This window comes from Rutidosis leptorrhynchoides, chromosome 8 (assembly GCF_046630445.1).
Source record: "Rutidosis leptorrhynchoides isolate AG116_Rl617_1_P2 chromosome 8, CSIRO_AGI_Rlap_v1, whole genome shotgun sequence".
Taxonomy (NCBI): domain Eukaryota; kingdom Viridiplantae; phylum Streptophyta; class Magnoliopsida; order Asterales; family Asteraceae; genus Rutidosis; species Rutidosis leptorrhynchoides.
Genome location: NC_092340.1, coordinates 12281983 through 12354071, shown reverse-complemented (window position 1 = coordinate 12354071; position 72089 = coordinate 12281983). Strand labels below are relative to the sequence as shown.

At 33.3% G+C, this 72089-nt stretch overlaps 2 protein-coding genes across 2 annotated transcripts; both read right to left on the bottom strand.

The window, feature by feature from the left end:
• Positions 1–43055: 43055 nt before the first annotated feature.
• On the bottom strand, positions 43056–45097 carry LOC139862865 (NAC domain-containing protein 7-like). Its single transcript, XM_071851496.1, has 4 exons — positions 45022–45097; positions 44509–44693; positions 43968–44242; positions 43056–43785 (listed from the first exon to the last, which is right to left on the bottom strand). Exons 2-4 carry the CDS (start codon positions 44666–44668, stop codon positions 43189–43191), a joined length of 1032 nt encoding a protein of 343 aa, XP_071707597.1. The 5' UTR covers positions 44669–44693; positions 45022–45097; the 3' UTR covers positions 43056–43188.
• A 6701-nt stretch (positions 45098–51798) lies between these two features.
• On the bottom strand, positions 51799–58006 carry LOC139863158 (pectinesterase 2-like). Its single transcript, XM_071851806.1, has 6 exons — positions 57862–58006; positions 56726–57064; positions 56177–56421; positions 55493–55548; positions 52890–53818; positions 51799–52493 (listed from the first exon to the last, which is right to left on the bottom strand). The coding sequence occupies exons 1-6, from the start codon at positions 58004–58006 to the stop codon at positions 51799–51801; spliced, it is 2409 nt and encodes an 802-aa protein (XP_071707907.1).
• Positions 58007–72089: the final 14083 nt, after the last annotated feature.

Here is a 72089-nt window from a genome sequence, read left to right as displayed (position 1 = left end):
CTTCGTTTTAAATAAGCATAATAATAACTTAGCTACGAGACATTAATATAAAAAGGTTGAACATAACTTACAATGATTAAAAATAGCGTAGCGTTACACGGACAGAATTTCGACTTACACCCTTACAACATTCGCTAACATACCCTTATTATTAGAATTAAAATTAAAATTAAAATTAAAATATAAATTATATATATATATATATATATCGTATATATTGAGAGAGAGATAGATATTAGGTTGTTTTTTCGATCAGAATTCGTTTGCGTTTATAGGAAGTTTCTGAAATTGGGGCTCCGCGACTAGCGGCCCTTTTGGCCTTCAAACTCCGCGAGTCGCGGAGAATGAAAATACAGCTCACACTTTGGAGTCTTTCTCTGCCGACGGTTTTTATTTATAAATATAATATATATATAATTAATATAATTAATTATATATTATATTATATTTATATACATAGTTAACTTGTAATTTTTAGTCCGTTGCGTCGAGTGTTGAGAGTTGACTCTGGTCCCGGTTCCGGATTTTCGAACGTCCTTGCGTACAATTTAATATCTTGTACTTTGCATTTTTAATCTTGTACTCTTGTAATTTCGAGACGTTTCTTATCAATAATTGGAACCTTTTTGATTGTCTTTTGTACTTTTGAGCTTTTTGGTCGTTTGCGTCTTCAATTCGTCGAATCTGTCTTTTGTCTTCACCTTTTATTATTTAAACGAATATCACTTGTAAATAGAACAATTGCAACTAAAAGCTTGTCTTTCTTGAGGAATAATGCTATGAAATATATGTTCGTTTTTAGCATTATCAGGTTACTTCTTCTTTCACTATATATGTTAGTTATATGGGAGTTGTATATCAATTTCATATGTTCATATATAAATGTGAAAATGTGCACACCAACTGTTCGATGGAATGTCTCTATGATAATCATCATTATTTAACCGTATTCTTGCTTCTATTTTTTTTTTTAATAATGGGGTATATTATCTCTTGTTTTGTATAGTTTTTTGGTGAAACAACAATTTGTTGCTGCTCAAAATAACTTGACTGTCCAAGACGCAAGGGTCATTTTGCGTCCTTGCGTTCCGGTTTATATATGGTCGCAAGACCAAATTTGCGACCTTGTGTACCTGTAGTTTAGGATGCAAGACCAGTCTTGCGTATTTGCGTATATTATGCTGATGTTGTTATTGTTAATTTTACAGGGGTGGGTTGGAGGTAAACTGACGATGAAGAATAAAATAAGTATTATAGGTGATGTGAAGAAAGTAATGACCGAAAATCAAATAAAAATATTTAAAGAAACGTGTTTTGGTGTATGGTTAGATCTTGAATACATGGGAAACGATCCCGGACTTGTACATGCAATGCTCCAACGTAAAACTGTACGGCCGGAAAGAAATGATGATGATAAGTACCCAGAGGAGCAAGATGACATATGGTTTAGATTCAAGCCTAATTTTTCTATTAGATTTGGTCGCCGTGAATTTTGTCTAGTAACGGGGTTTTTGTTTGGTACCCGTACGGATATGGCACATTACATCCCTAAAAATTATGAAAAGGAGACGGCTCCAATTAGACAACGTGTATTTCCGTCCATTAAAGAGAGCACAAACATTTTGATTGGTGATATTGAAAAGAAGCTACTAAAAAGTAGTCGGGTTGGTGTTTCGGACGATGATATGGTTCGACTAGCAATCACATTAGTTGTAGAGAGAGCTTTTATGGGTAAAAAATCTTCCCATGTGGTGAACAAGAAGTTCTTATATTTAGTTGAAGATTTTTCAAGTGTTAATAAGTACCCATGGGGGTCTCGTATATGGGAACCGACTTACGAAGCGGTTAGTGAAGGGTTTGGTGTTCGGGAAAGCCAATTAGAGAGCGGCAAGGCGTACAGTTTAGCGGGATTTATGTGGGCATTTAAGGTAACTACATGTTTGATTTTGATAAGGCTAAAAAGGAACATATATTTCATAGCATTATCCCCCAAGAAATACAAGATTTTAGTTGCAATTGTTCCATTTTCAAGTAATATTCGTTTATATTAAATAAGTGCGAAGACAAAAGGCGAAAACGACGAATTGAAGACACAAAGGTCCAAAAAGCTCAAAAGTACAAGATACAATCAAAAATGTTCAAATTATTGATGAGGAACGTCTAAAAATGACAAGAGTACAAGTTACAAAACGCAAAGTACAAGATATAAAATTGTACGAAAGGACGTTCGAAAATCCGGAACCGGGGCATGAACCAACTTTCAGCGCTCGACGCAGCGGTGTAAAAATTACGAGTCAACTATGCACAAGAATAAAATATAATATTTAAATAATTCATAATAAGAATAATATTAAATAATAAAAAGTTGTTAATTGAGCATAGTTCAGGGGTCGTAAATGAAAATTCAATTTCTAATTTCGCTATAAAAGCGATGATATACGATCAAATTGAGGAACCTTTTTCGATCAACTTTTCCGATCTTTTTTTTTATCGATCAAATATCTATATCAATTATCAATATCTATATTCTATATCTCTATCATAATGTTAACTTAATAAGATATAACAATAATCTTAATTTTAATTTTAAATTATGATAATAATAAGATTTATGATAGAGATCGTTTGAGTGTGTAAGTCGAAATTCTGTCCGTGTAACGCTACGCTATTTTTAATCATTGTAAGTTATGTTCAACCTTTTTACATTAATGTCTCGTAGCTAAGTTATTATTATGCTTATTTGAGCCGAAGTAATCGTGATGTTGGGCTAAAATATTAAGACGGGGTTATTGAACTTTGTACCATAATTAAGGTTTGGGCAAAAGACCGACACTTGTGGAAATTGGACTATTGACTATTAATAGATGGGGGGTATTGTCTAATTGAGTGACAACTCATTGAAGTCTGTCGAACCTATCTTCAAATTAATTAACCTAATAATTAATAATGATTATGGTTGTCCTATTTAGTGACGTTCATATGGAATCTGTTATAATCATTTAATTAATCAATTGGGTTGGGTAATTGATTATTCATTCTGATCAAGTGGATGAATTAATATTCATAAACTAATTAAAACAGGGGTGGATTACATACAGTGATAACTGGTGTAATTGTTGACAGAAGTGATAACTGCGTCACAGTTTAAATCCTTAATCAGTTGGAATATTTGACTTCGGGTATAAGGGTAATTTGACGAGGATACTCGCACTTTATATTTATAACCGATGGACTATTATGGACAAAAACCAGATAGACGTATCAAATAAACCAGGACAAAGGACAATTAACCCATGGTAATAAATTAAAATCAACAAGTCGAACATCATGATTACAGAAGTTTAAATAAGCATAATTGTTTTATTGTATTTTTCATCGCACTTTTATTTTCTGTCATTTTATTTTCTGTCATTTTATTTATCGCAATTTATTTTACGCACTTTAATTTTTGTCATTTATTTTTACGCTTAAAAACAAACCGGTCATTAAACGGTAAAACCCCCATTTTATAATAATACTACTACTTATTTATATATATATTTTTACAAATAAACTTAATAATATAGCGTTAACTTCACCAGCTCCCTGTGGAACGAACCGGACTTACTAAAAACTACACTACTCTACGATTAGGTACACTGCCTATAAGTGTTGTAGCAAGGTTTAGGTATATCCACTCGATAAATAAATAAATAAAACTTGTGTAATATTTCGTCGCATTTTGTAGTAAAAATTAATACTATTTCGTACACCCCCGCTACATCATCAAGTTTTTGGCGCCGCTGCCGGGGAACGCTAAAACGCTATATTTTTAATTATAATAATATTGAAATAAAATATAATAATATAATAATATTGAAATAGAATATAATAATATAATAATATTTAAGAATCAAAAATTTATACGTAAATTTTAAAAAAAGTCGTATTTATTAAATACTTCAGGGGTATATTATGTAACTTATAATTAATAATTGCTATCATGTCGCTTTCATGTGAATAGTAAATTAATTAATTTATTTTCATTTACTATTCATGAATAGTAAATGAATTAAAAAAAAAAAAGTTTTGAAAAAAAATTATAATTATAAAAAAAATTATTAATTTGTAAAAAAAATCGTTTTTAAAAAAAAAAAAAAAAAATCGTTTTTTTAAAAAAAAAAAAAAATTTCGTTTTTAAAAAAAAAAAAAAAAAAAAAAAAATTTGTGTAAAAAAAAAATCGTTTTTTTTAAAAAAAAAAAAAAAAAATTCGTTTTAAAAAAAAAAATTTGTAAAAAAAAAAAATCGTTTTTTTTTTTTTAAAATTTAAAAAAAAAACGAAAAAAAAAAAAAAAAACGTAAAAAAAAAAACGTAAAAAAAACGTAAAAAAAAAAAAAAAAATTATTAAAAAAAAATATATATTTTTAAAATTTTGTCTATAAAAAAAAATGTTTTTTTTAGTTTTATTACCTTTAGATTTTTAGACTATAGTCGCAACTTTTAGTATTAAGTTTAGTTTTGCCATAGTTATTTTCTTATTTTTATTTTTCGACGCCTTTTACCTATGTATCAATTACAATTCCAATTAGTAATCTCTATTTGTAGTTTTAATTTTAAGATAGTGATAGTTATAAGGTTGGATTAACCGCGTGTTTACAAACCACTCTTCGTCTTTTTCATTTTTCGACACTTTTCGACGCGCAATCTTTTTCTCTCTTATTTCTCGCCATTCTAGTTTTTAGGACTTAGAATTTTTTCTACTTCTTCTCTAAATTTCTTAAAATTACGAAAATTTATTTTAAGTGGTTAAATTGATAGACATCAAAATTTTCTGGTTCGTAGTAATAGTTGGATTTGTACGTGGACCGGGTTATTGGAGCCAAACAGTCCTCAATTATATTGAGACCAAACGAATCCTGCCCCTCTGCTGCATCTTTTGGCTATTCGAAACGTGGGCAAAATCAGAAAAGTCTATTGATTGGATAACTTATTATAATTTTTCTTTCCTTTTAAAAACTAATAGGATATTCAGTGAATGCACCGAGCAAGACGTTCACCACCTTTTGTACGTTCACCACCTGTAACTAGATCAAGACATTTAGCAAATATAACCGCCGTTGATTTTTCTTTAGAATCGTCATCCAGTCGACCAAGTACTTCAGTTCAAATTTCCGATAATCCATTTTTTGAACCCAACCTCACAATTGAGAATCCGGAGAATACTCAGGGACAATTCCGAGACCCTGATCCACTAATCATTCCTCCGGAACCTCCAATCATTCAAACAGAGATTGTTGAGGAAGAAACCATTAAATCAGAAACCTCTAGTGATTCGGATACAACACTTCCAATCATGGAAAATCTAGAACCTCTAAGTATGGAAGACCGAATGAGAGCTAAACGTACTGGCCAAGGTCATGCAATTACTCAACCAAACGTTAATGCGCCAGATTATGAAATCAAAGGACAAATTCTACATATGGTAAATAACCAATGCCAATTCAGTGGTGCACCGAATGAAGATCCTAACGAACACCTTCGTACGTTTAAAAGAATTTGTACACTATTCAAAACCCGAGAAGTGGAAGATGAGCAGATCTATCTCATGTTGTTTCCCTGGACTTTAAAGGGAGAAGCCAAAGATTGGTTAGAATCGTTACCTGAAGGGGCGATTGACACATGGGATGTTTTAGTTGAAAATTTTCTTAAACGATTCTTTCCGGCATCCAAAGCCGTGAGACTTCAAGGAGAAATTGTTACGTTCGCGCAAAAGCCAAATGAAACTCTATATGAGGCATGGACAAGATTCGGAAGGATGTTGAGAGGATGTCCTCAACACGGTTTAGACACTTATCAAATAGTACAAATATTCTACCAAGGTGTCAACGTTGCTACACGAAAAGACATAGACATAACAGCTGGTGGTTCCATTATGAAGAAAACCGCAACTGAAGCTTACAAAATCATTGATAACACAGCCTCCCACTCACATGAGTGGCATCAAGAAAAAGATATTTTTCGTTCATCTAAAGCGGCTAGAGCCGATTCTAGCCATGACTTTGATTCCGTTTCCGCAAAAATAGATGCTTTCGAAAGACGAATGGAAAAGATGAATAAAGATATTCACGCAATACGAATCAGTTGTGAGCAATGCGGTGGACCACACTTAATGAAAGACTGTCACATTGAACAAACGATGGAACAACGTGAGAATGTTGTCTACATGAACCAAAGGCTGGAAAATAGTTATCAGAATAATTATCAACCGCCAAGGCCAAACTTCAATCGAAATCAAAACATTCTTTACAATCCAAAAGGACCCGACAATAACTCGTATAACCAACAAGGTCCGAATAACCAACCAACTCAAAACAACACTTTCAATCAACAAAGACCTGGCTTGTATAAACCACCACAACAAACCGACGAGAAGAAGTCAAATCTGGAAGAAGTGGTATTTAAGCTAGTTGAATCTCAAACACAATTTATTGAAACTCAAACCCAAACGAATGAGAGGTTTGAGCAGTCATTTAGAACTCAACAAGCTTCCATTTTGAATCTAGAAAAACAAGTAGGTACTCTTGTTAGATTGATGAGTGAAAGGGAACAAGGAAAGCTACGTAGTAATAATGAAGTAAATCCTCGGAAAGAGAATGTTAATATGGTGTCAACAAATTCTGAAAAACCAGCTCCAGAAGATGGGAAGGTTTTAGATGTGAGTAACAATGAAGAAGTTACACCACCACCACCATCCGAGTATGTAAAGCCAGTGGTGACACCATACAAACCACCCATCCCATTTCCAAGAAAAGGAGTTGAGTATGAGCAAGTAATAGGTAATAAAGATTGTGATACTTCTGGAAAGAAGAAGAAGAAAAAGAATAAGAAAGTACAAGAAACAAAAGCCGTAGAAGTAAACCCGGTGAAGACAGTTCCACCAAAACCTCCACCTAGGGTAGGTGATCCGGGTGAATTTATTGTTCCTTGTCTACTTAGTGATTGTGTCATGTATGATGCACTGGCAGATTTAGGTGCAAGTGTGAGTGTTATGCCTCTTTCCTTATATAAGAGATTAGGTGTAGGTAAGTTAAGTCCAACGGATATGAGTGTTCGACTCTTTGATCAAACCATTAAGCACCCAGTTGGAATTGCTGACAACCTACCCGTTCAAGTAGGTAATTTAACCTTTCTAGTCGAATTTATTGTCATTGACATAGAAGAGGACCCAAACGTTCCTCTAATTTTAGGTCGACCATTCTTTGCGTCCACCGGGGCGTTATTTGATGTAGGAAATGGAAGAATGACACTTAGTAGTGGTAACAAATCGATCACCTTTATGATTCGAAAGTCTAAATCTCCACCAACCAAAACCATTGAACCAGCAAAAACGATTGGTAACAACCATGTTGTTTTACCAACTCCAACGGTAGTGCTTAATAATAATAAAACGCCTAATTGTGGGGAAAATGAAGTAACACCTAATGATGACCTGATAACAAAGAACCCCGTTGTTGATACGAAATTAAATGACCCCGTTATTAATAGTTCAATGAAGAAACTTATTAAACGGATTCGCGATGCTAGAACCAAGGGGAACTTTAAGTTATGTAACCGGTTAGTATCCAATCTATCACCTAAAGAAAAGGAGAAACTAGTTGAAATTGTTGATATTACACAGGAATCCGACCAATGGCTTAAAGAAAAAGTCACAGATAGGCAAGTTGATTATGGACCAAGAGAAATTGACGATGAAGTTAATCACAATTTCGACACCACAGCTACCTAAGTGTGGGGAGATTTAAATGTTCTAAAAAGAAAATGCTGTCTAGAGTTAATTGTTCTGTTCTCGTGTAGTTCCGAGAATGGAATCCGATTGGTCTTTTCCGCTAGCAGACACTAAAGAACTAGTTTTCTCCCACCATTCTGAATTTTTATTTTTTAGGTTTTAATTAATATGTCTTTTAAATTTAAGTTTTGTGTGATTTTAAAAACAAAATTTACTTTATTTCATTAAGTTTAAAAAATTGATTTCTAAAATTCGTCGTAAGTTGAAGACTAGGTCGTTGAACCGAAATTGCTTTACCCAAGGACGGGGCGATAAATTTTGTTATCATTATTTTTTTAATTTTATTGATCTAAAGTATGTAAAATATATATATATATATATATATATATATATATATATATATATATATATATATATATATATATATATATATATATATATATATATATATATATATATATATATATATATATATATATATATATATATATATATATATATATATATATATATATATATATATTATATTTTATAAATTTTTAAACGTGGGATAATATATCAAACTTTAAAAATATGTATATATATGTTTGTATTTTATGTTATGTACAAAACAGGGTAAAACAGCGCACTTTCAAAGACTAGCATTAAGTTCAGCAAAAGCTACTAATTTTGACGACAAGACGCAAAATATCAAATGTGATATGACAACAACATGTTTGCAAACTCGGTATTTTTAATCACTTTTCTACACTAATCACCCTCGTGAATTTATAATTAGAGTCTGATTTCATGCAAATGAGGGCATTGCATGATCTTAAGTGTGGGGAAGGGTTATAAATTCTCTCGGGTTTACACTTGGTTTATTTGCCAAATTTTGCGAAAATTTGAAAAATTTTCAACTAAATGAAATCAAAATTATGTTTATATATATTTATGAACGATGAAAACTAGGTGTTAATACCGAAATTATTGTTACCTCAAAAAGGACATAAATTGAGAAATAACCCAAAACGCTTGAATTCATTTAAAATGGAATAAAGGAGAATAAAAAGGCAAAGAAAGAAACTAAGTGTGGGGAGAATATACCAAGTTATTCAATTAAAAACTATCTATCACATGTTTGTGTAAAGTTTATTGCAGGTGCTTTTGTTTTGGACTAAATTAACTATTTTACCCGATTTATTGTAATACTTTTGAAAGAAGAGATGGATCTACACGATGAATCAATTCCATCATTAAAAGGAAGTAAAGTCTTCCGAAAAAGACACGCGCTTCTTGATTTAGGTCAAGAAGTTGTCGTCCAGACCAGCTGTAAGTTGACGAAAAATATAGAAAAGTCATCTCTAAAATCAGCAGGAAATCCACGGACCTCAGCATCAAACAGGGTCGCCAGGTGGTCAGATTTATCCTAACCATGAGAAGGATTTATCTCGTAGAATGGGGAGGCACCGTGAAAATTAGCTTGATAAGACTAATGAATCAGATCCCCAGAAAGGATAATCTCCTTAAAGATTAAAAATCAGCATTTAAGCCTGATATTACTCAATCCTTGATATTGACCTTAAAGATTGAGAATTCAAACTCATGGAATTCAATGATATCTAAACTCGAGCTTGAACGAGAAAATATTTTGATCAAAAATACAAACCGATTTGTTTTCTGAAAACCCATTTTCAATGCGTTCATCACCATTGAACGTAAAATCCTAGGAATTCACCTGGAATTCATTAGGTCACCTGAACCAAATCGGGTGTCAACCGTAAGAACGGTGGTTGCATAGCATGGTCGGAGACAGGACCTTGTGCCAGACCGAAAAATCATAGGATGATCTTTACTATTGCTCCTACCAAGGATAGTACTAGCATCCGACACGTCAAAAGACCATAATCATCTGCATGTCATGGGACATTGCCTTAACAGTTTCTTGTTCATCGCTTTCCTTTACAACCGGACGGTAGTTTACCGAAAGGTAATATACGGAACAAGTAAACTGGATGTGTGCTTTCTGATACCGGGATAGCAGTGGATTACACGAGCCTAAAAGTTTTAGCCAAAATAATGATCCACAAATATATTTTGCAACACCAATGATGGATCAAATCAGAAAACTTGTCTAGGGTAAAATCTAGCTTGAATTTTCAAAAGATTAAATGTTTTCATAAAGATCCAATTTCCTTAAAGGATCTAAATTTTTATAGTCATGTGGGACTGTAAACCGCCTTTCAAATGTGCACTTTGCTTTGGAAACCGAAAGTAAATCGGCTATTTGATTGCAAGTGTCGTTGTCCTAAACCCAAGGCAACTGTGGATGACACACCCACCTTTAACCATATCGTTACTATCATTGTTTATACCGCTCTATCAAAATCACTGATGTACAAAGTGTGAAGAATAAAGAAGTGATTCGTGTGATGTATTATATTATTTCAAGACTGTATTGCTTGAGGACAAGCAACGCTCAAGTGTGGGGATATTGATAAGGCTAAAAAGGAACATATATTTCATAGCATTATCCCCCAAGAAATACAAGATTTTAGTTGCAATTGTTCCATTTTCAAGTAATATTCGTTTATATTAAATAAGTGCGAAGACAAAAGGCGAAAACGATGAATTGAAGACACAAAGGTCCAAAAAGCTCAAAAGTACAAGATACAATCAAAAAGGTTCAAATTATTGATGAGGAACGTCTAAAAATGACAAGAGTACAAGTTACAAAACGCAAAGTACAAGATATAAAATTGTACGAAAGGACGTTCGAAAATCCGGAACCGGGGCATGAACCAACTTTCAGCGCTCGACGCAGCGGTGTAAAAATTACGAGTCAACTATGCACAAGAATAAAATATAATATTTAAATAATTCATAATAAGAATAATATTAAATAATAAAAAGTTGTTAATTGAGCATAGTTCAGGGGTCGTAAATGAAAATTCAATTTCTAATTTCGCTATAAAAGCGATGATATACGATCAAATTGAGGAACCTTTTTCGATCAACTTTTCCGATCTTTTTTTTATCGATCAAATATCTATATCAATTATCAATATCTATATTCTATATCTCTATCATAATGTTAACTTAATAAGATATAACAATAATCTTAATTTTAATTTTAAATTATGATAATAATAAGATTTATGATAGAGATCGTTTGAGTGTGTAAGTCGAAATTCTGTCCGTGTAACGCTACGCTATTTTTAATCATTGTAAGTTATGTTCAACCTTTTTACATTAATGTCTCGTAGCTAAGTTATTATTATGCTTATTTGAGCCGAAGTAATCGTGATGTTGGGCTAAAATATTAAGACGGGGTTATTGAACTTTGTACCATAATTAAGGTTTGGGCAAAAGACCGACACTTGTGGAAATTGGACTATTGACTATTAATAGATGGGGGGTATTGTCTAATTGAGTGACAACTCATTGAAGTCTGTCGAACCTATCTTCAAATTAATTAACCTAATAATTAATAATGATTATGGTTGTCCTATTTAGTGACGTTCATATGGAATCTGTTATAATCATTTAATTAATCAATTGGGTTGGGTAATTGATTATTCATTCTGATCAAGTGGATGAATTAATATTCATAAACTAATTAAAACAGGGGTGGATTACATACAGTGATAACTGGTGTAATTGTTGACAGAAGTGATAACTGCGTCACAGTTTAAATCCTTAATCAGTTGGAATATTTGACTTCGGGTATAAGGGTAATTTGACGAGGATACTCGCACTTTATATTTATAACCGATGGACTATTATGGACAAAAACCAGATAGACGTATCAAATAAACCAGGACAAAGGACAATTAACCCATGGTAATAAATTAAAATCAACAAGTCGAACATCATGATTACAGAAGTTTAAATAAGCATAATTGTTTTATTGTATTTTTCATCGCACTTTTATTTTCTGTCATTTTATTTTCTGTCATTTTATTTATCGCAATTTATTTTACGCACTTTAATTTTTGTCATTTATTTTTACGCTTAAAAACAAACCGGTCATTAAACGGTAAAACCCCCATTTTATAATAATACTACTACTTATTTATATATATATTTTTACAAATAAACTTAATAATATAGCGTTAACTTCACCAGCTCCCTGTGGAACGAACCGGACTTACTAAAAACTACACTACTCTACGATTAGGTACACTGCCTATAAGTGTTGTAGCAAGGTTTAGGTATATCCACTCGATAAATAAATAAATAAAACTTGTGTAATATTTCGTCGCATTTTGTAGTAAAAATTAATACTATTTCGTACCCTCACGCTACAACATCAGATTTCAAATACTTTTATTATTTAAAGATAATATATATATTGATATTGTTAAAACAAATGATTTGTAGATTTGGATCCTCGAGGCTTACCGTCGTACCATTAAATCCTTTGCTACAAAAAGGACAAGAATGGAGTACCGAGGGCTCTTTTTTGGAAGTGTACAACAGCGGAGACTTTTGGAATCTCTGATTACATTAAACTCTTAGATATTCAGGTCAGTTGCATTTAATATTTGGAATTACCATTGATTGGTAATTGACTGTTGAAACAGAGAGGAAATGGCAAGGACGCAAGACCATTCCTGCGTCCTTGCGTCTTTCTTAAGCTTGGACGCAAGGTTGTACTTGCGGCTTTGCGTACGTGCTACATTGGAGACGCAAAGCTTTGTTTGCGTCCTTGCGTCTGTTTGACCAGAAAAGTTCCAAGTATTTTTTGTTATCTTGGTATATAAAGTCGTGTTTGATTATGCAGGATGATTGTCCCAAGAACAAGAAACCTCTACGTGGTCTCTTCCCCACTGATACATAGAAGGAGTGTCAATGGTGGATTGATAGTGACGCGTTATTTCTTAGAACTTTAGTTGAACAGGAGATCCAGCAAGAAGAAACCCCAATAATTCCAGAAACTATAGAGCAGACACAGACACAGACACTAACACATCAAAATATCGAGGTACAAGAATTACATCGTGTGGTAGCGTTGTTGACCGAGCGGGTAGACAAAAGTGAAAAAGAATTTAAAGAGCGGTTGGACAAAGTTGAAAATGAATTAAGTGAATGTAAAAGGAAATTGTCGGAATACGAAGAAAACCCTTTTCCAGAGCAAGAGTATCCGGTGTATTAAAATTTATTAATTATTTTTATTTTTTTCATTTGAATATTTGTTCTCATCTGAATTTATATAATTTATGTTTTTTATTTGTTATTTGCTTAGGACGATACGTATTATGAGAAATCTTTCTCTGACAATGAGATTGTCAACCCTTCTCCGATGCAAATACGATGTGGAATTAGAGAAAGACGGCCCACACGTGCATTAAGGTCCCCGTTTACTTCACCTGGATATAGAAAACCAATTGAGAAGGTAAATTGCTGCATTATAATATTATAATTGTGTTTTTTTTTTTTTTTTTTTAAAATCATAAATATTTGTTGTTCTTGCTTCACTGATGTGGACGCAAGGTTAATCTTGCGTCCTTGCGCTTAGTGGACGCAAAGTTAGTCTTGCGTCCTTGCGCTATATGGACGCAAGGTTATTATTGCGTCCTTGCGTCTGTGTTTTTTACTAACCAGATTTCCTGTTTTGAACAGTTGTCCAGACATGTCATTGAGAAAGTGGAAAACATGAATGTGGTCAACCTAGGTACAGATGAGCAATTTTTTGATGAGCAAATGGTTGATCAGAAAGCTGTTGATGGACAACCTGATGCTATGGTAGTTGATATCATTGCACCTGTTGAAACAGAAGGACCAAAGAATGTAAGTGGTAAGGATCTAAAGGTGTGTTTTAAGAGAAAAAGGAAGGAAAAGGACTGGGCTACTAAAGAAGAAATCTGGGCCATGATCGACAGACTTATTGTCACGACCCGGAAAATTTCGACTAATTTCAAACCAAATTCTCGATACGATGTAATATTCTTGACACGATAAGAGAAATCTGTTAGGTTGAGTCTCAAAAATTTTGAACTGCTTTATATATTCAATTGACCTCCGACCATTTTCGAAGATTCACGAACTATTATTTGTAGATAAATGTGTATACATATAAAAATAAATATAAATATATGTATAGAGTATATTAAATATAATTATTTATTGATTGTAATGTTCGTTGGACGTTTCGATTATTATTTAGAGAAGTTTAATTCAAACCTATTTGATTTTAAATAAACGGTGATCCGAAAATGAGTTTTATAAACTTCAGGTCTATTAAAAATGTATTTAAGACCTAGTTATTTAATTTTAACACTTTTTATATTTTACCCAAAATTGGGAGGGACAGTTGATGTAATTTTTATTTAGTAATTAATAATCAAATTTTATACCATAATAACTAAAATAATTAAAGAAACTTAATATAAAAAATTTAGAATTTTTCTGAGAACTTTTATACACCACTAATTAACAACGGAACACGAATTAATAGTCTAGTCCATAAAAACACAAGTGGGGCGGCTACTTTGCTTAATTCACGGACTTGATTACTATTTAATGTTTGTCACAAATTTAGTTACTGTTACTCCTTTTTGACTAATTACTTCAATTATGTCTTATCTATATAACACATGCATATGATGATATATTGATACAATCATCTAACTCATCTGCATCTAATTTCTCTAATTTAAGAACCCTTTCTCCTTTCTTGTGTACAAGTATTCGACTACCACCATCACCGCCCAACATCAACCTCTTACCTTCGGCTACTTCCACCACCCTACAAAACCACCAACTATTAAATTGTGTTGCTAAGATGCCTACTCGTCACCTTGTACACACGACACCATACACCACCACACTCGTTTGTGAAACACCTACAAGTTGTTGCAGCTTATGTACCAGTTTATGTTGTGTTGCCGAGATCAAAACCATCATCACAACATTCGATTACCGTCTCCATTATTTACTCTATGTAAACCCAACTCATCACCACCTTCGTAATCAATCAAAACCCATCAAACCAACCTTCATAGCTTCACCTTCTACCAATGAACAACCGAGAACTACAATCGACTAACCACATGCATTTTTCCTTCTCTTGTTTGTCGAGCTCAACCTACACCACCATGACCCGCCATATTCTACCACCTCAAACCCACTTCTTATTCATGAAACCGTCACCTTTTATCACCAACGTTTAACCACTACATAAGTTCTTTTTGTTCTTGTACATCTTCGAAACAACCACCCAACGGCCACCTTCAACAATCCAAGAACAACCACCACTAAACCTCTCTATCTCGTCACCCTCTACTCTCTCTCTATATATTTTTTTTTTGTGAACCATCGAGACCACCTTTCGATATCAAACCATTACCGCCGGTCACCACCAAATGAGCTAAAACACCACCACCACAACCGCAACCGCTACCACTTCACCTCCCTTGAATCGCCACTATTTTTTTTTCTCTCTCTCTTCCTCTCTCTCATTTATCCTTGTTGCTGTGTGTAGCCGTGAACAACCAAGGAACATCTCTCACCACTAAACTGATCACCATCAACCTATTTCCTTAGTATTATCTTTCTGTGAACAAACATCATAACCGAAACTCAAGTGACCGAAATTCAAGTAAGAACCTGTTGTACGCGTGTATATCGTTTTTATTTCACAGCCGCTGCTACAACATGTTGCCTTCAAGCTATATTATTGATGATGATGACTAATAAAAGGATGGTGGGTCACGGTTAAAGTTTTAGTAAAATGGGATATGTAGAATATCATTATATGAAACAATATTAAATTCCTAGACAAGTGAGTGGGATGGTTTAAAATTTGATGGCCGACAATATTGAATAAGGAATTGGACTTGGTTATTAAGATGGGGCCATAAATTGATTTAGTTATGTCTATGAAATCATAGATGAATTATAGTGTTTAGATGATGAGCTTATGATGATGATAAGATATAAATAATGATGATAGTAATAAGGTGATGTATGACGATGGTAACATGATAATTGGTTAGTGCAGACGTTTTTTTTATTTTGTTTTGTCTCTCGCAAATCATGATACCAGATTAAAAAGCCCAAGAACCCTTCTTGTTGAATCGTGTTCCTTTTTCTTGATTGGGCCACAACTTAAGTTTTATATTGGGCCGTATAACCCTTTGAATAAATGGGACGTGACATGTTGTTAAGCTGTGATTTTCTTTTCCTTACATATGACGAGTGATGATGATTGTGATGTTAAGTTACGAAGTTGTAAAGAGGAAGTTGTTAGATTAAAGATGATGATGAGTAGTGATCGTATTCGGTGATAATGAAGATCGGGTTCTAGGTGATGACAACATTATGATAAGGGTTGAATGAAGATGATAGAACATGATATATGGTAATGAGTAGGGGATTAATTGATGATGATGATGTTAATGATTTAATGCATGATGAAGAGATTCGAAAATAGTATAAGACAAATAAAAACCGAGTTATTAAAAAAAAATGTTAGAATAGAGAAATGGTTGCGGGTGTTAATGGGTATGCGAGAGGTCCTGGGTTCGAGTCTCGGCAGTGGCTTTTTATTTTAAAAGCTCCTTTCTTCAAAGGTCCTACTCTTTTATGATTTATTATTTTTTTTTTCATTATTATTATTATTATTAGAGAAAATTATCAATTATAATAACATTATTACTAAATTTATCATTTTTATCATTATTAATATTATTATTGTTATCATTATTGTAGCATTACTATAATTATTATTTTAACAAAGAAATAATAGTTTTATAAAATAAATATAGTAAATTAATTAATGAAACATATAATTTATTAAAATAACAAATATATCATTAATAATAATGGTATATAAATTTGTTCGATTACAATGTGTTAATATATATAACTAATATAGGTTCGTGAATCCGAGACCAACCCTATATTCGTTCAATGTCGTTCTATGTATTTTTACTACAAAATACATTAGGTGAGTTTCATTTGCTCCCTTTTTTTTAATTGCTTTTGCAATATATATTTTTGGGACTGAGAATACATGCGCTGCTTTTATAAATGTTTTACGAAATAGACACAAGTACTCAAAAATACATTCTACGTTGAGTTGTACCATGGCATATTTCTTTATACTTGGTAGCTAATATTTACGTGAGGAGCGTAAACGCGAATCCTGTTGATAGATCTATCGGGCCTGACAACCCCAACCGGGTTGGACGACCAGTTTTAAACGGTTGCACAGTACTTCGTTTCGTTACTACACTTGGTACGGTGTAGGGTTTATTTAAGAATATGCTGCTGTGATTTAAATGTTAAGTATGGTTACCAAGTGCTCAACAAACTTAGAATGCTTTTCATACACTTGCGAGTGTATTATATTTATGATAACGGAAATCTTGTGGTCTATTAATATATTAAAAAGATTGTTATGATAAACCTATGAACTCACCAACCTTTTGGTTGACACTTTTAAGCATGATTATTCTCAGGTACGAATTAAGTCTTCCGCTGTGCATTTGCTCATTTTAAGGACATTACTTGGAGACGGTCAACGCAATGGGACTAGATGTTGATGATTTCGTCCAGGGGGATAAGGACCGGTTGTTACATGTGGTATCAGAGCGTTGGTCCTAGTGAACCAGGTCTTGCATTAGTGTGTCTAACTGATAGCTGTTAGGATACATTAGCGAGTCTGGACTTTGACCTTAGCTGCATATTATAAGTATTGTTTGCCATTCCTAGTGGAAAATTACCTGCTTATTATTCCTAAGTTTAGACACGACTTCCTGCACTTATTTGATAGATAGTGTACTGTAGACTTTGTCGGACACGTCTCCTTAATTCCCTCCGTAATCTACGGGATCTTCTGTACTATATTTAGGTATTCTATGTAGATAGAATATCATCCGACACCCGAAATTCACTTCATGTCGAAAATCCTTTATTTAATCGTACGCAATGGAACTCACCACTAGTTCATGTCCATCAGATTCCAATATGGAGTCCCACTCCAGCCCCAGAAGCAGCGTTACCAGAATGAATCAATCAATCAGTTATCCTCAATTTATCTGATGGGTTCGTAGTCGACTTAACCAATGGAGACGAGAAGAAGGCGATTCCTTCCACCAACCGAATTCACCTTTTGGCGAAGAACCTGAATCACTTATCGGCAAACCTGTTCGAAACACCATTTTCACTCTCGTTGCCCGAATATCTCGCCAGGATTATATTCTATCCACAACTCTAAACCTTATCCATCCGCTCGTTCCTACCGACAATCATTCCGGAGTAATAAGTCAACGAACTTCGCACCCGAGTTGTAGCCTTGAAAAATATGGTGCAAAACGTACCAGCTTCAGCAACAGCACCGGCAACACCAGTACCACCAACAACCCAAGTTTCAACATCACATGCCTCAACATCTCATTCTGTACCTCGAGCATAATCATCGTTCTACATATCGTTCTACATCGATTATCTTCGCTCGACATGGCGATTATGTAATTTCTAAAGTTTCAGAGATTATGTAATCTAGTTCTAACGATAAATCGAATGAGTTTAATATCTTATTAACTCATAAAATCCATGATTACATCTGAAGAAAATATATATATGTATGTATATTTTCATAAAGATTGTAATTAAAAATTATTTTGTACAAACTGTTAATGGTGAAAATATTTTAACGGGTAGGTAATACCCGAGAAATATTTAGATTTCACATTAATGAGTTACACTGTACACTCTTCAGTTCTGATTCAGCGGTTATTAACAAATACTGCTCAAATCCATACATATACGTATCCGTTCACCAAAGAACAACTATTTCCATTCAAATTCAATTTCATATTTGGATTTTGACCTATCAGAATCCAACAAGTGGCATAATGAAGAAAATATTGGACAAAATAAAAAGTGTTAGAAACAAACGAATTAACTAATTGAAATTTTGATAGGATTCCACGCTAACTGTTCCAGCTAACTGTTCCTGGCTAACATTTAATTTATGGCAATTTACATTCTCTAAATTTTATTTATTGTTATTTAGTTTCTGCACTTTACATACCGTCGGGACACATGTACAACAATACGTCGGATTTATTCTGAGACAACACGTTGTATAATGGGTCATGATATATATTTATTTATTTTACGCACTTTAAATAACGGGACACGTATACAAGGTTTCGACCTATCATATCGACCCGTCTATATATATATTTCGGAACAACCGTAGACACTCTATATGTGAATGTGGGAGTTGGCTATACAGGGTCGGAGTTGATTCCAAAATATATATATGGTTTGAGTTGTGATCAATACTGAGACCGGTGCACGGGTCACGATATGTACTAATTAATTCGAATATTATATATTTAATTTATATATGAAATTATTGAACCATTGGACAATCGGACTATTGGACTGCTAATTTTGGACAATTAAAATGAATTAAAACATTGATTATAACATATGAAACTAAATAATTCTTCAAGTTTGCCACTTGTCTTAAACCTCATTTGTACCTCGACAGTTACAATCCGCGTTCAAATTTTCATGATTCTTGAAAACACATCGATCGAAAGGATGAACCAGCCGCACTTCATCTACGGAAGAAAAGATTGATGCATATAGTTATGCACCTGAAAACTCTCGGAAACTGAGTCAACGTTTAAATGTGGCAGTATTAATTCCTTTAGTGTTATTATTACCCAAAATAACTTTGAAATCCCTTTCCAAATTAGCCAATCTTGTCACAGCTCCAGCAAGTTAACTTTGACTTTTCATTAAGACTAGACTTAGTATAATCTCGATATATATACGATATCCTTTCGCTATCGTCACCGGAGAACCTTTTATATTCAACCATACTACCATCAGCGTTTAATCATCTAAAAACACAATTCTCCTGAAACCACCTCGGTTTGATAATCGATGACCCAGATCCGTTAACTTTGAAAATGTTGACGAAGCAGCATGTTGTAGATGGTCTTAATGGCCAAAAGTTGATGATAAAGAAGGAAGTATTAGGAACGCCCGATGGAAAATTTGGTACTGAAAATCGGATTGAACAAACCATGGAGACTGTGGACAAATCACAAACACTAAACCTGTACTTAACAAATCCAGATGATTCAGTATCTGCTGAAACCTTTAAACGGATATCTTGTTCCTTACTTATTCTAAATCCTTGCGGAAACATTTTCTTCATCATCCTTCGATCTAGAAATTTCAAAATATCGCCATAAATATCTTCAATATTTCTAAAGATATCTTCATAAATATCTTCGTCCGAAATTATCCATCTTCTCATGCTATCTATGTTACCTCATAAAAGAAACTGTTTCAGTTTCTATCCTTCTATAAAATTTGAGTTTAAATCATGGATGATTTTTGGAGAAGTGTAGGGAATTGAAGCATGAGTTAGTATAATATAATGACGTCGGGCCAACGTGGTTATATTACAGTAAGTCATGCTAAATTTTTAATGGAATGTGATGATGGTTCACAGATCTTATCATCATCATGTGCCATGTTACACAACTCTTTCATTATACTTAATTTCTAAGCATATCACGGAAATCTTTCCTTGATATTTCTGTTCTTTCGTAACTCCGACAATTTGCAAATAAATCGTGCGATTACATTTTCTTTCTGATTAGAAGATTTCTTTAAATTTCTTGAAATCTGAAAATCAACCTTGATTATGTCAGAAGTTAAGATGAAACTTTTCACTCTTTTGTGATAGCTTCATTCGTACGCTTCGAGTAATCGAACCGTTTTATCTAAAACACTATTTATCAACTCATATTCGTCATGAAAACATTTTTATTGTTAGCCATAACGACTTCACTCAAATTTCGGGGACGAAATTTATTTAACGGGTAGGTAATGTCACGACCCGGAAAATTTCGACTAATTTCAAACCAAATTCTCGATACGATGTAATATTCTTGACACGATAAGAGAAATCTGTTAGGTTGAGTCTCAAAAATTTTGAACTGCTTTATATATTCAATTGACCTCCGACCATTTTCGACGATTCACGAACTATTATTTGTAGATAAATGTGTATACATATAAAAATAAATATAAATATATGTATAGAGTATATTAAATATAATTATTTATTGATTGTAATGTTCGTTGGACGTTTCGATTATTATTTAGAGAAGTTTAATTCAAACCTATTTGATTTTAAATAAACGGTGATCCGAAAATGAGTTTTATAAACTTCAGGTCTATTAAAAATGTATTTAAGACCTAGTTATTTAATTTTAACACTTTTTATATTTTACCCAAAATTGGGAGGGACAGTTGATGTAATTTTTATTTAGTAATTAATAATCAAATTTTATACCATAATAACTAAAATAATTAAAGAAACTTAATATAAAAAATTTAGAATTTTTCTGAGAACTTTTATACACCACTAATTAACAACGGAACATGAATTAATAGTCTAGTCCATAAAAACACAAGTGGGGCGGCTACTTTGCTTAATTCACGGACTTGATTACTATTTAATGTTTGTCACAAATTTAGTTACTGTTACTCCTTTTTGACTAATTACTTCAATTATGTCTTATCTATATAACACATGCATATGATGATATATTGATACAATCATCTAACTCATCTGCATCTAATTTCTCTAATTTAAGAACCCTTTCTCCTTTCTTGTGTACAAGTATTCGACTACCACCATCACCGCCCAACATCAACCTCTTACCTTCGGCTACTTCCACCACCCTACAAAACCACCAACTATTAAATTGTGTTGCTAAGATGCCTACTCGTCACCTTGTACACACGACACCATACACCACCACACTCGTTTGTGAAACACCTACAAGTTGTTGCAGCTTATGTACCAGTTTATGTTGTGTTGCCGAGATCAAAACCATCATCACAACATTCGATTACCATCTCCATTATTTACTCTATGTAAACCCAACTCATCACCACCTTCGTAATCAATCAAAACCCATCAAACCAACCTTCATAGCTTCACCTTCTACCAATGAACAACCGAGAACTACAATCGACTAACCACATGCATTTTTCCTTCTCTTGTTTGTCGAGCTCAACCTACACCACCATGACCCGCCATATTCTACCACCTCAAACCCACTTCTTATTCATGAAACAGTCACCTTTTATCACCAACGTTTAACCACTACATAAGTTCTTTTTGTTCTTGTACATCTTCGAAACAACCACCCAACGGCCACCTTCAACAATCCAAGAACAACCACCACTAAACCTCTCTATCTCGTCACCCTCTACTCTCTCTATATATATATTTTTTTTGTGAACCATCGAGACCACCTTTCGATATCAAACCATTACCGCCGGTCACCACCAAATGAGCTAAAACACCACCACCACAACCGCAACCGCTACCACTTCACCTCCCTTGAATCGCCACTATTTTTTTTTCTCTCTCTCTTCCTCTCTCTCATTTATCCTTGTTGCTGTGTGTAGCCGTGAACAACCAAGGAACATCTCTCACCACTAAACTGATCACCATCAACCTATTTCCTTAGTATTATCTTTCTGTGAACAAACATCATAACCGAAACTCAAGTGACCGAAATTCAAGTAAGAACCTGTTGTACGCGTGTATATCGTTTTTATTTCACAGCCGCTGCTACAACATGTTGCCTTCAAGCTATATTATTGATGATGATGACTAATAAAAGGATGGTGGGTCACAGTTAAAGTTTTAGTAAAATGGGATATGTAGAATATCATTATATGAAACAATATTAAATTCCTAGACAAGTGAGTGAGATGGTTTAAAATTTGATGGCCGACAATATTGAATAAGGAATTGGACTTGGTTATTAAGATGGGGCCATAAATTGATTTAGTTATGTCTATGAAATCATAGATGAATTATAGTGTTTAGATGATGAGCTTATGATGATGATAAGATATAAATAATGATGATAGTAATAAGGTGATGTATGACGATGGTAACATGATAATTGGTTAGTGCAGACGTTTTTTTTATTTTGTTTTGTCTCTCACAAATCATGATACCAGATTAAAAAGCCCAAGAACCCTTCTTGTTGAATCGTGTTCCTTTTTCTTGATTGGGCCACAACTTAAGTTTTATATTGGGCCGTATAACCCTTTGAATAAATGGGATGTGACATGTTGTTAAGCTGTGATTTTCTTTTCCTTACATATGACGAGTGATGATGATTGTGATGTTAAGTTACGAAGTTGTAAAGAGGAAGTTGTTAGATTAAAGATGATGATGAGTAGTGATCGTATTCGGTGATAATGAAGATCGGGTTCTAGGTGATGACAACATTATGATAAGGGTTGAATGAAGATGATAGAACATGATATATGGTAATGAGTAGGGGATTAATTGATGATGATGATGTTAATGATTTAATGCATGATGAAGAGATTCGAAAATAGTATAAGACAAATAAAAACCGAGTTATTAAAAAAAAAATGTTAGAATAGAGAAATGGTTGCGGGTGTTAATGGGTATGCGAGAGGTCCTGGGTTCGAGTCTCGGCAGTGGCTTTTTATTTTAAAAGCTCCTTTCTTCAAAGGTCCTACTCTTTTATGATTTATTATTTTTTTTTCATTATTATTATTATTATTATTATTATTATTATTAGAGAAAATTATCAATTATAATAACATTATTACTAAATTTATCATTTTTATCATTATTAATATTATTATTGTTATCATTATTGTAGCATTACTATAATTATTATTTTAACAAAGAAATAATAGTTTTATAAAATAAATATAGTAAATTAATTAATGAAACATATAATTTATTAAAATAACAAATATATCATTAATAATAATGGTATATAAATTTGTTCGATTACAATGTGTTAATATATATAACTAATATAGGTTCGTGAATCCGAGACCAACCCTATATTCGTTCAATGTCGTTCTATGTATTTTTACTACAAAATACATTAGGTGAGTTTCATTTGCTCCCTTTTTTTTAATTGCTTTTGCAATATATATTTTTGGGACTGAGAATACATGCACTGCTTTTATAAATGTTTTACGAAATAGACACAAGTACTCAAAAATACATTCTACGTTGAGTTGTACCATGGCATATTTCTTTATACTTGGTAGCTAATATTTACGTGAGGAGCGTAAACGCGAATCCTGTTGATAGATCTATCGGGCCTGACAACCCCAACTGGGTTGGACGACCAGTTTTAAACGGTTGCACAGTACTTCGTTTCGTTACTACACTTGGTACGGTGTAGGGTTTATTTAAGAATATGCTGCTGTGATTTAAATGTTAAGTATGGTTACCAAGTGCTCAACAAACTTATAATGCTTTTCATACACTTGCGAGTGTATTATATTTATGATAACGGAAATCTTGTGGTCTATTAATATATTAAAAAGATTGTTATGATAAACCTATGAACTCACCAACCTTTTGGTTGACACTTTTAAGCATGATTATTCTCAGGTACGAATTAAGTCTTCCGCTGTGCATTTGCTCATTTTAAGGACATTACTTGGAGACGGTCAACGCAATGGGACCAGATGTTGATGATTTCGTCCAGGGGGATAAGGACCGGTTGTTACACTTATCAATGATCAAGGTTGTCTTAAACCACCACCCACTGGAGCATGGAGAGATCAGAGAAAGCATGCACCCCCTGCAAAAGATCCCACGACAATTATACAGAGCAAGCAAGAGACCCGTTGCATGTTCATCTTTCAAAGTGATCAGTTCATTTACCTTAGTACAGAGTTTTGGATTCGCTTGCTGGGGTTAGGAAAGGCAGGATATTTGGAGAACTTGGTGAGTGATCTCCTTAATGTTTTGTTTATGACATGATTTAATTTATACCCAAATATCCTAACCTGTCTTCTTAATTTGTAGCACATTGATGGCTGGGCTACATTTCTTTTAAGATATCGTTAGAGATTTCTCCCCAGAGCAAGCCAGATGTTTAACACTCCTGAGTTTCCACATGAGGTAGTTAAAGCAAGTTATCGATGGATAATTATGCCATCTGGATTCCTGGCTCAGCTTGCAAACTTTAAAGAATTTTGGGGATTAAGTCAGAAGGAGAAGGAGGAGAGGTTGAAGCAAAAGGAGGAGAAGTTGAAGCATGCCAAGGCCAAAGATCCTAATTTCAAAGATAATGAAGGAATCACTGTCTTTAGGGAACCAAATTACACGTATATAATTGCTCTTGGGGATGGTAGTGATGAAATGTATTCAGCTTGGTCTTCATGTGATCAGGTAAACATTCTAATTATCAATCTGGTGTTGTTTATAATTAGTAAGCAAAATGGTAGTGATGTTTTTTGTAAACTGGAACAGGCGCAAGGTACATATTGCGACCTTGCATATGCAAATGTACTTGGACGCAAGGTTTGTCTTGCGACCTTGCGTCTAGTAATGTTCTTGGACGCAAGGTAAGTCTTGCGACCTTGCGTCTTCGTGTAATTTGGACGAAAGGTTCTTTTTGCGTCCTTGCGTATGGATGGTTTTCTGAATAAACATTCTCTTCTGTTTCAGATCTTGATCCCAGTACACTTTAGACAACCAGAACATTTCTTGCTGCTATCATTAAAGTTAGAAGAAATGAAAGTTTACGTGTACGACAATTTACCCGGTCTTGCAAGTGAACAACTACAACATGTTGTCACAATGTTGTGTGAAAACTTACCCGTCTACTTGCACGCGATTGACTACTATAACAAGACGCCAGAATCACAGATTGAAGATTACTACCAAAACAATGAGAGTATGGAGTTGATGATTGAAACTGGGCACATGCCAGTGCAGGCAGGTGAAACCGGTGACTGTGGTGTTTGGGTGTGCATCCATATGGAGAGACTGGTGTTTGCACAGGAGGGGCTTGATGACATTGGAGATCCAAAAAAGGCTGCACAGGAATATAGGAACAGAATGGCAAGGACTTTCTTCCATGCACGTTTTGATACACTACCGCCACCACCAGAGGAAAAAGATGCGACAAAGGATGCTAAAAAGGCTGCACAGGTTGTATGATTGTACCCTTGTTGATATGTATATGTGTTGTTGAACTTGTTGTTTTATGAAATTCTGCACAGGTTGTAATTATATGATACAAGTACTTACTAGTAGGTTGGAAAGAATAGACTGTAAGAGTAGCAGAGTAGCAGGGTTATGGAAGAAAGATGGACTATCTTGCGACCTTGCGTATGTGTTGATTAGGTCGCAAGGTCAATCTTGCGACCTTGCGTATGGGTTAATGAAGTCGCAAGGTCTATCTTGCGACCTTGCGTACGTGTTAATGAAGTCGCAAGGTCTATCTTGCGACCTTGCGTATTTGTACATGGTTGGACTCAAGGTTTAATGATAGCATAGATAAACCAAAATATAGATTATCACACATAACATAGATAAACTTCGAGAATTTATTACAACCATCGATATGACATAAAAAAAATACAATAGGAAAAGAAAATAAACAGAAACTTGGAGATTGGTTTACTAATTATCGCTCGCTAGATTGCACGTTGCATAAAACTGAGACTGATAAGCATGAAACGCTTCTTTGTCAGTGAGTTTCTCCTTACCCTTTATCGACTTTGAAGTTAAGGCCGATGTTTTTACTACCCTTTTCGTGGTTGGTTCACCAGTTCGATCAACTGAAGATTTGCACGTATCCCTACCATGACCTGGTTCTTTGCAACGAGTACATGTTCTTACTGTTTTGTCAGTGTCTTCACCCATTGACGGATGACGTTTTGTTGATTTTGGGCGTCCGGGAGCTCTTTTCGGCTTAATGGGAGAGTTTACAATTGGTAGGACGTTGGGCCCCGGATCCGACCATTCAGACCGATGGGGCAAAGGAAGGATGTCTTCCATATACGTACTTACATAAGTTTCTATCATGAACCAATGAGATACAAAATGAGTAACATCAGCTACTCCAAACAGTCGTGCTGCTGCAATAACATGTCCGCAAGGTATGCCTGATCCCTGCCACTGCCCACATGAACAAACTTTATCTGCTAGATTAACAAGGCCATTTTTTCGTCCATCGCGCACTTCTACTAGATTATTTGTCGATGGAATTTCTTGCCATCTTCTTGACTTTTTCGTCCTCTTAGCTAGTTTATGTTCAGCATATGGAGTAACAGTTGAAGTAAGACTAACCGATTGGTTGCGATGTTTGAAATACCAATCTTGTACCGAAGCGCGAAAAAATTCCAATAACATGCAAACAGGTAGTTTTCGAGCATGTACGGATAGTGCATTAACAGACTCTACACTGTTGCTAGTAAGGTATGAATACCTAACATGTTCCGCTCTACTTCTAGACCATTTGTGGAACCCGACATCACTTAAAATTTTGTAAGACGCTTTCAATCTTCTTCTAAATACATTAAGATGATCCTCAAAATCCGACGCACGATAAGCTTTGACCATGTAAAGACCCGCACTTTTTCGATCGTTCTATACTTATAAGATTAATATTTACATAAATTAAACCATACCAACATGATAAGCAATCCAAATTGTTGAGATTTATGTTTTTGAAAAGAGTTTTACACAATGTTTGACCGTCTAGTTTGACCGATGATATCACGAACTATATAACATATGATAATTATATGTTTGTGTATATATATGTATATATACATATTTAACATGATCTAAAGAATGTTTTAATACCTCATTTTGTATTAATAACAATAAGTTATAAGTATATTTTGAAACTACTAACTTAAGTTTTCAAAACGATAACCATACGTAACGTTATTTGACATAAATACTTATGACCTATAATTTTTATACATATATCGTATATATAATGTATTTAATCACTTTTTAAGGACTTAAATACATAAAACCATATAAGTATATTCACAAAAGGTAGCTATATTTGAATTCTCATTCCGTTTTCACAAGATTTCTATACGTATATCTAGAGTATATGTACTCGTATCATACCTAGCTTCTATACATATTTACTATTGGTAAATACATATCAAATCACCACCAACCAGCCCTTGTTCATGCCCTAGGTATAAGGTAATTGGAATTTGGAAGCTTATTGACTAATTACATAAGATAACAAACTAAAATCTTGTCATGAACACCTTAGTTCCACGTTTTTTATAAGCTTCATGGGCACTTCATTTTGATTCAAATTTCTACATCATTTCTTAGTTAAACACACACTCTTCCATAACCCTTAAACACCCTCATCAATTCAGCAAGAAACCATGAAGATCTAGCCATAGAAACAAGCCTTAATCATCATAAGAAAACTCTTACAAAAACACTTCAAGAATCCTTCCAAGAACACAAGTTTACTTCCAATCTTTCATTCAACTCCATCACTCTTTTGGTTCTAGATTTTTACTTCTCTTTTACAGCAACCTTGTCCAAGTAACTTGAGGTAGTAATTTTTTTCATAACCTTATTCGATTCATATATATATAGCTATCTTATTTTATGGTATAAAATTTTAACAACAAGAACATAGTTTGAATATTTTCAAACTTGTTTGCAAACTAAATAGATCCTTCTAACTTAACTTTTAAAATACTTCAAGACCTGTAATATATCATAAATATATTCTAATTTAACAAGGTATAACTTGGTTTTTCAAAGAACACCTTAAAAACTGTTTTTACGACGTCGGAGTGCAACCGGGGGCTGTTTTGGGTTGGATAATTAAAAACTATCTTGAACCTTGAATTGGAGGTTTATTTTCTGGAAAAATGATATTTACTATGAATATGATAACACATAAAAATTTCATGATTTAACTCAAAGTATAAGTATTTTTAGAAAAATAATCATTTAAGGTTGTTTACATGATGGAAAATGATTAACTTCATAAGTTTCACCAAAGTTTGACCTATGACCTGTGATTTCGAATACAAACTAAGGTATTTACAGTTCATATTCTTAAAGAAGGACTCGATCCAAGGAAGTGGCAAGTTGAACCAACGAAAACGGAGTTGTAACGAAGAAACTATGACCAAAACAAAATCGGATATCCAAGACTAGTTTAGCCACGAAAATAATTGGAGAAAAATTAAATAAATCACATCTTTTTAAAATAACATGATATTTTATATATATGTACTCATAATTTAATTTTATATATTTCAGGATCACCCGTAAACAATACGAGAAGATTAATCATAAGATTCCATGATTGTACGCAACACGTCATTTGACAACACCGGTACTTTATGTACGCAACACGTCATTTGACAACACCGGTACCATGGGTCAAGATTAATCCCGACCAATACGAATACGATGGGGGTTTTATTTATTTCGATGGGGGTTTTATTTATTTATTAAACACCTAAATATGAACCATTAAAATTGAATTGCTAACTACGGACTAAGAAGACATTAAAAGTATTATAAGTATATATATGTGACGATTGTTTAAAATGAAAATATATTGATAAATTATATATGGATAGGTTCGTGATATCAACCGGAGACCAAGTCAAAATATATATATCTTCAAGGCAAAAGTGAGTATATAGTCCCACTTTTAAACTCTAAGTATTTCGGGATGAGAATACATGTATTTTATGTTTTACGTTATGGACACAAGTAACTGAAAAATATATTCTACGTTGAGTTGTACCACTGGCATACTTCCCTGTAGCTTGGTAACTATTATTTACAGTGGTATTGTAAACGCGAATCCTGTTGATAGATCTATCGGGCCTGACAACCCCAACCGGACTGGACGACCAGTATTCAACGGTTGCACAGTACTTCGTTTCGTGACTACACTTGGTACGGTGTAGTAAGATTTCATAATAAAGGGAATATGCGACGTGATTAAATGTTAAGTATGGTTACCAAGTGCTCAATCACTTAGAATATTTTATTAAAATGTTTATATATGAAATCTTGTGGTCTATATATATATATTGCTGCCGGCATTAAACCTATATCTCACCAACTTTATGTTGACGTTTTAAACATGTCTATTCTCAGGTGATAACTAAAAGCTTCCGCTGCAACATGTTGAATTTAAACAAGATCTTGAGTATGCATATTTGTGTCAAAAATAAAACTGCATATCGGAGGATTTGTAATGTAAAATATGCTAGAAATCGTATTGTTATCATCACATGTAAAGTTTGTAAGTCTAAGATTATCGCTAAACGATAATCATCTTTTTATTGTCTAAAGCTTGTATTAAAATAAGAGTTATGGTTTGTAATGTAAAATAAATGCAGTTGTTCTTTTAAAAATGTCGCATATAGAGGTCAATACCTCGCAATGAAATCATACGTTATCTAACTCGTTCTTATGGTTAAGGACGGGTTATGACATGTGGTATCAGAGCGGTGGTCTTAGCGAACCAGGTTTGTATTAGTGTGTCTAACTGATAAGTCGTTAGGATACATTAGTAAGTCTGGACTTTGACCGGATCTGATTTAACAACCATTGCTTATCATTGTTGGTTAAAATTTATATGTAAATATTATGTAGTACTAATGGGTTAGTTGTTGTGTGATAGATGTCGGGCTCAAAACTTATTATCACATTCAGCGACACCGAATCAGAATCTTCAGATGGTGTTCAGTCATTAACCTATCCGATGACGAAAATAATATCTTTGGGGAAGACTCACAAATTCCGGATGAACCAACAATAAAGAACCCGGAAAGTGAACCCGAGGAGGAAAGTGAACCCGAGGAGGAAAGTGAACCCGAGGAAGAAATACAAGAAATTACGAAAGACAAGTTCGAACTAGGAAAGAAACGAAAGGCTAATGAATTAGAAAATTCAAATCCTGAGTTTAGTAAGGATGATGTGGCACCAACTCCATTAGACACTACCACCCCTATTCCCGCTATTCCTATTCGTTCTATCCCGGCATCCAGTTCTTCAGCCCCACAGACAAAATATAGGCAGACAGCTAGGATAAGCGTTAGGCCATTCCTTGAACCTAAACGTCCTAGAAAATAGACCAAACGATGCGCTGCCGTATTAAACCATGGGATCATATAATGTTTTGTATAATATTATTAGTGTGGTTTGCTTAATGTTCGATGTAAGATAAGCATATGTAAAATAGTGAAGTATGAAATGCAATAATTTTCCATGGTTAAGTATTATTTAGATGGTAGTAATTGGTTCTGTACTAAGCTATTAAGTATGGACATTAACGGGTAGGTACTACCCTAGATATAATTATAAAATGCTAATAAGAAGAAAAGGCTTTTATAATAATACCTGGTTCATATTGTTAACAAGCTATAATGTACTGTAAATATACACTACATCTATAATATTCCATGTGAATAATTATTTTCTTTCATTCTTATAGAAGAATATGGCGCGATTGAATCGAATGACGGAACAAGAAGTCGAGGAATTCATCAACCAGCAAGTGAACGACAGAATGTTATGGGTCGAGGCTGCAAGAGCTGCTGCAGTTAACCCAAATCCTCGTGTAGGATGCACCTACAAAACTTTTCAAGCTTGCAAGCCCTCATCATTCAGTGGAACGGAAGGACCGATCGGTTTAACCCGGTGGATAGAAAAGATGGAGACTGTGTTTAAAATCAGTGGTTGTGTTAAAAAGGACATGACCAAGTATGCATCGTGCACTTTACAAGATAGTGCACTCACGTGGTGGAAAAATTTTGTGAAGGCTGTAGGAGGAGATGTAGCTTATGATACTCCATGGGAAGAATTCAAAACAATGTTAATCAACGAATATTGTCCAAGGAACGAGGTTAGGAAGTTGGAAGATGAATTACTAAGTCTGAAGGTTATTGGTACTGAAATCACCAACTACAATCAGCGATTCATGGAATTAGTTTTGCTATGTCCTGAATTGGTTCCAACCGAAGAACGGAAGATTGAAATGTACAAAGATGGGTTGCCCAAAAAGGTCAAGGCAAACGTTACAGCATCGAAACCTAAGACAATTCATGAAGCTATAACCATGGCAAATAAGCTAATGGATCAGGTCATCATGGATAAGAAAGTATCCAATACTGATGTGAAGGTATCAGATAACAAAAGAAAGTGGAATGGAAATTATGATCGAGGTAACCAACAACAATCTTTTAAGAAACAAGAAATCACGCAAGGTGCGGGTAGTGGTTTAAGCTTTGGTTACAAAGGACAAAATCCTTTATGCAACCGATGCCACAAACATCACTCTGGTTACTGTAATGTGGTATGCAACAAATGTAATCGAAAGGGTCATCTTGCTGAAGATTGTAGGGCTCTCGTTACAAATACAAATGGTACCAAGACTCCTGCCACCAATGCAAATAGAACTGCTTTGGCTACCATTACTTGTTATGGGTGTGGAAAACAAGGTCATTATAAGAGCTAGTATCCGAATCCATAGAAGAATAATGGATCTGCACGTGGAAGAGCATTTGTTATTAATGCTAGAGAGGCGTGTGAAGACCCGGAGCTTGTTACGGGTACGTTTACCATTAATAACTTATCCGCATCTATTATATTTGATACTGGTGCTGATAGAAGTTACGTGTGTAGAGACTTTCACGCTAAATTGAATTGTTCATCATTACCTCTAGATGCTAAGTACATGATTGAGTTAGCTAATGGTAAACTAATTAAAGCCGATAAAATTTGCCGTGATTGTAAAATAAATTTAGCCGGAGAAACATTTAAAATTGACTTAATACCCGTAGAATTAGGAAGTTTTGATGTAATAGTCGGCATGGACTGGATGTCCAAAGTAGGATCTGAAGTTGTGTGTGCCAAGAAGGCAATTCGTATTCCTTGTAAGGATAAAATGCCGGTGATGATTTATGGAGAGAAGGGTAACTCAAAGCTAAAACTCATTAGCTGTTTGGAAGCCAAGAAGTGTTTAGAAAAGGGATGTTATGCTATTCTAGCACATGTTAATAAAGTCGAAAAGAAAGATAAAGAGAAGTGCATCAACGACGTGCCTGTGGCAAGAGATTTTCCTGAAGTTTTTCCGGAAGAGTTGCCGGGATTACCTCCATCTAGATCTGTAGAATTTCAAATAGATTTAGTACCAGGAGCTGCACCAGTTGCCCGTGCTCCATATAGACTTGCACCGTCCGAGTTAAAAGAACTTCAGAGTCAGTTAAAAGAATTACTGGATCGTGGATTCATACGACCAAGTACTTCACCGTGGGGAGCTCCGATTCTATTTGTTAAAAAGAAAGATGGATCTTTTAGGATGTGTATAGATTATCATGAATTAAATAAGTTAACTATCAAGAATCGGTATCCACTACCGAGAATTGACAACTTATTTGATCAACTCCAAGGATCATGTGTGTACTCGAAAATTGACCTAAGATCGGGCTATCATCAATTACACGTCAAAGAAAAAGATATACCGAAAACTGCTTTTCGGACATGTTATGGTCATTACGAATTTTTGGTCATGCCGTTTGGGTTGACAAATGCGCCAGCTGTATTCATGGACCTCATGAATCGAGTTTGTAGTCCATATTTAGATAAGTTTGTTATTGTTTTCATTGATGACATTCTTATCTATTCCAAGAGTGAGCAAGAGCATGAGCAGCATTTAAGGTTGATATTAGAGTTGTTGAGAAAAGAACAGCTATACGCTAAATTTTCTAAGTGTGCTTTCTGGTTGAAAGAAGTGCAATTTCTTGGTCACGTTGTTAGTAGCAAAGGAATTCAGGTTGATCCAGCTAAAATTGAGGCCATTGAAAAATGGGAGACTCCTAAAACACCAATGCAGATACGCCAATTTTTGGGTTTAGCCGGTTATTATAGAAGGTTTATTCAAGATTTTTCCCGAATAGCTAATCCGTTGACAGCATTAACGCAAAAAGGGAAGAAATACGAATGGACCTCGGAGCAGGAGAACGAATTTCAATTACTGAAGAAGAATTTAACTACGGCGCCTATTTTATCGTTACCTGAAGGGAACGGTGATTTTGAAATATATTGTGACGCTTCGCGACAAGGTTTTGGTTGTGTTCTTATGCAACGAAAGAAAGTTATTGCATACGCATCCCGACAATTGAAGATTCACGAGCGGAATTATACGACGCATGATTTAGAACTAGGAGCAGTCGTGTTTGCATTGAAGATATGGAGACACTACTTGTATGGGGTTAAATGCACTGTGTTCACTGATCATAAAAGTCTTCAACATATTTTTGATCAGAAACAGCTGAACATGAGGCAACGTAGGTGGGTTGAGCTGATAAACGACTTTGATTGTGAAATTCGTTATCATCCCGGGAAGGCGAATGTGGTGGCCGATGCTCTAAGCAGAAAGGAACGAGAACCAATTCGAGTACGAGCAATGAACATAAAAATTCGCATGAATCTCAACTCACAAATCAAAGAAGTTCAACGAGAAGCACTTACTAAAGAAAATATAGGAAATGAAATAATGAAGAAGTATGAGAAGCAACTCGTTATGCGGGAAGATGGAATTCGATATTTTGCAAATCGTATTTGGGTACCAAAGTTGGGTGGATTAAGGAAGTTGATATTGAACGAGGCACATAAGACAAGATATTCGATACATCCTGGAGTTGGAAAGATGTACCAAGATCTTAAGACACATTATTGGTGGCCTAATTTAAAGACAGACGTTGCAACATATGTTGGGGAGTGTTTAACTTGTTCCAAAGTCAAAGCAGAACACCAGAAGCCGTCAGGGTTACTTCAACAACCAGAAATCCCAGAATGGAAATGGGATGGTATTACCATGGATTTCATCACGAAGTTACCAAAGACTGCCTGGGGATACGACACCATTTGGGTAATTGTTGATCGTCTTACCAAATCTGCACATTTCTTGCCTATAAAGGAAACGGATAGAATGGAGAAATTATTACGATTATATATAAAGGAAATAGTTTCAAGGCATGGAATACCTATTTCCATTATATCTGATCGTGATAGTAGATTTACCTCAAAGTTCTGGCAATCACTACAGGAGGCACTAGGAACTCGTTTGGATATGAGTACCGCATATCATCCGCAAACCGACGGGCAGAGTGAAAGAACAATTCAGACTCTTGAAGACATGCTCAGGGCATGTGTGATCGATTTTGGAAACGGATGGGATAAATATCTACCATTAGCAGAATTCTCGTATAATAATAGTTATCATGCGAGCATTAAAGCTGCGCTATTCGAAGCATTGTATGGAAGGAAGTGTAGATCTCCTATTTGTTGGAATGAAGTAGGAGATCGACAATTAACTGGTCCCGAGATCATACACGAAACGACTGAGAAGATAGTACAAATCAAGGAGAGATTGAAAACAGCCCGTAGTCGCCAAAAGAGCTACGCCGATGTCCGAAGGAAACCATTAGAGTTTCAGATCGGTGACATGGTTATGGTAAAGGTGTCACCTTGGAAAGGTGTAATACGTTTCGGTAAAAGGGGTAAACTGAACCCAAGATACGTAGGCCCGTTCAAGATTATCGAACGCATTGGACCGGTAGCTTATCGACTCGAGTTACCACAACAACTCGCCGGAGTACATAATACATTTCACGTCTCGAACCTTAAGAAGTGTCTTGCAAAGGAAGATCTCACCATTCCTCTTGAAGAAATCCATGTCGATGAGAAACTACAATTCATCGAAGAACCAATCGAAATCATGGACCGTGAAGTTAAACAGCTCAAGCAGAGCAACATACCGATCGTTAAGGTTCGTTGGAATGCTCGAAGAGGTCCTGAGTTTACTTGGGAACGAGAGGATCAGATGAAACAAAAGTATCCACACTTGTTTCTCGATGACGCAAAATAGGTACAATTTTAAAATTTCGGGACGAAATTTATTTAACGGGTAGGTACTGTAATGACCCGCACTTTTTCGATCGTTCTATACTTATAAGATTAATATTTACATAAATTAAACCATACCAACATGATAAGCAATCCAAATTGTTGAGATTTATGTTTTTAAAAAGAGTTTTACACAACGTTTGACCGTCTAGTTTGACCGATGATATCACGAACTATATAACATATGATAATTATACGTTTGTGTATATATATGTATATATACATATTTAACATGATCTAAAGAATGTTTTAATACCTCATTTTGTATTAATAACAATAAGTTATAAGTATATTTTGAAACTACTAACTTAAGTTTTCAAAACGATAACCATACGTAACGTTATTTGACATAAATACTTATGACCTATAATGTTTATACATATATCGTATATATAATGTATTTAATCACTTTTTAAGGACTTAAATACATAAAACCATATAAGTATATTCACAAAAGGTAGCTATATTTGAATTCTCATTCCGTTTTCACAAGATTTCTATACGTATATCTAGAGTATATGTACTCGTATCATACCTAGCTTCTATACGTATTTACTATTGGTAAATACACATCAAATCACCACCAACCAGCCCTTGTTCATGCCCTAGGTATAAGGTAATTGGAATTTGGAAGCTTATTGACTAATTACATAAGATAACAAACTAAAATCTTGTCATGAACACCTTAGTTCCACGTTTTTTATAAGCTTCATGGGCACTTCATTTTGATTCAAATTTCTACATCATTTCTTAGTTAAACACACACTCTTCCATAACCCTTAAACACCCTCATCAATTCAGCAAGAAACCATGAAGATCTAGCCATAGAAACAAGCCTTAATCATCATAAGAAAACTCTTACAAAAACACTTCAAGAATCCTTCCAAGAACACAAGTTTACTTCCAATCTTTCATTCAACTCCATCACTCTTTTGGTTCTAGGTTTTTACTTCTCTTTTACAGCAACCTTGTCCAAGTAACTTGAGGTAGTAATTTTTTTCATAACCTTATTCGATTCATATATATATAGCTATCTTATTTTATGGTATAAAATTTTAACAACAAGAACATAGTTTGAATGTTTTCAAACTTGTTTGCAAACTAAATAGATCCTTCTAACTTAACTTTTAAAATACTTCAAGACCTGTAATATATCATAAATATATTCTAATTTAACAAGGTATAACTTGGTTTTTCAAAGAACACCTTAAAAACTGTTTTTACGACGTCGGAGTGCAACCGGGGGCTGTTTTGGGTTGGATAATTAAAAACTATCTTGAACCTTGAATTGGAGGTTTATTTTCTGGAAAAATGATATTTACTATGAATATGATAACACATAAAAATTTCATGATTTAACTCAAAGTATAAGTATTTTTAGAAAAATAATCATTTAAGGTTGTTTACATGATGGAAAATGATTAACTTCATAAGTTTCACCAAAGTTTGACCTATGACCTGTGATTTCGAATACAAACTAAGGTATTTACAGTTCATATTCTTAAAGAAGGACTCGATCCAAGGAAGTGGCAAGTTGAACCAACGAAAACGGAGTTGTAACGAAGAAACTATGACCAAAACAAAATCGGATATCCAAGACTAGTTTAGCCACGAAAATAATTGGAGAAAAATTAAATAAATCACATCTTTTTAAAATAACATGATATTTTATATATATGTACTCATAATTTAATTTTATATATTTCAGGATCACCCGTAAACAATACGAGAAGATTAATCATAAGATTCCATGATTGTACGCAACACGTCATTTGACAACACCGGTACTTTATGTACGCAACACGTCATTTGACAACACCGGTACCATGGGTCAAGATTAATCCCGACCAATACGAATACGATGGGGGTTTTATTTATTTCGATGGGGGTTTTATTTATTTATTAAACACCTAAATATGAACCATTAAAATTGAATTGCTAACTACGGACTAAGAAGACATTAAAAGTATTATAAGTATATATATGTGACGATTGTTTAAAATGAAAATATATTGATAAATTATATATGGATAGGTTCGTGATATCAACCGGAGACCAAGTCAAAATATATATATCTTCAAGGCAAAAGTGAGTATATAGTCCCACTTTTAAACTCTAAGTATTTCGGGATGAGAATACATGTATTTTATGTTTTACGTTATGGACACAAGTAACTGAAAAATATATTCTACGTTGAGTTGTACCACTGGCATACTTCCCTGTAGCTTGGTAACTATTATTTACAGTGGTATTGTAAACGCGAATCCTGTTGATAGATCTATCAGGCCTGACAACCCCAACCGGACTGGACGACCAGTATTCAACGGTTGCACGGTACTTCGTTTCGTGACTACACTTGGTACGGTGTAGTAAGATTTCATAATAAAGGGAATATGCGACGTGATTAAATGTTAAGTATGGTTACCAAGTGCTCAATCACTTAGAATATTTTTATTAAAATGTTTATATATGAAATCTTGTGGTCTATATATATATATATATATTGCTGCCGGCATTAAACCTATATCTCACCAACTTTATGTTGACGTTTTAAACATGTCTATTCTCAGGTGATAACTAAAAGCTTCCGCTGCAACATGTTGAATTTAAACAAGATCTTGAGTATGCATATTTGTGTCAAAAATAAAACTGCATATCGGAGGATTTGTAATGTAAAATATGCTAGAAATCGTATTGTTATCATCACATGTAAAGTTTGTAAGTCTAAGATTATCGCTAAACGATAATCATCTTTTTATTGTCTAAAGCTTGTATTAAAATAAGAGTTATGGTTTGTAATGTAAAATAAATGCAGTTATTCTTTTAAAAATGTCGCATATAGAGGTCAATACCTCGCAATGAAATCATACGTTATCTAACTCGTTCTTATGGTTAAGGACGGGTTATGACAGACCATTTTCCAATAATTCCATTCAAAATATTTGAATTTGTTAGATTTACTTTTAATGCTTGCAAACAAATGACGAGCGCAGAAATAGTGAAACGCTTCGGGGAACACGGTTGAAACACCATGTGCTATTGGCAAACCTCGATCCGAAATAAAAGTAAGCTCTGACATACGATCACCCATTCCCCAAGTCATCAAATGGTCTCGTAGGTTGCCCAAAAACCAATCCAAAGACTCGTTTGTCTAGGCGCCAGCAATTCCATAAGCCAATGGCAAAATTCCATTATTGTCATCCATCGCAACAGCAACTAAATTTGTACTCAAATATCCTGCCTTCAAATGCGCTCCATCGACGATAATTATCGGGCGACAATGTTGAACAAATGATTGAATCTGCAGGAATGAACAATGTTAAAACAAATATGTTTTTAATTTTTTAATCGATACGCAAGGAACGCAAACATTAAAATTTTTATTAAATGGTAATAGTGATACTTACAACTACGCCAAGGGAATAATAACACATCAGAAATCTATTTTCTTTGTCTGTGATCAAATTCGTTACGCTTCTGGGGTTGTGAATCTTAATGTTATGTAGGTAAATTGGAAGCATTTGGTACGACTCTTCACTACTCCCACGAAGCATCTGTAATGTATGACATTTGGCCCTCCATGCTTGATTGTAAGATATGCTGACACCGAATCGGCTGCCTATATCCGCACGTATATCGTTTGCTTTATATTCCCGGTTTTCAGATTTGAATGAATCCACAAGCATACTACCCAACACCTGTTTGGTTGCATGTTTATTGTTTCCCATAATTAGTGTGCGTGAGCATGTGTGTTCGTCATGCAGTTTCTTTACCATAAAGTTTTCAGTGAATCGTATTCTGTAAGCACTACATTTCCACTCACAGTTTGGCAACACACATTTAGCGGTGTATCGAGATTTGTCTGACTTTACAGGCTTTATTTGGAAGTTTTCTTCAAGACATTTTGTAAATAGGGTGTTTATAAACTCTTCTTTGTTCAAGAAAGTTTGACGGACTTTAATTAAATCTGACACCCTATACGTGGTTGGTATTTCAGTCGTCTGTTCGCGCTCTTCCTCATGCTGACTCAAAAGAGTTGGCATATTCCAGAACGGATCTTGCTTTTCTTCTTCATATTGGAATTCTGCGTCTCGGTCTTTTCCTCCATCTGAATCACTATCTTCGACAAGAGGTACCTCAAACGGGTGGTCTAATTCTTTAATTTTACATACGTTTTCAAGACCATAGTTATGCAAATCAAACTCTTCTGTGTTTGGAAGTGGCAATTCAGGTTCTTCCACTTCCAAATTGTTACTTGCGAGGTTTTCTTCGGTATCATGTTGTAGTAAGAATTGTTGTGGTTGGTGTTTTGGTGATTTTGGTTTTTTTGGTACCTCTTTTTCTTGGTTTTGTTGTAGTAGTGGCTGGTTTGTCGAGTATTTTGTTTCTAGATTTCGTTGTGGCTGATGCATTATTACTCTATCGACAATAAATATCAATAAGACCATTTACAATTGCATATTGTAAAAACTCTTGAAAGTCTTCATCATCATCAGTAATATCAAAAACTTGATTATTAAAAATGTATCTCATTGAAACAGCTGCATTGGGTGGGAAGTCAATCTTTTTAAGAACATTTTTTAACAATATTCTCCGATTCATTGGTTTTACGGGCGCAATTGGAAGTCTTAACCGAATTCTAAAACAATCTCGTGGCATATATATGAGTATGTTGTTAATGTACTCAAAAGAACCCCCACAACATATATTAACAACAAATTTATCATCATTAACACAATTCATAATGACAAAAATTAGTGAAAAAATGGTTAAAATAGTACCTTAACGTGGGTATAAGCTCGGCATTGAAAACTTTTGAAATTTTTATGAGACTGTGATTTCAAAGTCTCAGGGTCAATCTATATATAGGGACAAAATATTATCCGTAAAAATCTAGGATATCTGACGAAATCTTATCCACAAAATCGTATTTCTGATCAGATAAGGTCGCAAGTTCGCAAGACGCAAGGACGCAAGCTTGCGCCTTGCGAGGGCAACTCGCAAGGCACCTTGCGTCTTGCGAGGGCAACTTGGCAAAAAAAAAAATTTTTGGGCTCCGGCGCAAGAAACTTGCTGGGAATGAGCATTTTGGCTATAATCCCTATTATTGCACCTGTTATTTATACTATGTTTTACGGAGTAAGAATTTGCAGGTTAATATTACTCGTAATTGTTGAAAAGGTGACATTTTTCTCGCTGATCAAATCAGTTTTTGATATGATATGGTATTACTTATATTGATAGAAATCATATGGAACACAATTTTTATATTTTTATACAACAGAAATTGACATAAATGTCTAGATTCTAAACACATACAGAAATGAAATATTCTTGGGACTATTATGATACCAGCAAGGTTTAATTATTTAATAGAAATAGAATAGGTAGATGAACACAATATATTTATATTTTTTTAGCACCATAACAAAATAATATAAGACACAAATGAAAAATAATGAGTCCATCTAAAGTCTAAACGTGCTTGGCTGGGCTGGCTATGGGCTGGTCTACTTATGGGTTGAGCCTGAAGGTAACGAGAAGGACTGGGTTTGAAATAGTCAAATAGAAAATGTGAAGTTTCTTAGTGGATCGTTTGTTGTAAGCTCAAGTCTAAACACACTACTATCCTAGTAACATATTTTTCTTCTTCTTTTTTTAAAGCTAAAATTTTACAAACAATTGGGGACTAATATACATGCTATAGTTCGGGCTATCAAAGAAAAATGGACATTCTAAATGTTTAAGAGATTTTTTGTCATTCAACATCATTTGTCATTCAATAGCCACAAACAAATGCACTAAATATTGAAAGGTTCAATGTTGAAATCATCTTACTCAATTTTAAATCATCCCATTCAGCTGTAATCAAACATAATCTTTATTCTCCAAAGATGATTCTAGCTATCTAGTTAGCTAGTTATAAGAACTCAACTTAAACTTATCTCCAAGAATGAGGCGATGAATGTATGAAAACGAGACAAGTTAAATGATAGATGTTCGGTGTGCCCAAACTTGATTACTCTAAAAAAGATATACATCCTCAAGATTTTTAAATTTAATTATTCTTTACCCCACCACCCAAACAACACATGCAAATTATGTTATATATCCATCCATATATATTATATATATTTCTGTCCGGACCACTTTCTTGATACATAAAACAAGCTGGCCATCAACAACCATTTTGATCATTAATTATATGAAATTGTTCCCCTTTATGCCTTTTATTTCATCCTGCTGCGGCTGCTTCATGCCTTCATGCATGCTTAGCTTATTAATTTCTTGCCCTGCATCCACTCTCAAGAACTCATCAGTAAGCAACAATATATTACACCATTCATCTCTTTCTAATTATTCTTCTCAGAATCTTGACTACAATTTCCATATTTCATGAACGATCGATCGAATTACTATTGGCATGCATTATATGAGTATCATGCATGCCATTTCTCGAGTATTTACAATCACAACATTCATTATATTGATCAATTAATTTTGTGCTTCTAGATAGATAGCTTAAATATCGTGCGTGTTAGTCTTTTTATGAACCTTAATAATGAAATTTTTGTATAATTTTCTTGGGTAATGTATATATGATGGAACTAGCTAAGTAGCTAGCCAATGTTTATGTGACACTTACCTTTCCTTCTAAGGTTGAAAGTAAAAGAATCAACAATATATTGTTAGTTGTAAAGAACTTTTTGTAAAAAGCGAAACATCATAAAAAGTAACAATATATAATTTATAAACTGCCTTCAAAGGAAAGTTTGATTAATCAATATATGTAACCAATAACAAACTAGTTTCTTTCATTCTCTCCCCACATTCACCCCTTATATATCTGCCCATGTGTTTTGAAGCAAACTTTAATTCTAAGCATAGTACATCCCTTTCCTCTATATACATCATGACTCAAAAGGGCGTGAGCAACATGGCATTATCTATGTTGATCCAAATCATATATTGTGATGTTTAAGATATATTTCAACTCTATATAATCTAACATGTAAGTATGTAACTATCAGTTTGGTTCAATCTTTGGATATGAACTATGTAAGTTGGATAACTAATATCATCTTTTCTGCATAAGATAAATACTTTACGCGGCATTTAATCGCATTACACATAGGAAAAATAAGTTTTGGCTTAAAGATATATCTCAGTTCTAATTAATATCATATATGGTCACAGTGTAGCTAATTAACTCAAAATAGTGTATGTATGTATAGTATAAATATCCTTTGAGATTTTATAACTCTACTGAAAAAAAGATTAAATAAAGGTTAATAAAAATAACAGCATATGCTTCTACATATATAATGAACATGACCATTACACATATATAATACATTTAGTACATAGATAATGCTTTGATAGTTTAATCCCAAGTAATCATAAAATACAGCAGCACCCCATACCTATCTTTGATGGTTTTAATTATAATTAGTTACAACAATATCCATCAAATAAACTAATCGAGAGTGCTAATTAATCAAAGGGGCTTAATTATTACTCTATGTAAGCTAGGTAAAAGGGTTAATAAAGGTTACACATGTAACACATACTGTAGATTGGTCTTTATTATGTACAACAATTAATAAAAGTTAATAATTTTATGAAAATAACACATTTTCAGGTCATTTCCATAGATCTATTTGGCAACCAGAAATGGAATTTGATGCATCTTCTGGAACTGTTATTTGGTTTTCTTCATTATGATACAATTGATCTTGATTTCCTTTAGCTAAAACATCGTCCTGGTTATGAAATTGCGATGCAACAAACTTGTCAAGAACGCGCCAATTTGTCACTTGATGATCATTAAAGTTTTGGCCTTGATGTAACTGAATGTTGTTGTTATGGTCTTGAGTGTGCATGGAAGGCTGAAAACTATTGCTGCCGCCATGGTTTATGTCAATACCGTAAATCGGCATGGAAGAATTGCAGGTTGGGAGAAGTTTTGGGCTCTCTAGAAGAGGGAGTTGGAGGTGGTGATCAGGGGTACTCTGGTAATTTTGAATATGATCTAGTTCTTGCTTGCAAGAACCATAAGGGTATTGGTTAAAAACATTGTTAGCTAAGTTCGATCGAATGTTATTTAGCGTTGGCGAGTGATCAATTTCAGGCATGAACGAGATTTGTTGATCGTCGCACCACATTAGCTCTTGCTCACTTGCTCTCCTCATAACTGGCAGTCTTTTCTTAAAAACCCTACACACCACCCACCCTTCTTCCTGTTTTTTTTTTTTTTAAAAAAAAAAAAAAAAACATATTGCATTATTTTTGAAAACATCCACCAAATAATACAATTTCTGTCATATACATTATGGAATTGGCAGTAGAGTGTGGGCCAGTCTGGGTTGCCGTTTGTTCTTTTTGCCATAAAAAAGCATTTTATGCGAAGATATGATCATACCTGTGTTGTGGTTGCATTTTCGTCTGTTTCAAGGCGATATTCATGCATGATCCAATCAGATTTAAGACCATTAGGCGCACGGCCTTTGTAGTAAACCAATGTTTTTCTCATCCCAACCAAATCATGTTTTGAGTAAATCGCTTTATCCCTTCCAGTTGCTTTCCAAAATCCAGCTGCAGTAGCTCTATTTGTGCGAGACCCCGTCGGGTACTTCTTATCTTTATGACTAAAGAAATACCAATCGTTCTGTTCTTCCGTACCTAGCCTGCATAGCTCTATTTAAGTTTACAATTAAGTTAGCATATTTCATGCAAGTAATCTTAATAGCATAAAGGAATTTGCTAATGACAGGGCCGTTGTTAGTGTGCATAAGAAAGTTGTACTTTTTAATAAATGCTGCTTTCAGATCCATAAGTAACCGCTCTGTACAACTATATTTTATGCACACTAACGACAGACCTAGACCTAGGCCGTCGTTAGCAAAATTCTAGTATAAATTAACTAATTATTTGTGACAGTTTTAGATAGCTAGTATATATACCTTGAAGATCCCATGGCTCAATTTTGTAAAGATCGACATCTCTGATGACGTCTAGTTCAATTGGTCTGGAGTTAATCTTTTTTCGAAGGTAGTAATCCACAAGTTCTTCGTCGGTAGGATGGAATCGAAAGCCAGGGGGAACATGTGAAAAAGTGTTCATGTTCTCCCCCTATTATTGTTAGAACCTGAATCCATAATCATCAATCTTAATCTTAATATCACTTTAGAACATTCACACTTAATTACTACACATTGATATTTACGCAGAAATCTGATAATAAAAGTGAGCTAAATTGTAGCATTGATTAATTGAAGATAGAATGCAACTTGAAACCATTTTATTGTTAACTGATTATATAATGTTTCTACTTAAAGGAATTGAATACTCATAAATATCAATCAAGATTAACTATATATGATGGACCTGTAAATAAGACTGTAAGTATAAAGTATATATGAAATCAAAATAGTTACTTAATAGAAATCATACAAAACGTGGGAGGATCGATTTACCAACGAGATCAAAATGAAGTATAGCGCTAAAGTAAAATCTGCTCTTAATTATTTCTTTGAATTAGGGTTAATATCAAATGTCTACGAAAATACAGAAACTGTATACGATCGAAAACCAAGAAAGATTTCGTTTGTGCTCGGGGTCTGAACCAATTATTGTTTTCTGAAATGGTTCATACCCCAAGGAGAAAGAAGAATTTGATTGGATAGGAAGTTGCTAAAAGTGGAAAGCTTAAGAGAATGAATGAAGATTATATAAGAGGAGGTTTGAATTTGAAGAAGAAGAAAGAAAAAAGTAACCAAAACCTAATGATGAGAGATGATGACATAAACATGTATATATGTAAGTATGTTTGTTTGTTGTAGCCTATCTTTGTCTTTCATTGTCAGATGGATGTGGGGGCTAAATTGGTGGCCAAGATTTTTCATTCTTTTTGCCCTAAATATATATATATATAATATATCTGTGACCGACCCACCAGCAACTGATCGAGACTTACCTTAAAATACCTTGTAACAATCTCATATTGTTTAGCAAAAGTGTAGATCAATGAAGACACTTTTAAAGTTATATTGCTATATATTGTCTTTGGCAACTCATCATATATATGTTCAACCCGTATGACTCGAATTTTTGTAAAATACCTTCACCGATTACTTTATGAATTATGAGTGTCATGTCAAGAGTTTGAAATCCCCAGTGTCAAAAGAGTTGTTATACTCGATGTGCAATTGAATTGAACCGACGCCTATTTTGGCAACGAATTTCAACTATGAAACCCTTTATTATTAGGTACGAGTACCACTAAGCTATTAACTTGTTAATAACAAATTCAAATATTTTGCCTTATAGTGGGTATTCTAGACTATTGATTGTATTGATTTCTATTTATTACACAAATATTATGATAAATAATACAAATAAAAATATTTATTGTTAAAGTTGAGGAAAAAAAGATTTTAAAAAAAGTTAGCAGTGAACACTTATGTTGAAACGGGAGAGTAAATGAGAACAAAACTTATTCCCAGTGGCGGAATTTGAGTAGGAAAGGGGGCCGCCTGCCCCGGTGTATATGAAATTTTTAAGCCTAAAGTTTTAGATTTTGCTTTCAATCCAAAAGTCCATGGTTCAAAAGTCCATGGTTCAAAAGCATTTATATTTTTCATTATTGGATTCTTTACTTTGAAAAGAAAAAGTTTGTATTTTGTCCAAAAGTCTTCGTATATGGCTCCCAACCTAAAAGTCCATGACCAAAAGATTGTATATTCATGGAGAAATAAAGTTGCAGAATGCAAACATCTTTAAAAGAAATTTCGACCCCATTAAAATAAATATTGTTTTCGCCACCGCTTATTCCAATTTTAATGATAATATCCAAGATGGACATTTCTGGTTACATGCATCTTGATCATATGAAGATGCAATTCAAAAGCGTTTTGGTTCTTCTACCTCCTTGATTTGTGCGGGTTGGTCAAACGGGTCCATAAGGAATTTAAAAAGCAATGCACGTCAAGACTACAACGCATCATTTAAGACTCAGGTTGCACATCGTATCAGCGGAACAAGGTCGTATATTCGTATGTGTGCATTAGTCAGACTCCTATATATAGATACCAAGGTTCATTATTTTACGACGTTGTATTTGGAGAAATTATAACTCAAGTTACAAATTCTTAGGTACTCTCTAAGAAGGCAAGCTTTTACGGATTATACTATGAATGAGAATAAGGTGTTGATATATGGATTTTATGATCATCAAGGATGTTATACAATCGGACTTTACGATCGGTCATCTCCTCCAATCTAAGACCTCATGAAACACTACTGTAAGGTCACTTAAATACCATAGCAACCCAACGTCATTGCATTTAACCCGAAATTTCCTTAACAAATGAATTTTAGCTTGATCACATATATTACTAGAAAATTGACTTAATATTAATAATACTTTGCCACTATAGTCGCTAGAAAAAAAATGACTTTCTTGTAATTATTTTTTATTTTTATTTCTCACAGACTGATAAAATAGATATTTTGTGACTTTTGTAGTCAAAGTTATTCTTAGCGGCGAAATGGCTTCACTAAACTTTGTCAATTTATTTTTTAACTTTTAGTAACGCTTTTTAAACAAAAATTTATAAACTTTTTTCGGAAAGAAAATATACAAATAAACGAATCAGAAGATCGAAAAGCTACAAACCAATACAATACGGAACAAAATCTAACTTTAGTCAAGAAAAAACAAACAAACTCGCTAACCAAAGTAAATCTAAACCAACAACATAGTAAATCTAAATCTAAAAGGCAGGCTAAACAACAATAGAGGCAACAACAACTAGAGCCATCATTCCAGTAGGATTAAACCATTGACGAAGAATACAATGCAACGTGTCATCGAATGACACTAGAGACCGCAATATCCAACGTCAATCAGAACATCTGCCGCCAGAAATCACCACGCGCGGTAAACAAGGTTGGAGAATTCGGATCTCGGGGAGATCTCGTTTGGACTTTTTTAGGGAGATCTTGGCATCTCGGAATAATATCGGGGAGATCTCGGACGTTGACTTACGTTGACTTTATAGTTTTTTTAATAAAAATAAAAATGTACATTAAAAGATAAATATATGTTTATTTATATACGTTTTTAAGAGATTTTACAAAAATATCCGGGAAATTAGTGAGAAAATCTTAAAAATTACGAATTTTACAATAAAATCTTACAAATTAGCAAGAAAATCCGAGAAATCGTGACTTTATCTAAGTTTGACCCCGTTGACCGAGAAATCTCGGGAGATGAACATCTCGTCTCGGTTGCCTTCAAGAAAAGAGATCTCGGGGGAGATCTCGGGAGATTTACAACACTGGCGGTAAAGTTGAGGTCATTTTCATATTGTCATTGTGAGTGGTAAATTTCATTTAGTATATTAATTAATTGTATTGTACTATTAAAGATTTTAAATATATATATTTTTTATTCTTCGAACATCAACTTGAATTTCATTAACGACAATATATGTATATTTAAAGGTAGTACGGGAACATGATTAAACGGACCCCGTTGAACTGATCGTCACAAATACACCTCGTCTCCACTACCGACGGTAATCATGCTACCACTCTAATTCTCTACCCCGTGCGCCCATCATTCTTAAAATACTCCATATTTTCTATTTTCATGTTATTAATATTAATATATAATAATAATAATAATATTATTATTATTATTATTATTATTATTATTATTATTATTATTATTATTATTATTATTATTATTATTATTATTATTATTATTATTATTATTATTATTATTATTATTATTATTATTATTATCATTATCATTATAATAATAATAATAATAATAATAATAATTATTATTATTATTATTATTATTATTATTATTATTATTATTATTATTATTATTATTATTATTATTATCATTATCATTATATTTTTTATTATATTATTATATTTTTCTGGAGAAAAAACAGTTTAATCAGTTGAAAATGAAAGGGTGGAATTCTTCATTTTGGCGGAAAAATATGTTGACGAAAAGTCACACCAATTTGGGAGAAAATTCTTTTGGACGTAACTTTTCAGTATATGCGTATAGTAAATATGCCGTTGATTGGAACGGTGCTTCCTTGACATCCACAAACGGGGTGCTGCCCTCTTTGACCCTCACAATTTCCACGACAATATAAGGTTAACACTTACGAACGTGTACTCCACATTCTCCTAAGTCCGACTTTGAATATAAGTTGATTACCTATGCAATTTAGTAAATTACAATTATCAATAATTGTTGAATAACCTAAAATCACTAGCAGTTTCCTTAATATCCTTATAACATTGGAACTGTAAAAGGATGGCTATAGTTCAGTTTGAAGTAACACGAATACACGATCATTAATCCATAAATGCCTCAAATATTATACTAAATATTGAGTAGTAAACATGATTAAACTTTTAAAACATATAGCAGCATATATTACGGCGGTCAAGAAAATGATCGGAGAGTGAAAATACCCTCCAGATTGAGAAGACTCACCCTTTTAATTGATAAAAGATATGTATATGTACGAGACTTTTTAAGAAAAGAAGTGTACAAAATGTAAGAAGTTATCCTCTTTGCCATTTTATTTTATTTTTATTTTATAATAAAAGATTATAAAAGATAAAAGATACTCCGTAAAAGATAGAGGACCGAGTTAATATTAGGATTTGCGTCTTTTGTTGTGTGCCCGGTAGAAATTGATGACAATAAAGTGGGGCCCAAAATCGTATGATTAACGTGGCCGTCTGTGGGTGGCTGAATCGTAACTCAACCAATAATATTGCGGCATCTTCAATATTTGTTGGACCCACCTGTGTGACGCCCTAAGTTGCCCCTTCGCACCACCTAAATTTTTTCCTAGCTAAGCTCCATGAAATTTTAGTCTTTGGTGATTTTATACGTTATAAAAAAAAAATCACATCACAGTAATTCATTAGTAAAAAACACAATTTGTTACTTCTTCCGTCTAAATTAAATAGTTTTGCATTAATTTTTTCTCTTAATTTTTACTTTAATTTTTTTTATTACATAATACATTATGAAATTTATATGAACGATATGTTTTATATATGGTTTTATTTTCAATATAACATTCATCAAATATTAATTAACACAAAATATTATTCACCTTTAAAGTTATGACAAAAAGTCAACTTGATATTATTAAATTGAGACGGATGTAGTATGATTTGAAATACTATTTATCAAGACAAATTACATCGTTGGTCATGTGGTTTACTCCAAATTGCATGATCTGGCTTAAACTTTGTTTCGAAGTGTTTGATTTCTCTCCTTTGCAAATGTTATGCAGTTGGTCACCCATCCTAACTATCATGAAATATTTCTGTAATTTTCAATCACGTGCAATGCACACGCGGCTAAATTTGTCTTTTCATTTGGTTATCTTCTTTGTTTGTTCTTCTTCTAAATCAAAATCATCTGTATTAATTCTTCTCCAAAATCAATGCCATGTTCTTCCCAAAATCAAAATATTTTCTTTCCAGAAATCAAAATTAGTTCAAACGCAAATCTAAACCAAAACAAGTGGTAAGCTAGAAAAATGAAAAAGCACAAAAAGTAATACAGATTGCTACGATGGCTGACGGGACACCGGAATCCACCATTGTAACACGACCAGATCCGGTTATGCAACCCACGATTGGCTGATTTCATCACTTGAGATTGGCTATCGATTTCTGATGGGTTCGACATAATTTTGTCATTTTACATATACTACATTAGTCAAATACAATTGAATTTATTACTTGCACATAACATAAAATTCTATCTAGACCACTCCCAACCATGACGTCCCTCCTTTTCATGACAGACAACCACGCTATATTTTACTCTCCATTTACTCCCTATCACATACCCATCATACACTACTACTAATCATGACATATTTTCTCTCCATCGCATGACCCTACTTTTTTATTATTTGATATTTAAACTTATTATATTACTATATGAATTATTTATATTATTATTATTAATTATATTTATTTGATAAATTGTTAACTGATATAATTGAACTAAGTCGCAAGGTTAAGTTGCTGAGCTCAAGATATAACGTTTCAAAGTTTACAAAATTTGTTACAACCAAATCGCAAGTCGCAAGGTCTACCTTTCGACTTGCGAAGACATTTTGACAGCTTTTATTTTTTTTGAAGACGAATCTATAGTTAATATTAAAATGCTATAATGATGACATCATAAATAGTCATTTTTTCTTCATTAGAAAAAATCAAAATGAAAATAGAAAAAAATCTAACCCCATGACATCATAAATCAATTTAATTTACAATTAAAATTTAATCTTTACAATTAATTATAATTTAATTATTATGATTAAGATATAATTTAATCTTTACAATTTTTTTTATAAAAAAAAACCTTCAAAAGACATTTGTTATTAGTTATAATTATTATTAAAAATATAAATACTCAATTTGTAAGCAAACTTTATTATTATTAATTATTATTATTATAATCATAATAATTATTATTATAATATTAATATTCAAATATGGATTCTCTTTATGGGATTAATTACGTTACATATGTATGCGAAAATACATGTCTCTATATGTTTGTAAAAACAACGACAAGTTTCTTAGTCAGAATCCGTGAATTTACGGGTCATTAAACTAAACGATTTTAGCATTTACATTCACTTAATTCCTAAAACATATCATTAAACTGTTTCGTTTAACCAAACCCGTGATTCCACGGGTCATTTCACTAGTTATCTTACTATGTTTGAAAAATGGGCTTTTGATCAATAACACTAATTAATCGTTCTATACAATAGTTTCTGGCGTGTTAATCGTATCTTTAATAATTATCATTCCAAAAGTTATTTATAAAGAAGAATATAAATATAAACTTCAATTTTGGTATTCTAAGAAGAAGAAAAAACTACAGTATTTATTAATCGGCCCTATTCTGTTTTAGACGAAGGGGAAGAATAAGTTTCAAGGGTAGGTTGGCCCACCATTACTAAGGCCCATATATTTAAGCCCAACAAAGGCTTTCAAATAATCAAATCCGCTCAATTTAGTTGGTTTCATACGATCCAGTTTTATGATTTGGTTACCACAACCAACAAAATTCTGCAAGTTTATCAAATAAATACAAGTTGTATCAATTTCAATATCGAATCAAAAAATGTACACAAATAATTAATAAATAACAACACATTGCAATGCAATTAATCTCATAATCCTGGAATAAACGGTATGCCGGTGGCCGGCAACCATGATCTTCCGGCAATAAGTCTCTCCACTGTGTACTGAGAAGCAACGCTCGCACTTCTAATAACTTGGTACCCAGGCCATTTCACACGGTTTCTTGTCGATGATCCGGGACCAAAACACGCATATTCACCATAAACCAATGTTTTTTGTGCAAAATTACTATTATCCCATGAGGCCCATCCTTGTCGATCAATATGACTATCCATAAAAGTTTTCATATAAACCGTCCTTGAATATTCTTGCCATGGACGGCCTAGATATGTTCGAACAGTATGCATAACTGGCCTTAGGTCGGGTGCTGGCATAACACGGGAATTATGAAATGAAATTCCCGTGTTTTGAAAAGGATCACCACGACCTTGGGCAGTTATAGTATTTGATTGTCCTTTTAGTGGTCTTCGTGCCAAGATCATACAAGTTTGAAAAACAACGGCCGCATTACCAAATATGAAATCTATTGTGCCGTAAATGTAGCATGTTTTATAGAATTGTCTTTGAGCAAGGACAAATAGGGTATCTTGATAACCTTCGATACTACACCCGTAATAAACTGACAAATCAGATGACGTTCGAAGCGCCACTGCTTGTTTATTTTCTGGACCCGCGGTGTTTCGGATTGTTATACCACGTGCAATGAACCCTATACCGTCGACTCCTGAATTAATTGCAATAATTTTAGTTAGAAAATTGATTGAAATGAATAAAACAACATATATTTTAGTGGAAAGTCAACCTATTATTAGCTTTTTAAACACGGTATTAAAGATAAGTAAATTGAATGGTGAAGATATTATAACATGAAAGTTAATTGATACTTGTCATGCATGCATATTTTGTTATCATCCAAACGTTAATCGTCTACTTTACTTAACTTTTATCATAGTATTACGTATAAATGTAACAATGACTCATTTTCATGACTTCAAAATTGATATATTTGTTAGAGTATTAGTATTATTTGATATATTTTCATGCATGCATATTAACCTTCAAGATATATTAGTGATCAAGTAAATGATCGAGATTAATCAAGAAGGACAATTGATCTTACCAATGGTTGCGGTGCTATAAGTTGTGAAGCCTCTAGCAACGCTTCGTGAGCCCGTAATAATTGTGTATCTTGCTCCATCACCAAGCAACATGATGTTGTTTAAGTTGTTTCCGATTTCAAGATTCTCTCTATAAACTCCTTTTCGAATGTAGACAATGTATCTCTTGTTACCACGTTTAAGTCCCGCTGCAAAATTAAGAGCCGACTGAATGGTTCGAAACCTACTCCCACGGGCTTGAGAAACGACTATATTAGCTTTCATGTGAATTGAATTCGATTGCAACAATTTTCGGTCATTGGGTGTAACCCAAGAAGGAAAATCATCATCAAGATCTTGATTCATTAACTTTTGCTTGACAAAATACTGATTTATGGCCAAACTATTGCTTATCATCTCTGTGAGGTTATGTGATTTGAGGGGAGATACAAAGTTTGTCAAATTGAAGTCTTGAGAGCCCGAAAAGCAAGTTTCAAGATTGGTGAGAGCCGCACTTAGCCAAGTTTGAGCATCAAAGTCGGAGCATCGGTTGTGTTTGAGTCCGTTCAAGGTTTCATTGAGTTGAAGAATGGTATTTTTGACAAGGTTGTTGCAATCGACCCACACTGCCTTCTGTCGTTTGCTCTTGCACTTACTTCGGAGGCCGGTATTGCAAGTTTGAGCATCTAGAGCCTTTTCTAAAGCGACCTGCAACAATAGCATCCTAAAGTCTTTTCTGTGTCGTGGGGTATGATGGGTCCCACGACTTAGAAAGTATTTACACTGTTGTGGATGAGGAGTTGTCTCACACCAATAATTGATGTCACTACCCGTCTCTTCCTCTTCTTGAAAAGATGTAGATACCGAAGAAAATACAACAAGAACATATAATACAAGTATCAAAATTAGATTCATTTTAGCTATTTGACACCTAGGGTGTTGTGTTGTTGTTCTTTGAGTTTTGTGTTTGAAATTAGAAATGTGATTATATGGCGGAATTCGAAATATAGCATGTGATGTAGTTTATATATGTAGTGTGAATATATAGAGGATCATAAAATATAATGAGAAGTATGATCTAAGTTAAGTGAAAGTTGACATTGAGAAACCCTAGAATTGTGTTAAGTTAATGATGAGATCCTTGTTATACGGATCGAGCTGCCATTTTTTCATTGAGAGAGAATCGTGGGTTTGTATTAATTACTGCATGGTATTAACAAGTCATTAAATTAAATTAATATGTTTTTCATTGTAATAATAACATGTAACTTCCAATGCATGGTCGTTGAATTGTCCTCAACTAATTTTTTGAAGAGGATAATATTTCTTTAGTAAAAAAAGGATGCAATATATTTAAGTTCAATGTTCAGGATATTTAGATGAACACTTTGTAGTACAAGTTTTGGAGCAAAAGCCAATAGGTTTACATTCCTGAAAATGGAACGATATAGTCTTAATTTAATAAACATTTGAAATTTGAAATATGTTATAGTAATAATTTTAATTTGAGGATATTTAATTTGATATAAGGATCATATTAAGAGAGACATTTTTGTAAAAGAAAATTGTTACCTCATTCGATACAATATATATGTCTATAAACTTTTTGTATGTCTTAAAATAGGTTTTTTTTTTTTTTTTTTTTTTTTTGAACGGCAAAACAATAATATTAATATAAAATCACGAAATTACAAAGTTCGCACAAGATGAAAGCATAGATACCGAGCTAAAATCTTATGCTAAACATCTATTTACACACATGAAATAGATTATACAACTAAAACAAATGGATTATGCACTCAATCAAGCCAATCGATATTTTTATCTTTACACCGTCTCGCAATCCATTCGTGGCTCTTCACTTGGATGTCATTTAAGGCAATCGGAGCGAACCAACACGAATTCTTGAAAACTTTTTTATTTCTATTATTCCAAATGAGGTACACACTAGTCCACACCGTTGCTTGCCACAACTTTTTACCCAAAGCCCACCAAGGAGGGAGTCGAGATTATACTGAGTCAGGGCATACGCCACCACTTTAGAACTTTATCCCTCACTTCTCGAACCTTCAGACATGAGAACAATGCATGCTCAACCGATTCCACGATGTCATCGAATAGAGGACAAAGGACGGAGGGAAGATCAATACCCCGTTTGTCAAGTTCTAACAAAACGGGTAACCTTCCCCGCCTCGCCCTCCATACAAAAACACCAACTTTATTTGGAATAAGAGTATTTTTTTCACTTGTAATCAATAAGAATGATTTAAGTGGGGATAAAAGACATTTTATTAGATAATAATGTGATAATTGTATACAGTGGCGGAACTTGAACTCGGATACAGACGGGGCGGTGTAAAAATTAAATAAATTTTTCATTGTCAGCAGGGGTAAACACTAAAAAAACCTTATTTTAATGTAATTTTTTTTCTTTTTAGTGTAAAATTTTTTGTTCCGTAAAATCCAGGTGGGACGGATACCCCTTTGGGTTCCACTAAGTACCGGCCACTGATTGTATATTTGTAATTTTATAGTAGACATTTAAATTGAAACGAAGGAATTAACATTCATGACATATATAATTGTTTTTAAATGTTACAAGTCTCATCGCTCGGGGGCTTGTCACCTAGGAGTTTTACGCGTTAGTAGGAACACAATGTGGTTGTCGTTAGGAGGTTTTCTCTGCAAACAAAAAAAAAAAAAAACTTAATATTTAAAATGCAAAACTTCATATATATTAAACCAATCAAATGAAAATTTGTTAAATTTAAAAATTTTTGTTGACATTTTATTTTCCTAAATATTACTGTATATATACTAAACAAACAATTACTTACTTAAATCATAAGCCAAAAAAGATAGGATAAACCTCATTTAAAGCATAAACATAAATTCTGATTGAGTACATATGAGTATGAAAATTATCTGGCGGCCTTTCATGTAAAAATGAAGTAACAATAATGAATGGTGGTCGATCGATGGATTCGGGACTTCCGTACAAAAGATGGTTTCTTGTAATAGTGAACAAAATTATCTAATCATGGTTTCAAACTTTAACCCAAAAAAAATAATCTCCGGTCCAAACACCGGATTCCTAGGAACAAAAACCTCCTCATACCATGTGATTTTTAAGCTTTCTATTAATTTTTTTTTTTTTTTTTTTTTTTTTTTTAACGGTAATTTATTATATAAACCACAAAGATTACAATAGTTCGCACATGATGTTAATCATAAAGATACCGAACTAGAATCCTATGAAAACATCTAAAATCGCAACATTACAACTCGACAAAACTAATTATTACAACACAAATATAGACGGATTTTGCAACCAATCGAGCCACTCGATTTTCTTTCTTTTACATCGCTTCGCGACCCATTCATAACTCTTCACTTGTATATCGTTTAGAGCCACCGGAGGAGACCAAAATGAATTGTTAAAAACTTTTTGATTCCAGTTTTTCCAAATAAGATAAAAGAAAGTCCACACCATTGCTTGCCAAACTTTCGCACCAAATACCGAGCATTGTAAGGTTGATTCACCGACCATATGAACTTGAATTTATACCCCACCATTTGAGCACCTTATCCCATATTTCTCACACCTTAGGACACAAAAATAGAGCATGCTCGACCGTTTCAATAGAGTTATCACATAAAGGACAAAGGACGGAATGAAGATCGATGCCCCGTTTGTCCAATTCAAACAAAATGGGCAATCTATTCCTTCTCGTCCTCCATACAAAAACTCCAACTTTGAGTGGAACGAAATTATTTCTCAAAGTAGCCAAGTTTAACGGGTTCGGGGAAAACAATTATTCATAAGTAACTTAGATAATGCATTAGTAGAAAAAAATACCGGACCCGCAAAGTTTCCACAACCAACTATCATCCTTTTTGTGATCCAAGGAAGTTGCATATTCGATCAGCTGCTCTAAATCATTTAGCTCGCCCACTGTTCGGCCAGAAAAGTCTCGAGTCCAATGCCGATTCGTGATATATGAGCTGCCATTCCATCGCAATCGATCCGCGACATTAGCATTTGTGTTTGAATCAAGCCGCACCAATCTTTTGAACACTTCTTTTAGCGGTTTCTCACCAAGCCACACATCATTCCAAAAACAAGTGTTGTTACCATCAACGACCACCCTTTTGAATGACTTCGAGAATTGTACACCAAGGCCATCGATCTCAAAACCTGTTTTGACAATTTTACTCCAAGTAGAATTAGAACAAGAAGATGAATTAACCAACCTGAAGAGAAAGACCCCGAAACCCCATAGATACTTTTTATCACATTAACTCACAAGGAAGTGGGTTCGGTTAAAAATCTCCACCACCACTTGCCGATTAATGCGATGTTTTTACAATTAAGAGAACCAAAATTAAGACCACCATCCGCCCAAGGATGAATGGGGTCATCCCACTTAACCACCGAGATTTTTGACTCGTCACCCGCCCCTCCCCAAAAAAATTTCTTCTCACACACTCGAGTTTTTTTAGTACGCACGGCGAGGCACAGAAGAGTGAAAAGCAGTACAATGGTAAATTATTTAGGACCGAGCTCACGAGAGTTAAACGCCCACCGAAAGACATCGAACGTGCTTTCCAATCCGAAAGCCTTTTTCAAATTTTTCTATAACCGACTTCCAACTTGCAAGTTTATTCATTTTTGCACCTATCGGTAACCCAAGATATATAAATGGAAAGGATCCCACTTTACACCAAAAAAGATTAGCCATATATTCTACTTCCATTTTGTCAACCCCCACACACCAAAAAGATTGCTTTTATTATAATTTATTTTTAACCCGGAACATAACCCGAAACACTATAATAGTTTCATGAGATTTACAACATTATCCAAACTCCAATCACCAAAAAATATCGTGACGTCCGCGTATTGTAAATGTGAAATCGGGATCTTATCGTTACCAATTTATACTCCACAATATAGATTTTTTGAGACCGCCGATTTGGTTAGCCAATTAAGACCTTCCGCCGCGATAATGAAAAGAAAAGGGGAGAGCGGATCCTCTTGTCGAACACCTCTACCAATCTTAAATTCTCTAGTGGGAGATCCATTGACCAAGACCGAGATAGAAGCCGTTTTAAGCAAGACGCAATCCAACCCCTCCATTTAGACCCGAACCCCATAAACCTCATCATATCATCTAAAAACTCCCAACTAAGACTATCAAAACCCTTTTCAAAATCAACTTTGAATGACAAACATTTCTTACGATTATTTTTTAAAAACTCTACCGATTCGTTAGCAATAAGCACACCATCCATTATATTCCTCCCCTAATGAGCGCGCTTTGCTCAAAACATACTAAACTCGGGATGACCTTCCTAAGCCTAAGAGAGAGTAACTTCGCGATTATTTTATAGAAACTTCCTATCAAGCTAATTGGTCTATACTCATTTAGGCACACCGGATCGGTTTTTTTTTTGGAATAAGAGTAATAAATGAGGAATTGCAACCTTCAGATATCACACCCGCAGACCAGAAAAAGTTAACCGCCTCCACAAGATCTTCCTTAATTATAGCCCAAAATTTCTTATAAAATCGCATATTAAACCCATCCGGCCCCGGGGCTTTATTACTTGCACACTCGTTGTAACGACCCGACTTTTTCGACTTATATTTTTGTGCTCTATACTTTCACGAATCTGCATATTTGTGCGTACTGAGCTATATTACATTCTGGGATGATTATTCATGATAATTACTTTCGTTAATATCTTACAACGTGCTATTAAGTGTTTAATCACTTAAATTGATCCCCGAATGCTTTTATGACCGTTAGTGTCACTTGACGTTTAGAACGAGCTATGTACTTTGTACACGTTAAACTTTTGTCATAATTGGAATATTATGAATACGTAATACTAATTGTTATTTTCTGATGGCAATTACTTGACTTATTGGTTGCTTAATTACGCTTAGTAATTTACTAATGCACACTAGTTAGTCTTAATGGACTTTTTACCTTAATGGACTTAGCCCACCCTACTCTAGCTAATGGACTTTTAAGTTAGCCCAATTTTAATGAAATTATGACCCATTAAAATGAAAGACAAAAACCCATTTTGATGAGCCAACATACTAGCATTTTTGTTAGCCATTACTACATATGTTGCATGGGATCCCAACAACAAGCACCACCTTTAGACCACCACAATGCAAAAAGCAAAAAGTTGTCCCCCTTGTCCCCCCTTGGCCTACGGTTTTGGAGACCACCGCCACCACCATCACACTATAAATACAAGCCTTGATTCTTTCATTTCACACTTGATCTCATTCTCATTTTACACACACTTGCTCTCTAATTTTCTCTCTAGTCTTTCTCACACTAAAATTGTAAGTTCCTGAATTTTATTTCTTCTTCTTTTTCTTCTTTAATTTCGACATCATCATCATCATCATCATCATCATCATCATCATCATCATCATCATCAAAGGATCAAGCTTTTTAGCTTTTTGATCTTGTTATATCTTGTAGATTCAAACATTGATTTGAATCCTTCAAGAATATGAAAGATTTAAGCTTTCTAGCTTTGGATCTTCATTACTTTGATGGATCTAAGCTTTATAGCTTAAGATCACTTTATTTTTGTTAAAAAATCAAAACTTGTGTTTATGATCTTCATGGAACTTGAAGATCTAACCTTTTGCTTTAAAGATCTTCAAGAACATAAAAGATGCAAGCTTTCTAGCTTTGAATCTTCATAATCATTTGTTAAAGGATCCAAGATCTCTAGTTTAGGGTTCCATTACTTTGTTGAATCAAATTTATGTGTCTTGCTTGTTTGAATGAATGAAAGTTTGTAGCTTAATTGTAGATAGAACTTGTATTTGTGTTAAGACTAAGAACATCATGAACCTTGGTTCATCATCCTTCTAAAACTCTTAAGTGAGTTGTATTCACTCTTAGTCTTGACATTTGTGTGTTGATGGTTGTACCTTGGTCAAAGTGATGCTAAAACATCAAAGAGTTATACACTTGAAGCTTACACTCATCACGGATGAGAACCGTGATGAGCATCAAGCACCAAGAAACCCACCTCAGCACTTGTTTACTGTTTTTGGGGTCTGATCAAACTCCTGGGGCTTCTGGAAAGTTTATTTTCAGATAGTTCGTTTCGAGTAGATGACTTTTCATTTAAGATTCGCCTAAATTCGATATACGGTTTATGATTTATAGCCTTCCGAAAATCACTACGCCTTTGTAACGACGTGCTGAAAATTCTGACCTACTCGCTCTTGAACCGTCGCCACGGTCAAACGAAATCGAGTTAGGATCTGAAAATTGGATAGCGGTTGGAGGACTCACATACGGAGCCTTGTCCACTGACCACACATATTTTTGTTTTGAATAGAGGTCGTAACATCTGTCCGAAGTCAGCCTTTTGTTTCGATATTTATTCTTGTTAAAAACTTAAAATGATAATGATGATGATGATACTTAAGACTTAATTTATTTACTTTTGAACCTTTAGAAACAATATACTGACTTAGTAACCTTTTACTTAGGTTGAGGACCTTTTGGATCGACCAAATTACTTGTTTGGACCGACTTACTACTTGCTTACGTTTTCGTGACGATTTTACCACACATTCACTGTGAGTTATAGCTCCCTTTTTACTTTACTATTTTTGGGACTGTGAATACATGCGATTTTTATGTTTTACATACTAGACATGAGTACTTAAACTTTATATATGTGCGGGTGACATAACGGCACAAAGATTCCCCTTAGCTCGGTAATGTTTAACTATTGGTTTATGAACCGGTAGACGCGAATCTTAGATATGGATCCATAGGGTTTGACATCCCCACTCGGGCTAGTCGCGCTAGTATTCAATGGGTGTTTAATACTTCGTAGACTTACGCACTCGCCAAGTGTACTTGTAGGGAGTGATATATTATTTTTACGTTAAGTTAGTTACCGAGTGCCCACGGAAAAGCATATATTTTATCATACGGATTTGAGATACTGTTTTGAATACGAAATCTCGTGGTCTACATTACATTGCTGATTACAAACAAACTATAGCTCACCAACATTCGTGTTAACTTTTTAAGCATGTATTTCTCAGGTGCTTAGACGTTGTTGCTTCCGCTGTTAGACTTGCTGTTATAGTCTTGGTGCTATAGACTTGCTGTTACAGACTCGCTGTGTTAGACTTCCGCTGCATTATTTAGAGATGTCTCAATCATGGAACTTTTATTTTGCATTCACAACTTATGTTATTTACGAGCTATGGTTTTGTAATGACCTTTGTGTCACGTACTTATGTTGATGCTCTCTATTCGTAGAAGCACGTTATCTTTTGTAAAACAATTGAAGTTATCTTTATCATGAATGCAAAACTGGTTTTTAAACAGCATATAGTATTTGACCTTGTAACGATCCTGTTGTTGATGATCCGTACACGTTGATTTTGTACAGGGCGTCACATTTGGTATCAGAGCATTGGTTGTAGGGAATTAGGTTGCATTAGTGAGTCTTGACCGAGCGGAGTAGGATTCACTAATAGGACTAATCTACAACTTGCTTGTTTACTTGTTTCTGCGGAGCTTGCTGCATGCTACTGTTTACTTTTTCTGCTATATGAACTGCTGCATGCTACCACTTACTTAAACTGCTATGTGAATTTGCTTTATGCTATTGCTTATTCTCGCTACTGCATGCTACCATCTGCTTTTGATTGCATGTTACTTCTGCTTAATGCTTTATGCTATACCGACTTGGAGAATTTATCTTTCCTAGTTCAGATTTTTTTTTCTGAACCCTTTTCCCACTCGTCTAACCCTAAGGACTAGTAATATAATCTACCTGTTACTACCGTTCCACCGTTCCAGAGATCGAAACATTACTTCACGCAATCTAGGAAGAGTACCCCTCGGATTACACGCCCACTAAAGTTGATCCTCGGAGGAGGAGATATGTTAGGACTTGTCAGAGTAACCGCACCCCGAGCTCACCCTAATTAGCCACGTACAACGTATGAACATTAGAAGGTTGTTCAGTTTTCGCGAGTTGACCCGTATCCCGTACGCTTTCATGACTGTCACTTATCTCTTTCATTCTTCACCACTACTCGACGATCTAACGACACTTCTGGACTTAGGTCCCTAACACTCTTAGGCATTGGAGAAGTCGGGAAAGTATCTCATTTCACAAGGTCATAGTGTCTTCTACTGATGCTCAGCCATACCCAAAAACTTAGGAGTCTCCTCAAGGCATATCGTATTACTACTTGCTACACGTACAACTCGACATGAGACCCAGATTGAATTTATAGAAAGGAACCTAACGATATTACCTGAACCCGAACATTTTGAAGAAATTTCGGGACATTTAGGCATTGATGCATGATCTACGGAACCTACACACTCACATCGAGAAACCGTGAGATTAATTATGTAGATTTGGTTTTGAGATAGCATAGATAAAGCACCGTTAGATGAAATTGAGTAGAACTTGAAGTGATCACGTTATGTTGACCATATGGAGTGATATTGGGATGAACGTACGATTTAGTACAATATAATGACGCCAGACCAGCGTGATTATATTGAAGTAAATCATGCAGAAGTCCCAATGTTACTACATAAGGAATATGAAGTAATTCAAAGAAAATTTTGGTAGGAACCACTTGAGTATACGCATTATGGTCTGTTAGAGGTAGGGAAAGAATAACCACATAGCCCAGATACTGTACAAGAAGGGCCTTGATTGCGAAATTGATAACCCAAAAATTTGTTATAGATATAGACACCCTGGACACTTAAGGAAAAAGTTCTTAAATAGGAAAAACTTCGAACTTACTTGCGGTAGGGCAATCGTTATCTCAGCTATGGAGATTCGCATGGATCCTGATATTAGTTAGGGTACGTTTTGTCACAACGTTTTTTTATCTCGGAGTTGTTTACAACTGGAGCGATAGAAACCTCATATCTAAGAACGTTAGTGTTATGACTAATAAGCCATTAACAACCATGAGGGTTAAGTGTAGCGACCCATCCTAATCCATCCGGACAAAGTCCGTATCGATTATAAACGATTCACAATAGTTGATTTTATCGCGAGGTACTTGACCTCTATATGATACATTTTACAAACATTGCATTTGTTTTTGAAAAGACAATATTTCATTACATCGAAAGTTGATGGCATGCATACCATTTCATAATATATCTAACTATAATTGACTTAATATTAATCTTGATGAATTCAACGACTCGAATGCAACGTATTTTGAAATATGTCATGAATGACTCCAAGTAATATCCCTAAAATGAGCAAATGCACAGCGGAAGATTTCTTTCGTACCTGAGAATAAACATGTTTTAAAGTGTCAACCAAAAGGTTGGTGAGTTCATTAGTTTAACATAAATAATCATTATCATCATTTTAATAGACCACAAGATTTCCGTATTCAGTTCTCATAAATATACGTCCCGTGTATAGAGACAAAATATCATTCATATGGATTGAACACCTGGTAATCGACATTCACAATATGCATATAAGAATATCCCCATTATTCCGGGATCCTCATTCGGACATGATATAAATTTTGAAGTACTAAAGCATCCGGTACTTTGGATGGGGCTTGTTGGGCCCGATAGATCTATCTTTAGGATTCGCGTCAATTAGGGTGTCTGTTCCCTAATTCTTAGATTACCAGACTAAAAAGGGTGATATTCGATTCGATCATTCAACCATATAATGTAGTTTCGATTACTTGTGTCTATTTCATAAAACAGTTATAAAAGTTGCGCATGTATTCTCAGCCCAAAAATATAAAGGGTAAAAAGTCAAATGAAACTCACTATACTGTATTTTGTAGTAAAAATACATATGACGTCATTGAACAACAGAACAATGTAGGGTTGGCCTCGGATTCACGAACCTATATTATTTGTATAGTCATTAATACATATAATCAAAATCGAACAAATATGTATATATATATATTATTATTAGTGATATAATTTTTATGTTAATAACTTATATATATTTCATTATTTAATTAAAAGTATACATTTTATATATTTTTAAATAAATAAAAGTATTAATATAGTTAAGTTTTATGTAAAGATCACTTATTAATAGTTGTAAATATACTAGATTAAAGACAATAATAATAATGATAATAATAATATTAATTTTTGATAATGATAACTTTAATAAAAATAACAACTTTACTAATAATGTTAAATATTAAGAAAAATGATAGTTTTGTTGATTTTAATTATAATGGTGAAAATAATAGTAATAATAATAATAATAATATTAATAATTCTAATAATAATAATATAATGATACTTTGTTTTAGTATTATAATGATAACAATAATACTAGTGGTAATAATAATAATAATAAAAATAAAAATGGGAGTACTACCTCAAAGTAATTCGGTTTTTAAAAAGAAAAGACACCAGCCGGGCTCAAACCCTCGACCTCACGCTAACCCGTAACACACCTTAACCATCTACTCTAATTACTCATTTCTGTTTTATATCCTATTTGAAATTTTATAACCCCATAAATCAACTGTTCTTCTTCTTCTAAATATACTCAGTCGGCACTTCCCTTAAACGAATTGGCTGACCAGATAGATAAAATTCACGAATTCAATTAACCCATAATGTTTACAGTTTCAATTATAAAGAGAAAGAGAAAATAAATAAATAAAAAAATTTAAATAAACAAAAAAAACTGCTGTAACTGTTCGATAAAAACTCTTCAAGAACTAAAAATCAAATTTAATTTGTAGAAAGTTTTAGACTAGACTTATAGCATAAAAAAGTTTCCAAATCGTTCATGAAATCTGTCTGCATCGTCAATTTAACAGAAATCATTGAAATCAATTCGAATTTTGCTATGAACAATCTCTTTGACTTTTTGTTTTTAAACTTTAACTGCCCAATTTGAATTCGATAATTAAAGTTTGGCATTGAAACTTTACAGATAGTTTAAACGAAGGATTTAGAACATGATTTCATTATTACATTTTTAAATATCATTCAAATTCGTAGTTTTGCAGTTTGAGTTTCAATACAGGGATATCGACATATATAAAAAAAAAATACTTACAGTATCAGATAAAAGAAAAATCAGTGGGAGTGATATTTGATGGTGGAACTTGAATTTACTTTTCTCATTTTTGTGAAGTGATCGATTGTAAAAAATTTTTGGTTCGACAGCATATAACGGCAGACAAAAAATAAAATAAAATAAAAATAAGATAAAAATAAATAAAGTGAAGTTAATAGGTAACGAATTTGTCTGGTATTGAATCACGGATGTAACAGCAAATAAAAAAATAAATAATTATGCGTAATATAAAAGTATTTATATTTATATAATTTTATAATTAGTCTTAATGTTTATATTTATATAAATATCTGATCTTTATATAAGTAGTTAACTGAATTATATATAATTAGTTGTATATGTATCGATATATATATTTAATCGCATTTTTATAACTATATATAAATGTATATATGAATTTATGTATATTTGATTTTTTTATAAATCTATTTATATATCTGTTTATATATTCTTAATTATATATATATAACTAAAATTTATATATATATATATATATATATATATATATATATATATATATATATATATATATATATATATATATATATATATATATATATATATATTTGTATTTATATATGTCAGTATTGGAAACATAATTAATATTTGTTATACAAACATTGATATTAAATATTAATTTTAATAATGATAGTGAAACTAATAATATTAATAATAATAGAAATAGTAATAATAATATCAATAATATTGATAATACTTGTACATACCCTATTTTACGTATTTATACATATTTTATATATAATAATTTATAATACAAATATTAATTTTTAACATTTATAATAAAGGTAATGTGAATAATATTAATACAAAGATTATATTCAAACTTATAATTAAATTTAATTATTAATATTATATGATAACATATATTAAATATTTATCATTTATACATTTTATATATATATAGATTACATCATATATAATATTGCTTATGTATAGTATTCATATATATATTTATATTTTTATTTACACACAATGTTCGTGAATCGTCGGACATAGTCACAAGGTAATTGCATACATGAAACAGTTCAAAAATTTTGAGATTAAATCTAACAGACTTTGCTCATCGTGTCGGAAACATATAAAGATTAAGTTTAAATTTGGTCGAAAATTCCCGGGTCATCACAGTACCTACCCGTTAAAGAAATTTCGTCCCGAAATTTGAGTGAGGTGGTCATGGCTAACAATAAGAATGTTTTCATGACGAATAGGAGTTGATAAATAGAGTTTTATCATCATTGAGTAATATGGATAAAACAATTTGATTATTCGAAGAGTACGAATGAAGCTATCACAAAAGAGTGAAATGAATAAATGCAGATTCGTCTTGTCGGGTGACGTAGTCACGGTTGATTTAAAGAAAATCTTCGAAATCTAAAAGATTTTGATTCTTCGACGAATAAGGAAATTAAGATCTCTATAATTAAATACGGTGACCTGCCTCGATTACTCTGTCTGATATTTCTACTATAAATTTAAGCTCTTCCGTTCCATTATTCTCACCATTCCTATACTTTCTGTCTTAGTTCATACATCCAAAAGATTGTGAAAATACTTAATCCAGTTCTGATTCTTGATATTTTCCTATCTATCGTATCTGTCATCCTTCTTTTCAATCTTCCACCATAAAATCTGTTTACTTCTACTACTGCCTTGGGGGGATACTATTCTTAATTATACCGTTTCTTTATATTGTTATTCGTATTAATATCCACGGTTTGTAACTTCTGTGTTGTTATAGGGTTTTATTTCCTCTCTTATATTTTGGAGCTCTTTGCCTTTTTATTCTCCTCTCGACCTCTAGTAAAGCGAGTAATAGTCTAGAATTCGTAAGTATGGAGTTTCAAATGAACATAATGTTCTAAACAAGAAGGAACGTAATGGCACGATTGATTTGTCGAATTACCAAAATCACTGAGAATAGTACTATCAAGAATATATTTTTCTTGATATGTTCAGAAGTTAAGTAGAATGAAAGAGTTATGTATCATGGCACATGATGACGTTATAGTCTGTGAATCATCACGTTTCATTAGAAACTCAGCATAACTTACTGTAATATAATCACGTTGATCAAGTGTCATTATATTATACTAACTCATGCTTCAGTTCCCAACGTTACTTCAATAACATTCATATTTTAAGCTCGAAAGTTTACATAATATAGAAACTAACATTTTCTATATGATGTAACACTGATAGTGTGAAGAGATAAATAATTTCGGACGAGAATATTTATGAAAATATCTTCAAAAATTATCGAAGATATTTATGATGATATTTTGGAATTTCTAAGTTCGATGGTTGATGAAGGAAGATTTTACGCAAGGTTTTAACATGAGTACGGAGCAAGATATTCACTAAAGATTTCATCGGATTCAGAATTACCTGGATTCTTTGAATATAGGATTTGGCCCTTGTATTTGTCCTTGGTCTCCTTCGTGGTTAGCTCAATCCGTTTTCCAGTTCCAACTTTTCTGAGCTTTTCCAACATACTATTCTTTATCATCAAACTTTCGATGATTAAGGTCATTTACGGTTGTCTATGGTTTCTGCTGCTTCATTTAGCTTTTTCAACATTCAGAGTATTGATTTGTGACTGAGTGTTTTTCAGAATTTCAGAATGAGAGATCATAATTCTAAGATATAAATGTCATATATATAACTGTTGATGTAGATATGCTGTGAGTTTTCAAAGTACTGACTGCTGATTCTTGGTAATTGGTATGGCAGTTCTCGTTACAAAATGCGAATGAGTATATGATAGGATTTCAATGAATAAATATAATGATTTGTCAGAGAGATTTAAGCCAAGAAGCAACGAGGTTGCTGGTACGTCTGCTGGTAATATGGTGGAATATAAAAGAATTCTCCGGTATCAAAAGGGAAGTCGTATATATCAGGATTATAGTAAGGCTACTTCGAATGAAAAGTCGAACTTGACTTGTTGGAGCTGTGACAAAATTGGCTACTTTGAAAAGGGATCGCAAAGTTATTTTTGCTAATAAATCCAAAGGATCTGACGCGGCTACGTGTTAAACTTTTACTCAGTTGCCGAGAGTTTCTCAGGTGCATAACTATATGCATAAATCTTTCCTTCCGTAGATGAAATGCGATTGATTCATCTTCTAGATTGAGATGTTTTCAAGAATCATGAAATGTTTGAACGCAGATTGGAATCGTAAAGATACAAATGAGGTTTAAGATGAAATCAAGTGGCAAACTTGAAGAATTGTTTAGTTTCATATGTTTTAATCAATATTTTAATTCATTTTAATTGTCCAATGTTATTAGTCCACAGTCGATAGTCCACAGTTGATAGTCGAATAATTCATATACAGTTTAATATACAATATTCGAATTAATTAATACGTATCGTGACCCGTGTACATGTCTCAGACTCGATCACAACTCAAATTATATATATATTATTGTAGAATTAACCTCAACCATGTATAGAGAACTTGTTCATTACTGCATATAGAGTGTCTATGGTTATTCCAAATAATATATATAAATGCGTCGATATGATATGTCAAAACCTTGTATACGTGTCCCGATATTTAAAGTGCGTAAAATAAATAACAGAAATTAAATAGCGATAAATAAAGTACGTAAAGTAAATAACAGAAATTAAATGACGATAAATAAAATTGCGAGAATTAAAATTGCGATAATTAAATTGCGATAAATAAATTGCGATAAATAAATGTAATACGGAATTAACAGTTAGCTAGGAACAGTTAGCTAGGAACAGTTAGCTAGGATTTTGTTAGCGTGAATTCTTAACAAAATTCCTCATAGTTAATTTGTCTGTTTCTAACAAATTTTATTTTGGTCAAATGTTTTCTTCATTATGCCACTTGTTGGATTCTGATAAATCAAAATCCAAATATGAAATTGAATGAAAATGGTTATTCTGTGGTGAACGGGTTTGTATATCGGTGGATGTAAGTAGGAAAGTAAACGACTGTTGAATCAGCTTCCAAGAATGTACATTGTGACTTATTAACGTGAAATCTGAATATTCCTCGGGTATTACCTACCCGTTAAAATATTTTCACCATTAACAGTTTGTACGAAAGAATTTTAATTACAATCTTTATGAAAATATACTTTCATATATATTTTCTTCAGATGTAATTATAGATTCAATGAGTTAATATAATATTAATCTCATTTGATTTACCGTTATAACTAGAATACATAATCTCTAAAACATTAGAGATTACATAATCGCCATGAAGAACGAAGATAAATGATGTAGAACGATACGTAGAACGATGATTGTACTAGAGGTACTGAATGTGATATTGAGGCAAGGATTGTTGATGATACATGTGACGACCCGGGAATTTCCGACCAAATTTAAACTTTATCTTTATATGTTTCCGACACGATAAGCAAAGTCTGTAATGTTGAGTCTCAAAAATTTTGAAACGATGTTCATATATTCAATTGACCTTTAACTGCTCTCGACGATTCACGAACAGTTAATTATATATAGATATGTGTGTATGTATATATAAATATAATTCGAAATATAATTTGAAGTATTATATGTTGTTGTTATTAAAAATTAATAAAATAAAGATAGGATATTATAATAATTATTATTTAAAATATATCTCTATATATAAATAAAGTATATTAAAAATAAATATTAAATGCTTGTAATACTCGTTTGATGTTCCGATTGATATTAAGCAAGTTAAATTCGAACTAATGTATTTTTTTAAAATAAAAGGTGATCCGAAAATGAGTTATATATGTTATAGGCTTATTAAAAGTATATTTAGGATCTAATTATTTAATTTTAACACTTTTTATATTTCACTCATAAATGAGAGGGACAGTTGATGTAATTTTTATTTATCAAATTAATGATTGAATTTTATACCATAATGACCAAAATAAATAAATAAAGTTAATTTAAAAATATGGGATTTTTTTTTCTGAGAACTTTTATCCGCCATTGAATTAACAACGGAGCGGGATATATCACTCTCGATAGAATTATGAGGGCTGCTATAATCATAAACACGTTTAATGTGATTGAATTATTATAATATATTACTGTTTTCTTTTTCTATTCTCCACTAACTTATATGATACATAAAATATGCAAAGGAAATGTAAATTGAAAACTACATTTCTATTACTTGCTTTCTCTTAACCCGAAGCCATGTCCACCACAATCACTTTTCGGTTACTATTATTAAAATTATTACTATTAACATATTTATATGTATTAATTATTAGTATTAATTAAATATGAATTTTCATGTCGATATAGAAAAAGGAAATTGGTTTCACATCCCTATCAGTATATTTATTTTTCTTTTTCTTTGTCCTGTCTCCTGTTTGCTCGTGAATTTTTTTGTCGATACAACTGCAATACAAAACAATCAATCATCTTATTTTATTGAAAAGAAGGCATTCGATTTCCACCATCCTTATCAATTATCACTACCTCACCATTGAAACAACCTTCATTTTTTTCCTCTTTACCATCGTGATGCACCACTATCCAGCACCAATTTATTTCCAACTCCTTCTTCTTATTTCTCAATCGAACGCTATCAAACACCACCTTCATCAAACCCCACAAACATCATTGTGAACCACCATGATTACCACCTCAACACTCATCTTCACCGCCACCTGCAACACTATCAAAAATCCCACATAAAGTTATACCCTTCCAGCTGGTTCTCACGATACACATGAGTAATCTAAGTGGACTTAGATTGCTAGTGGAAAATGAATTATTATGAAGATAATTATGAAGAAGAACCCGTCTTTTTTTTCTTCTTCTTGCGGTCACTGCTATACCACTTTTATGGGTTGTCAACTTGGTTATAAAGGATATTATATTCTTATACAGCCTTTTTTTTTTGTTTACTACGCATGGGAACAAATGGAGCTAAAAGGGTCGACCAACTTTACTTTTAAAGGGACCGGAATTTTTTTTTTTTTTTTTTTTTTTTTGTGATCATGAATTAAAAGATGGAATAAATAATGATGATGTTGCGGATTAAAAAAAAAGTTGATGATGATGTTTGGTTACACGACAATGATGAAACAGATATGATGGTTACGTTTATGTATGATGTTAGATTAATGATAAGGTTAGATGGTTAGATGGTATTACATGAAGAAAACTGAATTACGGTTTAAATAAAAATAAAGAGGTGATTATTTCAGAAAAACACAAGATAGATCGAGTGGTTTGGGGTGAGGGTGTTGAACATGAGGTCATGGGTTCGAAACTAGGAGATTGCATATATATTTTCTTTTTCTTCAATAAGATGTCTTAAGAGTTGGGTCAGTTGGGCTTCAAATACTGATAATTGGGCCGTGTTCTTTGTTCCATTTTCTGCTGGACTAGGATGATTCAAAGACGTTTGGACCTAGCTGCTGTGGGCTTGTACCAAACTGATTTCAAGTAATGAAATCGATGAGGATGGATAGGTTTAGAAGAAGGAAACAGAAAAATTGGTTTATCAGATATTAGATTCGTGTAATTTCAGAAAAACCAAGACAGACGAATGGTTTAGGAGTAGTTTGGGTTATTGTGAGGTCTTGGGTTCGAGCCCCGTCTAGGGCATTTCTTTTTAGAAGAAGCTTGGGAAGGGTATACTCTTTTATTTTTATTTCTATCCTTATTATTATTATTAGTAATTATTAATTATTAATTATAATGATCATAATAATTATTATTATTATTATGATTGTTATTATTATTATTATTAGTAGTATTATAATTATTATTATTATCACCATACTTAAAAGTATTAAAAATCATTATTAACATTAGTATAATTATCATTTATATGATTATGTTTATTATTATTATTATAATTATTATAAAAATAATTTAAATTATTATTGTTTTCATAAATATTAGTATTTGTATCATTTATGGTATTATTATTATTATTATTAGTAACCTAAGTATTATTATAAATATTATCACTATTATTATTATTATGATTATCATTAATAGTATCGTTATTATTAAAAATTGTTAACATTATTATCATTTTTATTAAAATTATTATTTTATT

What these genes read in the sequence shown, in the direction of transcription:
- LOC139863158 (XM_071851806.1), bottom strand. Translation starts at nt 58,006, where the DNA reads ATGGAGGGGTTGGATTGCGTCTTGCTTAAAACGGCTTCTATCTCGGTC. An exon ending in GTGGAAACTTTGCGGGTCCG is followed by an intron (nt 56,422 to 56,725) that starts GTATTTTTTTCT and finishes TATAAATTCAAG; the next exon opens with TTCATATGGTCGGTGAATCA. An exon ending in TTATAGCACCGCAACCATTG is followed by an intron (nt 52,494 to 52,889) that starts GTAAGATCAATT and finishes CAATTAATTCAG; the next exon opens with GAGTCGACGGTATAGGGTTC.
- LOC139862865 (XM_071851496.1), bottom strand. Translation starts at nt 44,668, where the DNA reads ATGAACACTTTTTCACATGTTCCCCCTGGCTTTCGATTCCATCCTACC. An exon ending in TGAGCCATGGGATCTTCAAG is followed by an intron (nt 44,243 to 44,508) that starts GTATATATACTA and finishes AAACTTAAATAG; the next exon opens with AGCTATGCAGGCTAGGTACG. An exon ending in AAAATGCAACCACAACACAG is followed by an intron (nt 43,786 to 43,967) that starts GTATGATCATAT and finishes AAAAAAAAACAG; the next exon opens with GAAGAAGGGTGGGTGGTGTG.